Source organism: Humulus lupulus, chromosome X, assembly GCF_963169125.1.
Source record: "Humulus lupulus chromosome X, drHumLupu1.1, whole genome shotgun sequence".
Classification (NCBI taxonomy): domain Eukaryota; kingdom Viridiplantae; phylum Streptophyta; class Magnoliopsida; order Rosales; family Cannabaceae; genus Humulus; species Humulus lupulus.
Window position 1 is genome coordinate 241,161,001 of NC_084802.1, and position 60,948 is coordinate 241,221,948.

General features: G+C 42.4%; 1 protein-coding gene across 1 annotated transcript; it reads right to left on the reverse strand.

The window, feature by feature from the left end:
* Nucleotides 1–34,872: 34,872 nt before the first annotated feature.
* LOC133807407 (protein HEADING DATE 3A-like) lies at nucleotides 34,873–58,595 on the reverse strand. Its single transcript, XM_062245725.1, has 4 exons — nucleotides 58,384–58,595; nucleotides 58,142–58,203; nucleotides 57,059–57,099; nucleotides 34,873–35,339 (listed from the first exon to the last, which is right to left on the reverse strand). The coding sequence occupies exons 1-4, from the start codon at nucleotides 58,579–58,581 to the stop codon at nucleotides 35,263–35,265; spliced, it is 378 nt and encodes a 125-aa protein (XP_062101709.1). The 5' UTR covers nucleotides 58,582–58,595; the 3' UTR covers nucleotides 34,873–35,262.
* Nucleotides 58,596–60,948: the final 2,353 nt, after the last annotated feature.

Below are 60,948 nucleotides of genomic sequence, written 5' to 3' on the forward strand. Positions count from 1 at the left end.
ATGTAACGCCCTACTACCTTAGAGCCGTTACCAAGTGAGTTTTAAAAGAAAACTTTGTGCAATTCGCTCGCTAACCGAGGTTTTTAAAACAAAAGTGTGACTAAGCAAAAGTTGAGGCTGTAATCTTTTGAAAATGGTTTACTTTATTGAAAACTTCAAGTATTTAACATTTGGGATCCCAAAATAAGGTTTGAAAACTATTTACATCTTAAAATAAGTTTACAGTCGATAATTATTAAAATCACAGATTATTACAGCCATTTCTCATATAAACCCCCAACCAAAGCAGTCGGGCAGGCCAAACATGTACGCGTCGCTTCATGCTCTCCGTACTCATGGCTGGTCGACTCAAACTTTGCCCTTACCTGCAACACAGAGCACCCGTTAGCCGAAGCCCAGCAAGAAAACTCATGCAGTTCATAACGTATGCAAATTATACAGTTAATCATATCAGATAGTCCAGAGATGAACAAGTATTCTATTAGACTAAACAAACTCGGCCATGCCGTCCCAGAGGTCTTACCAAAGCCTGGGGGTCTCGGTCTTCACCGTAAGGATGACTCATGTATCCCTTGGGTCCCACCCTGGCTGTAAGCATCCCATGTGCTAAGTGTTACTTCCGGCCCCAAGGCCGTTCTCGGCCTTTCGCCGTTCTCGGCTCCATTGCCGTTCTCGGCTCCTCGCCGTTTCATTCAACTATAATCACAGATAGTCTAACTCAAATAACATTTGAACATATATCAAAACAATCAAGTCTGCACCCTAACATGTAACACAATATAGGGCCGTGCCCTGCAATCATCTCAGCATACAATATAGGGCCGAGCCCTGCAATCACATCATGGGCCCATGCCCTGTCTTACGGGTGCTATAGTTTTCTTACCTGTCAATTCGATAACCTTGATCACCTGACTCCTTGAGCACGATCCTACTCGAACCCTAGCGTTCACCTATGCAAAATCCATAAGTCAAAGTCATTACCAAATCTAAAGTCCAAAACCTAGCCTCGGGACCACTCCCGAGCCCCCGGGAAGTCCTAGATCCCCAAAACAAAGTGGTGAAATCGAGCCCCGAACCCTAGGTCAAAATCCCTTAGCAAAAGCCCAAAAATCCCCTTCTGTGAACAGTGTAGTGCTACAACGCTCTTAAGAGGGCGCTGTAGCGCTACAAGCAGAACCACACCCCCAGAAGCAGGGGCTAGCGCGACAGCACCCACTGACTAGCGCTGTAGCGCTAGTTGCAGCCAGACCAAACCCAAAAATCGCATCAGCGATTTTCCTTCAACCATTTCAACCCCAAACTTGTCCAAACCTTTTCCAAACCCAAAAACAAACTTATCAACACCTCACACTCATCCCAAGCATCCCAAGAACTCAAAACCCAAGCACATTCAACCCAAATCTCAAAATTCACCATGATCAACCCTAAACCCAGAAATTCAGTCAAACAACAAGGTTAAAGGCTTAGAATTCATACCGTTGATGCAATTTCGACCTTGATTCATTTCCTAGACCTCCATAGCTTGCTCTTCCTCAAAGCTTGCCCAGAAATTCCCTAAAATTCCCATCATCTCAGCTCAAAACACAGCTCAAACCAGCCAAACCCTTAAAACTGAAAACTCTAAAAACTTACCTCAAACATTGATGTGTTCTTGCTAATCCTTGCCAAATCTTAAAGCCTAGCTTTAAGATCCTTGATGCTCAGCCTATCCTAGCTCTCCACTGAGCTTTGCTCCAAGAAAAATGGAGAGAAATAGTGCAAGAATGCACAAACCAATCCTTTGGAAAAACCCCTCTGTTTTCTGTGTTTTCTTTCTTTCCTTTTTTTCTTTCTTTTCTTTCTTTCTCTCCACAGCCAACACACTTTCTCTATAAATCCCACTAAGTGTATAAAGCCTCATAAATCAATCTCTAAAAGCCAATTGAACAAAATGCCCTCCCTATTAACTCTAAACCCTTTTTGTCGAAGTAGGGCCATTTTAGTCATTTTACTTAATTCTCGCTAATCCTCAAGTGTCTCTAATATTTTCCCGCTTGCTTCCCAATACCTGAAAAGTCACCAAATAATATTCCCCATTATCAAAATTAATCTCAATATATTTTCCAAATTCTCATTTAAACTCCCCAGGCTCAACCCAAGCCGGGTATAAATTCCCGCTTTGACTTTTCCGCTAACCCGCTCATTCTAGGATCATCTCGAGTCACAGATCACAGATACACCCACATACCACTGTGGTCTCAACAATCATCACATATCAATACAGTTATGCCCAAAATGGCCAAAATTACAGTTATGCCCTTCTAACACAATCCGGGCCTACATGCATACTAATATACATAGCCATGCATCACAAATAATCAAATAGTCATATAATACGCTCTAAATCATAACCATGCATTTAACTCATAAAATCACACATAAATCCCAACATGCCCTCCTGGCACACTAATCAAGGCCCTTGAGCCTTATTAGCGATTTTGGGTCGTTACAGGTTATATCCAGGGACTTAATTTGAAAACTTAGTTCGTGTTAATTTTTATCAATATCTCGAGCTCTTTAAGAAGAACAACGATCAATAGATATGAATCAACTTCTAAGTTTTATGACCTGGTTATATCCAGGGACTTAATTTGAAAACTTAGTCCGTGTTAATTTTTATCAATATCTCGAGCTCTTTAAGAAGAACAACGATCAATCGATATGAATCAACTTCTAAGTTTTATGACCTGGTTATATCCGGGAACTTAATTTGAAAACTTAGTTTGTGTCAATTTTTATCAATATCTCAAGCTCTTTAAGAAGAACAACAATCAATCGATATGAATCAACTTCTAAGTCATTAAGGAGACCGGGTTATATCCAGGTACCATATGCCCCCCAAGTAACTGGGAAGAGGTCTTTCGCGATTACTTTAGATTACACTTGAAAACATGTACAAATATAAACAAAAAGTTGATTCTCATTGCTTAATACATAAAAAATGGCCTTTTAAGCCTTACAAGTGAATCATTGATAATATCTCTTCAAATGGATGGCGTTCTAGGTCCGTAGGACTGCCCCTCCATCAAGCCAGGCTAACTTATAAGTTCCCTCCTTAATGACCTCGATGACCTGATATGGTCCTTCCCAGTTCGGTCCCAAGACTCCATCTTTGGGGTCCTTACTGGTCAAGAAAACTCTCTTGAGGACCAGGTCGCCAACGCTAAAGGCACGATTTTTGACTTTTGAGTTGAAATAGCGAGTGATCTTCTGCTGATAATGTGCGAGCTGGAGCTGCAAATCTTCTCGTCTTTCATCAATCAAGTCTAAAGAAGTGCGAAGTAGCTCGTGGTTGCGATCCTGGTCGTATGACTGGACCCTATGCGAAAGTACCTTTATTTACACGGGGAGGACTTCTTCACTCCCAAAGGTAAGGGAGAAAGGAGTATGACCCGTAGGAGTTCGATGCGGGGTCCGATATGCCCAAAAAACCTGGGGGAGTTGTTCTGGCCAGACCCCCTTCGCTTCATCTAGTCTCTTCTTTAGGCTCGCCTTGAGAGTCTTGTTGACAGCCTCGACCTGGCCGTTCGCCTGAGGATAGGCCACGGAGGAGAAACTTTTCACAATTCCGTACCTTTCGCAAAATTTGGTAAACAGGTCGCTGTCGAACTGAGTCCCATTGTCGGAGACAATCTTCTTGGGCAGCCCAAATTGGCAGCTAATGTTCTTAACCACGAAATCAAGAACTTTTTTGGAAGTTATCGTTGCCAGAGGTTCCGCTTCAACCCACTTCGTAAAGTAGTCGATGGCCACCACGGCGTAATGGACCCCGCCTTTTCCAGTAGGGAGGGCGCACACCAAGTCGATCCCCCAAACTGCAAATGGCCATGGGGAAGAGATCATCTTCAGCTCGACTGGGGGAGCTCGGGCAACGGTGGCGAATCGTTGGCACTTGTCGCACTTCCTCACGTATGAGATTGAGTCTTTGGACAGATTTGGCCAGTAATAACCTTGCCTCAGGACCTTTAAGGCCAAGCTTTGCCCCCCAGTGTGATCTCCGCAGAAACCCTCATGCACTTCCTGCATGATGGCCTTTGCTTCGCCTGGAAGAACACATCGTAGGAGAGGTAGGGAGTGCCCACGTCGGTATAACACCCCATCTACTACAGTGTACCTAGGAGCTTGATACAAAATTCGCCATGCATCATTATGCCCTTCAGGTAGCTTTCCCTCGATGAGATACTCAAGGATGGGAGTCATCCAGGTTGGCCTGGCGTCGATCATCTCGACCTCCGCCCTGGCTTCCTCTATACTTGGTTTTTCCAAGAATTCTACCGGTACTAACCCCAAGGTCTCCGTTTCCCCAGAGGTGGCGAGCTTGGTGAGAGCGTTAGCGTTAGCATTCTGCTCCCGAGGTATCTGCTCAATCGAGCCCCGCCTAAACGCGGACAGCTCAACCTTTACCCTTGTTAGATAGGCAACCATCTTGGGTCCCCGTGCTTGATACTCACCCAGAACCTGGTTTACCATGAGTTGGGAGTCACTGAAGCACTGGATGAAGCTCGCCTTCAGCTCCTGAGCTATCCTTAGCCCGGCCAGCAAAGCTTCGTACTCGGCATCATTGTTGGAGGCCTTGAACCCGAACCTCAGCGCCGAGTGGAATCTATGTCCTTCAGGGGATATCAAAATGATTCCAGCTCCGGATCCTTTCTCGTTGGATGAACCATCCACGAATATCCTCCATGATGCCTGGGCCGAGGCGACCTGGGGTGAGTCTTTTGCAGGATCCTCCTGGAATCCTGTGCACTTGGCTACAAAATCGGCTAGGGCCTGACTCTTTATAGCAGTTCGCGGAGTGTACGGAATCTCGAACTGGCTGAGCTCGATTGCCCACTTTAACAAACGTCCCGATGCTTCAGGTTTCTGCAAAACCTGCCTTAGAGGCTGATCGGTCATGACGTGTATCGAGTGGGAATGGAAGTACGGCCTGAGCTTTCGCGAGGCCATGATAAGGCAGAACACCAATTTCTCCATCAACAGGTACCGGGATTCAGCTCCGAGAAGTATCTTGCTGATGTAGTAGACTGGCTTCTAAATCCAGTCTTCTTCCTGGACCAATACGGCACTGGCTGCATCCTCCGTGACAGCCAGGTAGAGAAAAAGAGGCTCTCCTGCTTTTGGTTTGGACAGTACGGGTGGCTCGGCCAGGTGTGTCTTCAGATCGAGGAAAGTGCTTTCGCACTCTTCTGTCCACTCGAACTTCTTATTTCCTCGGAGCAGGTTGTAGAACGGCAAACACTTATCGGTGGACTTGGAAATAAACCGATTGAGGGCTGCCACTCTCCCTGTCAGGCCTTGGACATCTTTTCGCAACCTGGGTGAGGGAAGCTCGAGCAACGATCTGATCTTGTCGAGGTTCGCCTCGATTCCTCGGGTATTGACGATGAAACCCAGGAATTTTCCCGATGCGACTCCAAAAGTGCACTTCTGTGGATTCAGCCTCATGCCATACTCCCGTAGTATCTTGAAGCATTCCTCCAGGTCAGAAACATGGTTATCGGCAGTCTTTGACTTGACTAGCATGTCATCAACGTACACTTCCATGTTTTTTCCGATCTGGCCTGCGAACATTCTATTCACCAACCTTTGATACATAGCTCTGGCATTCTTCAGCCCGAAGGGCATGGCCTTGTAACAATAAACGTTAGTCGGGGTCATGAAACTGGTGTGCTCCTGATCCACCAGATTCATGGCAATCTGATTGTAGCCCGAGTACGTGTCCATAAAGGACATGAGCTCGTGCCCCGCCGTGGCATCCACCAACTGGCCAATCCTTGGCAGTGGAAAACAATCCTTGGGGCAGGCTTTATTCAGGTCGGAGAAGTCTATGCAGGTCCGCCATTTACCGTTGGGCTTCGGGACCAGCACGGGGTTGGCGACCCATATTGGAAACTTGGCTTCACGGATAAAGCCACATTTTTTGAGCTGGGCTACCTCTTCCTCCAAGGCTTCAGCCCAGGTTGTTCCTAGGCGTCTCTGCTTCTGGGACTTCGTAGGAACACTTTTATCCAGATGAAGTGTGTGCATGATGACACTCGGGCTGATTCCCACCATGTCCTCGTGAGACCATGCAAACACATCTAGGCTATCCCGCAGAAATCTGATCAGCTCCGCCTTCCTCTCGCTGAAGAGGTTTTTTCCGAGCTTGACCATCTGTGATGGGTTCTGCGGATCAATGTTTACTTCCTCGAGCTCCTCAATAGCTTGGAGCTCGAATCTGTCCTCGCCTATTCGGGGGTCAATATCCTCACTTAAGACGATATTTTCCCCTTCAACGCTTTGAGGTTTTTCAATCTCAGGACCAACCAAGGGGTCCCAAGATTCCTCTTCACCACTTTGGATGGCCATTGCCAGCTGCCCGGGTTTAGATTTTCCCTTCATGGAAATGCTGTAGCATTCCCTGGCAGCGAGCTGATCGCCATGGACAGTGCAAATTCCTGTGGAAGTAGGGAATTTCATCGCGAGGTGGCGGATGGACGTGACGGCCTCAAAAGCTATGAGCGTAGGTCGTCCCAAAATTGCGTTGTATGCAGCGGAGCAGTCGATGACCACGAACTCGAGGAGTTTCGAGACTGTTCAAGGTCCTTCTCCCAGGGTGATCACCAGCTCGATCGTCCCTATGGCCGCCGATCCTTCTCCCGAAAAACCATATAGCATCATGGAGGTCGCCTTTAGCTCGGCGACAGTCAAACCCATCTTTTCTAACGTGGAACAGAATTGGAGGTTCACCGAGCTCCCATTGTCGACCAGCACCCACCTAACCCTCCGATTAGCAAGCTAAACTGCTACGACCAGAGGGTCATTATGCGGGAACTGGACATGGCCCGCATCATCTTCTGTAAAAATGATTGGTTGCTTCTCCAATCACTGTTGCTTTGGCAGGCGTTGCTCCGGGATGAACTCTTCTCCATTGTGCGCCTTAAGTTCGTTCACGTACCTCTTTTGGGCACCCCTGCTCGTGCCAGCCATATGCGGACCTCCAGAGATGGTGGATATCTCCCCTCCAACCACGGGAGGAGGGACGTCCTGATCTATCTGAGACCCGGGCTGGCTGGCCGGGACTTCTGGAGCAGGTCGACTTGCTGGGACCCTGTTTTGTGCATACTGAGCCAAAGGGCCGACTCGGATGAGAGTCTTGATCTCATCTTTTAAATGCCTACAATTGTCGGTGTTGTGGCCAACATCGTTGTGAAAGCGGCAAAACTTGGAGGTGTCTCTCTTCCCTTTTTGGTGCTTCAACGGGTCAGGCCTCTTCCAGGGGAGGCGAGTAGAATTAGCTAGGAAAATATTCTCCCTAGACTGGGTGAGCTTTGTATAAGTAGCGTAGACGGGCTTAAACTTTTCTACGGACTTACTCTTCTTTTGGTCGTGCTGGCTGCCTTCACCATTCCCCTTTCTTTTGCCTCCACCGAGCTGGTTATTCTGTGTGACGTCTTGGGTCACTGCCACAACCTCCGTCCCTACTCCAACGGGCTGACCAGGGACCTGGCTGGTTCCTGCGGCTGAGGCTTCGACTTCCTCCAAGTTGATCCATTCCTGGGCCCTGTTAAGGAATTCGTTAACCGAGCTGACTCCCTTTCTTTGTATGTCTTTCCAGAGATCCCCTCCGACGAGGATTCCAGTTCTCATGGCCATGAGCTTGGAGCTATCATCCGCGTCTCTGGCCTGAGCAGCGACATTCGCAAATCTGCTCAGGTAGGCCTTCAGAGTTTCGTCGGGCTGCTGCCTCACGTTAGCCAGAGAGTCGGCCTGAACACGGGCAGCCTGGGAGGCTCGGAATGCCCTTTTGAAATAAGCCGAGAAAGTTTTCCAGGAGCTGATTGACTATCTTTTACCTTGCTTGAACCACTGCCTGGCTGGTCCAGTCAGTGTGGAAGGGAATATCAAGCATCTCAGCTCGGGGCCAATGTTGTGGGCCATCATCAGGGTGTTAAACATCCCTAGGTGATCCGACGGGTCTCCGTCTCCATTGAACTTAGACAGGTGCGGCATACGGAAACCAGGTGGGTAAGCCGTTGCTGCTATGCTAGGGGCGAAGAGCTCCATCTCGTCCCCTGAATCATATTCATCTTTTTCTTTCTTCAACAGGAGCTTCCTCATCAGCTCTTCCATCTGGGCCAGGTGCTCGAGGGATTGGTCCTGGTGTCCTTGGTTATTCTAGGGCAGTTCAACAGCTCCGAATCCATTGTACATATTTGGTGGGTTATTGCCCCTCCTATCTTGAGATAGGTTATTTGGGGCATTCCCGCCGTTACGTACTTCGGACAAGGCTCCTCCCGAGAAGGCATGGCTGTCTCCTCTTGCTGGCTCCCCTCTATGAGAGTTAAGGCGATCTCGCAGGTCGCCCCCTAGGTGGCTTGTGGACTTTGTGCCGAGCTTAGACGTTGACGCAGGTCTCCGCCAGAGAGGTCGCTCCAGCGACTGCCGGTCCAGTAGCTCCTGTTAGATAGGCTCGGAGTTCGCCTTTGGTGGTGAGGATCTGGGCTTTCCCTCGGCACCCTGCTATGTCGGGGAGGTCGGGCTAATGGCGAGTTCCTCCTGCTACCTCCATAGGCGGGAATATCTCGGACAGGCCGAGGAGGAGATGGATATCTGATTGGAGACGGAGGATGCCTGACCGGAGAGGCGATCCTAGTTCCGTCAGGACAGATCAGATTAGGTGGGGGCTTTTTGGCCCTGCCAATTTGCGGGTCCCGCGCTTGGCGATCTGGATTAGGCGCAGGACGACTGTTGGGGATGGGCTGACGCTGCGAGCCCTCCCCGGACCTCCTTCTAGAATTTCCTCGAGCTCTCCTGGGCGTGCTCGAGGCTGGTTGGGAGCTAGGAGTTGAAGTCCTGACCGAACGACTGTACTACTATTGTTCGGCTCTAGGCATTCCTCTGAAGTCTGCCTCTCGTCGGTGCGACGAGGGAGTGGAGTTGGCTGCCGGAAGTCTGTCCGAGCGGCTATGCCTGGATTGATTACCCCGGAGAGACTTAGGAGCCTCTCCTTGCCTCTCTCCGATGTTGGCGTCGATTGTGAGAGGGGGTAGTCGGGCCAGCACATCCTTGATCTGCTGGCTAGCTATTGCTAGCTGGCTCCTCAGCTGGGCATTCTCTATCTCCACCGCATTGTAATAACATGGGTTCGGATTAGGTGGCCGGGGCGCCGAACTTCCAGTATCATCTTGGCCTGCCGACTGCTTGCCGAGCCACTGTTTGACTTCAGGAATTTGTTCACCAGGGATGGCAGTATAATGAGCCTCTTGCCCATCATGCTGTTCCGTCTCGTTACCGTGTCTGGATCGGGTAGTCACCATAGTTGGATTGCGACAGCACTAATCGAACTTGCTCTCAATGAAAGCACCAAACTGTTGACGCGGTTCTTCGCCAACAGGTAATTAAGAAAAAAGAGAAAGGGATTAGTGCCTAGGTTGAACCGAAATAGATAAATGATCTTAGAAAAGAAATGGTGACTCAGGATACATTTTTTGAGTGGTTCAAAGGTTAAAATCCTTCTACTCCACTAGTCAGTATTATTGCTATATACTGGATATTTGATTACAGGGTATTTCTTACAATTGAGAATCCAACCCCCATTAACTCCCAAGGTCTCCATATTTATAGGAGAAGGCACCTGGGAGTTGGTAAGAAGGTCATCCCGTGACCTTCTTACCTATCATGTCAACTTTGTGACATTCATGATTAATTCCTAAACTTGACACATAAGTGGGGTCAAATCAATAGGTAAGGAGATAATGGGCCACACGACCCAACCCAGTCGTGGGTGTCTGAATACGCACGTTCCTACTGCGTGTCCGAGAAGTCAGGGATATATCAAACACGTGATGTCTGATATATGCACGTTTACCTTGCGTGGTTGACTTTATAAGGGGTCGCAGCCTCCAACTCCAGCTCGTATCACGAGCTGGATCTTCACTCGACCTGCGGCCTTCCGAGTCCAGACTCAATCCTTAGGAAATCTTGGCGAACCCTTAGGTTACCCCGAGCTAAGGCAGTAGGACCTTACGATGGCAGCTCCGGTCCTGGGGATGTCTACCTGGTAATCATGATTAGGCCGTACCTCAGCTCGCTAATCAGCCCGTGGGAAAATCAGGGCGTACAAACCCCATCACGTCTAATTAGTTATCAAATACTTATTCATTACCCAATAAACCCCAAAATGCTCTCTATATTCCCAAAATACCCCAAGGCTCCCCCCGAGCAGGGTATTTAACCCCGTTGTGACTATTTCGCTAATCTTCTCACTAGGACCGTCTCGATCCATATACTGCGAATATATCCACATAATAATGGGGTCTCGACCATATATCACATAAATCACATTTATGCCCTCAACAGGCCAAAATTACAATAATGCCCTTGTAAGCTATAAATGGCCCACATGCATATCTAATACTCATAAACATGCATATAATATACTTATATAATCATATTAATCTTGCATGCCACATAGTCATGCATTTAACTAATTAAACACACAAATAAACCAATTATGCCCTCCCGGCCCTATTAGCAATTTTGGGTCGTTACAATAGGGATATATTATTGCCTATTGAATTTACATCTGTTGTCTCAAGTAATAAATATGTAATAAAATATGGGCATTAATGAGAATATAAGATATCTCCGAGGCTTTTGGGATCCTTCATTGTGCGTCTTGATCAAGCTTCTGCGAGCTAAACACTTCCTTCGAGTTAGATGTCAAAGAGCTAACGAAACTTGCCACAGGCCAAGTTCAGAGAATCTAGAAGGCGATCTAGCCATCACGCATCTTGAACTAGGTTATTGGTGCAATAGGCGACTTGGTGATTATCAGGTTTTCGTACTGCCAAGTTTGACTCGAATTGCTCACGCCGTAGTTTGCTAGTTGTTCTACATGCTCACTTTCTCCATACGTTTGTCTGCCAGTTGTACCCCAAACTGAGTTTGTGTTTATTTTGGGGTATAACATTTGCCCCCAAGCTCCTACTCGTGCATGACGTCACCTCTGACCCACACAGTAGAGGCTTTTAGGCTTCTGTTATGTGAAATTGTGCCCACCCACTACTCGAGTGTTAAACACATGTCCGTCTGTAATAGGTACCCATATGGGTTTCGAGTACTGTGGCATCTGTCTTGTCACCTTTTTGCCGCCGCAAATTTTCTTTTTAATCTTAGCCTTTGGATCCTGAACTAACCTAATCGAGTGGCCCAGATTGGTTCCCAAAGTGTATGTATAAATAGGAGAAACAGACCTGAACTTCACCACTTTTACATTCAAAAATTGCTCTTTTCTTCTCCGAGCACTTTCAGAAACCTTCGGCACTTTCCCATTCTTCAAAAGCTCTTAGGCTACTATCTTTGAAGCTATCACTACTTCCTTCGATCAACCATCTAATCTGTAAGTATTCCTATGCCTGGTTTAAATTTCTCCCTCTTATTTTTCGATAAGTTTTACGAAATTTTCCAATATTGTTTCTTACTTCGTCCATGTTTGAGTTTAATAGGGGTTTTCGATAGGCCAAAAAAACAATACTAGGTTTGATTAGAAATAATGTTCGTAAAAATATGGGTAATCTTCTGGGATTTGAAAGAGGGTAGCTTGTGTATGCATAGAAATTTGAGTGTTTTTAGGTTCAGTTCTGGGTAGATTAAGGGTTACAATTCCCTGAGTGGTTTTGCCTTAAACCACCTTCAAAAAGTATTGGGTCTGACATGCGAATCCAAAGTATTAGGGGATTTCTCGAGTTTATAGCGCATGGCCACTGAACGCACGTGGACATACTCATCATTGCTAGGAGATATCTCATCTCATGTATATATTTTAGGTTGAATAAATTGAATTCAAACCCTCGGGTCATCATACCTTTATCGTCGTAGCAAGGTTTTGTCTTAGGTCGCCTCTAACAGGTCGCTTTGTCATCAGGTGAGCTGGATCATGTCCTATCAGAATAAGTCATTCGTGAGCTCCTCTTCTCAAAGCAAGAGTAAGGGCAAGCAAATTGCGTCTAAGACCCCTATTCCCGACTTCAGCCCGGTAGTGGATAGGGAGATCGTAGTTGACCCCAACGCTTTTTTTGAGGTTTAGTGCAATCCTGAATAAAGACTCATGGCAAGGTGAATAAAATTTTGCTGAGCCACGGGATCGAATTGGGGTCCAAGGGCCTTGTTGCAAGACCTCCATTGGAAGGAGAGCGGAGCTGTACCCCACTTCAAGATGACTTCGGGGCCTGGAGTGATGAGTATCTAAAGGTAGGTGCCTTTCTCCCTTTGGACTAGTACTTCATGAACTTTTTGAACTACATCGAACTGGCACCATTTCAGCTTCCCCCAATTCACATCGACTTTTGGCGGGGCTGAAATATTTATTTTTGAAACATGAGTTGGAGATCCCCACTCCTGCCGACATCATGTACTTCTTCTGCCTCAAAGCAAACCCCGAACAGAAGGAACGAGGTGACAGTTTCTACTACCTCACCATATTCCCCAATATAGCCTCTGTCATCGACCTCCTCAGCCATCCGAATGAATAGAAGGATCAATTCTTCATTTCAAACGAGTTCAAGAGTTGCACCTATCGGTATTTCAACCATCCTCGTAAGTTTCTTATCTCTTCAAATTTTGTACTTGAATTCCTTCTTCATTGAGCTTAAACATATTATGACTAATTTGTTACTTTGTGAAACTATATATAAGAGAACAGGGTGATCAGAGACCCTTGACGATCAATATGAGACACTGTCTTGTATTCTTGCCAAGGAGAAGGAGTTCTGGATGGTAGTTAATGATGCTACCATGGTGGCCTACAAATTGATCCGAAAGGATTAGATAGTAGCCATTATAGCTTGAGGTCCTCCCCCCGGGCTCTTTCTTCCTCAAGAATTCCTCCTTACCATCGACGACACTGAAGAGGGAGAAGAAGTCGCATCGCTGGTGCACAAAAGAAAGGTCCCTGAAGATGTGAAACATTGTGACTCAGACCAAGCTAAATCAGGGGCTGCAGCCGGCACTTCCAGCCAAGGTAACCCATATAGAGAATTAAACCGAGTTGTTGCCAGTTTTAGGCTAGTTCGATTGAAACCACGACAGCTCAGGAGTCGACATCTGGTTGATCCAAACCTGAACGCGACCCTTCTCCAATGTGTGGATCACTTGGTTGTACACTATGACCATAGCTGTCTCTGGTGTACTATAGTGGTAGATAACACCCTTCACTTTAGGTTCCCCATCTTTGAGGAGTACGGTACAAATCTTTTGTCGTGGCCTTCCCTCTGTAAGGGTGCTTTTTCTCCGGGTATTAGGTAGATCGTGCATGAGTCTAGCTTGGATGAAGAGCCTGAACCCTGTAGGACCCAAAACGTAATAATATTATAGTCCCCCCTCCTCCAATAGTCCATGAGTTAGTGGTTTCACCCAGTCTGGTTCGTAACCCAGAGTCGATCATAGTAGTTTCCTCCTCTAGCTCCAAGGGTACAGTTCTTGCTCTATTCTTTTCCTTACATTACCTTGACTAACTATTTTTTGTATCTGAATTTTTTGCTCATCCCTTTGCATGTGAAGATATGAACCTGAAGGGCACCTTCAAATCTGGTGGGGCCGGAGCTGGACCCATAACCAAGAAGGCAAGAATACAATTACTGTTCTTAAGGATCCTCCTCCTCTTCCTTGCATTGAATGTGTTCCGATTCCCCAAGTTGTTCAGGGCGAGGCCCCATCTGTTCAGATCCCAGTCAAACCCCTCGAGGTGACAAGGATCCTACAAGCGCTCTGAGGAACCCTCTATGAAATGGCGAACCATATGGTGGGTCACACCTATTGAGTGAACATTAAGGACCTGAGGGCCATGGAGGAGTGTTCCCCTAGGGATGTTCTGGAGTCTTCCTTGAGAATGAACCTGATTGTGAGTCATCTTTCTTCCGCCTATAGTATTTCCTTTCTTTTTTTGTTTTTACTTTCACGAGCTAATCATGCATTGCGTCTTTCTTTTGTAGTCTACTTTAGCTCAAATCCATGGCATCACCCAGTTCCGAGCTAAAAGAGAGGAACTCAAGGCCACTCTAGTCGCATCTCAGAAGAATGAGCAGATAGCCAAGGACCAGGTCGTTGAAGTGAGCCAGTGACGAGATTAGCTACAGGTCAAGATCGACAACCTTAATAGGAAACTTGATGAGGTCGATTTACTAAATAATAAGTTGTCCGAGGTCGAGGCCAAAGACAAGGAAGATGCTGAGAAGGCGAAGCTGGATGTTTCAGAATCAACAAATATTCTGGAGGAGATGCTTTAACGGTGGTGGGATTACAACCGGGAAGAGGATTTCTCCTTTATGGAGGCAAAGCTTTGGGGGCGCATTATCTTGCCAAGTTCCAGAGCCGATTCTCACAAGAGCCCTCCGAGATTGCAGATGCTTCTAGAGCTGTTGAAGGGGATGGTGAAGAAGTGTCATCACATGGGAAAGTTGCCAAAGCTCAGTGATGTTTTATTGCTTCAATTTTTTTTTTCTATCTTTGTAATTATGCTTTAACAAACTATAACAATTTCCTTGGGGCTTAGATTGAGGTTATTTCTCCTCGTGATAATCATATACTTATTAATACATGTTCATTATTTTATGATCTATATTTGTTCACCTCAATCTCTTACCTTGCCATGCTTATGAACTTCAACTTCTTGCACACTCGCAATCATAGGGGAAATATTTTAAATCAAGATAGGTTTCTGATGGCTTGACTAAATAATTCTGGATGATATCCTGGTTATACGCAAGAATTTTCCCGCCTAATAGTGTCCTACCTGTTAGGAATTAGGCCTTGGACCTAGTTATGTCCAAGAGTTTGTCCGCCTAATAGTGCCATACCTATTAGGAATCAGACCAGGAGTTTGTCTGCTTAATAGTATTATACATGTTAGGAATCAGGCCTCAGACCTGGTTATATCCAAGATTCCCTAGCGGACTTCTAGGTTTGTTTTGTCTTTTAATTTTCATAACATAGTTCATATGTGGAATCACTTTGAAAATTCGAGCTTTAAAAAGACGTCGAATAATCAATTTTCCAACTTTTAAGTTTCGAATTGTATCCAAATATGCTAAATACTTTTAAAGGCTCTTCGAGGGTTATATGCCCCCCAAGCGATCAGAATTTATGGATATTCTAGATCACTTTTACAAAATGAGCATGTGATACATCACAAGAATAAGATGAAAATATTGGTTCTACGTTTTAATTACGTAGAAATCCAGTGTTGTTTAAATAGAATGGCTCTTATAAATAAGCCTTACACGAAAAAGTACTGAAAACATCAAAAAATTAACCAAGTCATCCTATTACTGATAGTATTTTTTAAGATGTAGGACATTCCAGGTCTGTGGGACCAACTCTCCACTTAACCGAGCTAGTTTGAAGGCTCCTTCACGTAGGATTTCCACGATATGGTATGGTCCTTCCCAGTTCGGTCCCAATACACCTTCTTTGGGATCTTTACTCGCCAAAAACACCCTTTGAAGCACTAAATCACTGATTTCAGGTCTGCAGCCTTTTTCCTTCGAGTTAAAGTAACGAGTGATTCTCTGCTTATAATGGGCGAGATGTAATTGTGAATGTGGTTCCGATCCAAAGATGCGCTGAGGAATTCGTGGTTCCGATCTTGAACGAAGGTTTTCTGTCTTTTTGTGGTTACTAGTGCTTCAATTGGGAGCATAGCCTCACTTCCAAAGGTCAAAGAGAAGGGAGTGTGCCCTGTGGAGGTGCGATGTGAGGTCCTACAGGCCCAAAGTACTTGTGGGAGCTGCTCAGGCCATAATCCCTTGGCTTCATCTAGTCGCTTCTATAAGCTTGCCTTTAGGGCTTTATTTACAGCCTCGACCTACCCATTAGCTTGCGGATACGCCACTAAAGAGTGGATTAATCCATTGTTGACGTGGTTTTTCGCCAACAGTGGATTAAGAAATCCGACAACATAGATATTAGTGCTCTCTTTCTAAACCATAATTAATCAAATGAACAATATCTCAAACATTCACACTTTAACATTGTTCAGTGGTTAAAATCCACCTAGTCCACGAGACAATATTATTAATCTCTTAAAGGCTCTTGATGAAATTGTTTCTTACAATTTCAGTAGAGTTTCTGTATATCAAGAAGCAACCCCACTACTACAAAAATGGATTTTTAGGACTAGCATTGTGAGTCCTAAAATAGATTTTAGGACTCGCGGGGCGAGAGTCCTCTATTTGAGAGCCTTAAAAACTGAGGTTTTTTAGGACTCGCGTTGTGAGTCCTAAAAATCTGGTTGAGTGCCTATAATTAAGTTTTTAGGACTCGCATTGCGACTCCTAAAAGAACGTTGTGAGTCCTAAAAAATCTGGTTGAGTGCCTTTAATTAAGTTTTCAGGACTTGCATTGCAAGTCCTAAAATATTTGGTTGAGTGCCTTTAAGTAATTTTTTAGGACTCGCTTTGCATGGCCTTAAAAGTAATTTTTTTTTTTTTAAATGTAGCTACAGTTTTCATTTTGATTTAGAAAAAAATATATCCCTTTGAGTGTCCAAAATGTATTATATATGTTAGATTTCTAAAATTTCAAAAGAAAATACAACAAAATAATTTTTTATTAATTACTCAAAAATATAATTTCAGTATTTAGTCTACTCGGCTTACAAAATCATATTACATGATAGTTTATACTACAATCAAATTTTATCATCACCAAATATTAAACAAGAAATGTATCCAATGTTAGTGAAATATATTTTTTATTCTAAAAACTTCAACTGTCAATGTTGTCTAGTATTGCACCAAGGAAATGCATCTCAATATAGACCTGTACATTATAAAAAAAATTCTTTAATTATAAATATATTATAATTCAAACTTATAAATAAGTAGACACACACAACAATTATAAATATATATATAATAAATGCGAGAATTAAACTATCATTATCATTATAGGTATTCATATAGTCAATGAGCAAACAATTTCTTGTTAGATAGTACTATTTCATAAAATGTTATTCATCCAGTACATAGAGGTATTTCAAAACAGTAGCAAACTACACCAAAATCAGCAACAAAATAGACCATAAATCTATCATATTAATCCATTCAACTTAGTTAACAAAATACACCAAAAATCTGTCACAAAATACACCAAAAATACTAGTTGCACAATACAGAAAATATACCATTAAAACAATAACAAAATATACCATTAAAACTCTGGATCATAAGATCGTGCTCCAATCTTTGACAGATCTCAGTTAGTCTCCATTGCACAATAGCAAACTAAATTTGTAACAAAATTTTAATAATTATACTATTTAATTTTGTTATAACTTTGTAATATAATTCGTCACTTACTAAGTTTGGAGGCTCAACTTCCCCTAATTTTCTCTTTGTATTTTAAATTTGTAAACAAAATAGATATTAACATAAAATTTTATGAAAATTTGTTAAAAAAAAGTCTCATTTTTTAAATGCAATTAGTCCCTTAAGAAAAACTTTTAGCTCCATAAATTATTATTAATTAGCATGTATATCTTCTGAAAAAAGAATCGAAAAATAATTTGTTAATTTGCCAAAACTTTGTGATAGCATTGATTTTATTATTATTATTAAGAAATGATAGAGTTGTATTATAATGTATTTCTCTTTTTTTTTTCTCATATATTTGACTCATGTCAAAGCCACAAATCCCATCTATCTTTCTCTATTTTGACAATATGATAATACAATTTTTACTTTCTATTGATCAAACTTTATGGATGCCAATAATACACCTAGCCAAAAATAAAAATCAAATAAAATAATAACTAAACAAAAAAAAAACAATGCACACATCATCATCATCATTTGGCTTTTAACAATCAAATCAAAGTGAAAATGCATAATTAAGCTACACAAATTGCATTCAAATCAAATAGTTTTGACTAAATTAAGCATCTTTTAAGAGACCCTTTTAATCATGATCCACCTCTTAATCTCTAATTTCGTTAAAACTTTAATGCCGACTTATTATTTATTATGATGTTATGGTTCAAGTGGGAATGAGCTTAAGTGATAAGACATTAGTACTACTTAATTACTTGATGAATTAAGAAAGAAACATCACTAATTTGAATCCTATCTTGAATGTATAGTGGGTTTCAACTAAACACAATTTTTTTAGCCTATTCTAGTAATTAAAAATTGATCTCAGATCTAAGTATGTGTTTAAAATTCTATAATCAACTTAATTATTAATTAGACCGTCAAATGTTAAATATCCGGATCACAAATTTATCATTATGGCAGTCATCTTTTTCATATTTCCACACAAAACTAAGTACAAAAAAATCTATAGAAAATCGGACAGCATATCCCCTAATTTACTAGCCTAGCCATCTGTCACAATCAACACCAACATGTCAAACAAATCAAACAACACACAGATTTTCATCCATATATAACCGCAGCACACAAAATTCTCAGAACCTACTTCACTAAGTCATGCAAGTTCTCAATCTTCCGTTATCACCGCAGCACACAAAATTCCCAGAATCTACTTCACTACGGATGAATATCTAAAATATTCAAACTCCACTAAAGTGCAATACTAAAGCAATTAGAGAATAAACACATACACATTCCTTCATTTGATCAAAGGGAAACATAATTACCAAATCAATTACTAGTTCTATTGTTAAGAGACAAACTCAGAATAAGACATTATCCACTCTAAGTTTAAAAATAGATATCAAGAGCTACGTTAGATTTGAATAAATATTTTAATATAATGTCATGTAACTCATAAATCATGGATGATGAACTAGACTATGGGTCAATTTTTATTGAAATGGTTTCAAAAATCCTTAATGGAAAAAATTGTCTAATAGAAAGCAACACCTCATTTATTTGAAAAACATTTCCCTGAACAACTTCTTAAAGATTAAAAAAAAAGAGAGATGAAAAGGTTAACATGAAAAGAGTCCTAAGATATACTCATACCTGCTTCCATAGATCAACTTCCTTTATACAGATGCACATTTTTGCTCTATTAGATATTGCTATGGCCCAAAAGCCTATCTAGAAATACAATAAATAAAATTCAACTTAGTTGAGTTATAGAAACCGCAAAAAGATTGGCTAACGATAGAAAAAAGGGGCAAAAAATGATTCTAATTCCAAACTTAAACCCATTTAATCACACACCCATTACCAAAAACAAAAACTACAGAAGTTGAGAGTTGAAAAAGAATACATGAACAAGCTTTCCTTGGTTCTGCTGTTTAGGTGCAGCAGGAAGTAATCTTCTTAAATTTACTTCCGTTTTGCTAGTTCCCATATTTCAAAAACCTACAAAAGCAAAACTCAATTTTAAGCCAAAAAAATATCAATCAATTCAGAATTGACCAAATTAATCATATTAATCCATTAAAACCAGTTGCAAAATGCACCAAAATCCAGTCAAGAAATATACCAAAAACTAGTAGCAAAATACAAGTAGTAGCCATTAAAGAAGCAGCAAAAAATATCAGTAATTACACACAGCTACACATAGATACCCCATTTCACATAATATGGTACACATACTGGAGTGGTTTCCATTCTTTAGTTTGTCAATGATCTTGAATATGAAATCAAATATTCAAATATGTATAATTACACACAGCTACACATAGATACCCTATTTCACATTATATGGTTCCTTTCCCTTTCATTTTAAAATTCGATTAAGACATCAAACATGAGATTGATTCTATTGTAAAAAATATGCATACTATTTCAAAGAATACAAAAAGGTCAGAACATGTAAGTTATCTTTCCAGTTTTGCAAACCTTTAGTGTGATGACCGCCGTTCTCTTTGCTTGGTCCGAGCTGCAATTTTCCATGGTCCAAGTCATCAACTTGAGGTGCAGAAAAATTCCCTGAATATTAGTTGAAAGCCATTTATTTAAATGTGAGTCTCTAGTAGTTTAAACAAAGAGAAACTCATAATGAAGTTGCAACCAACTAAACCAAGAATTCATAAACCTCTAGCTCTAACATTTGATATCATAACAAAAGGTTTGATAAATCCACATTTATCGATGGTGTTGTTATCCAAAAAATTGGAGTTGATGACGTGGAAAGTACTCCCTGGACACGTGGCTGACACCTGGAAGAGCTCTACTAGTGCATCGACCAGGAGATGTATTAGAGGCAGTAAGCGGCCCAGTCTTACCTGCGACCAGTCTGGTCGATGGTTCCGCATGCAATGTAATATTACTGCAAAGATCTTCGTAGATCCCGAATTTAACTCACACAATCTCCTGAATATCCGATTATTTAAGAGAGATTATCGGCAACTAAATCATGTAATCCCCCTTGAGCCTATAAATAGAAAAAGATAGCTCAAGGGAGGGGACTTTTTTGGTTTTTGAATTATTTGAGACTAGAGTAATTCTTCTTGGAATATTGTATTGATCTTCAGAGGTTAGTGAAACTCATTGAACTCTTGTTCTTTGATCACTCCTTTGATTCTCATACCAATAACAATCTGAGTGGATGTAGGTCATTACCAGATCCTGGGGCCGAACCACTATAAAATATCGTGTTCTTATTACTTTTTGTCATTCGATTCTTTTCAACGCATTAATTCACATCAACCATATTCCGACTCCGTGTCAGTTGGCCAAAATCTGGGTCAACATTCTGGTGCTTTCATTGAGAGCTTGATTTATCATTGTTGAGAAAATCAATGGCGAAAACTGCAAGGAAAGCTGGACAGGCGGCCGCCGCTGCGCCATCAAACCAACCTCCTCCTCCCCCTGCAAGAGTGGCAGAGGATGAGCCACATTTGGACTTTGAGGAGGAAGAGATGGATGATGCAACACTGAAGAGTACCCTGGGGGCGTTGCAGGAAGAGCTGGCTAATCTGAAAGCCAGTCAAGAGACTGCTACCGAAGTTGTGGCGCGGCAGCAGCAGGAGATTGAACGGCAGCACGCGGAATTAAGCGAAAGGCAGGTGGAGATGGACTGCCGCCAGAGTGAAGCCATGGTAGCCCTCGAGGCAGCCTTGCAACTGGCAAGGAATCAGGCCGCACCTGTCTCGCAGCCTGACCAACCTGTCAATGGGCCACCCTAGAGGGGTCCAAATCCTAGCCCACCAATCCAACCCTCGAGTCCACAAAGGCCCGAGCAGCCTCAGGCGCCCCATGATGATGTCCCGATGGACCCTGAGGCACAACCTCCATCCCAGGCTGGTCGCGGCAATCCCCCGCAACAGTGGCAGAATAGGGCCGAGCATCAGCCTCGTAGTCCTAGACGCCGTAGGGGCGATGAGCCAAACCTACCGAACAGGGGGTCAGTATCCTCCTGGAAATAGGAGGAACTCAGAGTCAGGCTCTGCGGTCTGTGGTCCCCCACGGCATAATAATGCACGGGGACACAACGACCAGTGTAGGCCGCCCTCTAACGCTCGGGACGTTTCAGCCATGGATGGAAATTGAGGGAACAGTCGATCCCACCATAGCCAATCGAGGTTCAGGGATGGCCATGGGTATAATGAGGCCGACTCAGGCAAGGGAAATGCTGATAGGAGGAATGAAGAAAGAGGTAGAGGCGGGAGCCAGGCACCTCAAGATGACCAACCCAATAGACGGGATGCTGGGGGGCAGCCCAGGCAAAATAATGTCTTCAACTGGCTCGGAGGTAGCGAGCAGCGGAGAAGAGACGAGGACTTACGAGACGTACTCAACGATCGCCGCGAGCGGCATGGCGAGAATGTCCCCCCAGCAACAGAGGCCGCAGCGATTCCTGCCGCTGTACATGACCAGATAGATGCCCTCAACCAGGCAGTGCAACAGCTGGTCGGGGGAAGGACATCTTATATCGACCACGATAGGAGGAAAGGCACTCCTTTCGTACAGAGGATAGCTAATGCAGAAACTCCAAGAAAGTTCAAAATTCCAACGCTTCCAAACTTTGACGGGTACGGAGACTCGGTATCTCATGTCAATAAATTTGAGATACAGATGGATATTCAGAAAGTGTCCGAAGACGCTCGGTGCAGGATCTTCCCTGCAACACTTTTTGAAGCCGCGCAGGAATGGTTTTTTAAGTTCCCGCCCGCAAGCATAGTTTCCTGGGAAATGTTTGTAAGGGAGTTTTACGGACAGTTCTATGCAGGTCGTGTGCATCCGACCGAAGCAAACCAGCTGGTTGAAATTCGCCAGCAGGATGGAGAATCAGTGAAGGACTACATCCAGCGCTTTATGCGAGCAGCAGCTGGAGCAAAAACGGTAGGAGACGAGGGAAAAATGATGGCCATAACCGCAGGGGTTAGGCGTCGCTCCCCTCTCTGGAAAAGCCTTCGAAAGGAAGGAGTAAGGACTACCCAGGAATTCCTAGACCGAGCTGATCGTTACATCAAGCTCGAAGATGCCATTGCCGACGATGGGAAGCCTTCTGGCAAGGATAAGAAAGCAGCCGAGCCCGCCAAAGCCGCCAATGGTTCCAAACCTAACGGCAACGGGAACGGCAACGTCAATGGCAAGAATGGTGGAAAACGGCCGTATAACGAGCCTTCCACCTCCGACAATAAACGAGCGAAGGGTAACCGTTATGAACCTCGGTTCACTAACTACACTGCCCTTGTTGAGTCTCGGGGAGAGGTTTATCAGGCCACAAGCTCTAGTGTGCCTTATAAAAAACCTGGCCCCATTCGAAAGGATATTTCAAAGAGGGACACTACCAAGTTCTTTCGTTACCATAATGACTACGGACATGACACCAACGAATGCAACCAGCTGAAAGACGAAATCGAGTTCCTTATTACACAAGGACACTTGAGGAGATACGTGCGGGCCTCGGGAAATTCCCAACGAGAAGCTCCGGGTAGCAACGAGCAGGCCCCCACGCGCCAACGCTCGCCACCCTTACAGCCTGCCCCCGTGACTGGCACACTCTTAACCATCTGTGGAGGCCCGCACCCCGCAGGAAATAGCGGAAAGGCCAGGGAACGATATGCTCAGACCTTGCGCCACGACCAGGACATCGAGATGATGACTGTTGAGGACCGTGCACCAAAAAAGGCTCGGTCAGACGAAGGCGAAATAACCTTCACTGATGGTGATGCCCAGCACATCCGGTTCCCACATTCCGATCTGCTGGTCGTGGACATCCAAATGGCCAACATGATGGTAAAAAGAGTGCTGGTCGATACAGGAATTTCGGTAAATATCCTGTGTAAGTCTACACTGGAACGCATGAAACTGTCCGTCAAGGCCTTGGAGCCTTGCAACCATACGATATACGGCTTCTCTGGAGAAGGACTCGCCCCCGCCGGATTGATCAAACTGCCACTAACGACAGGTACAGCGCCTGCAACAAGGAAATTACTCGCCACTTTTGTAGTGGTCGATTGTCCTTCGGCGTACAACACCGTCATTGGGAGGCCTGTGCTAGTTGATCTACAGGCCGTCATCTCTATGTGGCACTTGGCCATGAAGTTCCCAACAGACGCAGGGGTAGGACGCGTGTTGGGGAACCAGAGGGAAGCTAGGGAGTGCTACAACGCCTCAATCACAAAGGCGAAGAACGAAACGCCGAAAAGCACTGCCTCAGATAGGTTGCAGATGGCAGTTGATACACAAGCCCAATCCGGTGATGGAGTCACCAAATAGGGTGTTACCCAAAGTGAGGATAGAGATCTAGATCCTCGCTTTGGGGATTTTGAAGAAAACATTGGACCCGTCGAGGACCTGGAAGAGGTCCAACTCGACGAAAAAGACCCGACCAGAGTCCTAAAGGTCGGGAAGAACCTAGAGCCCACCACGAAGCACGCACTGGTGGAATTTTTGCGGAAGAACCAGGAGGTTTTTGCCTGGTCGCACAAAGACATGGCTGGGATAGATCCTACAGTTATCTGCCATGTTTTGAATATAGACAAGACCTTTCCACCTGTGCAACAAAAGAGAAGGCTGCTCGATAAGGATAGATCGCGAGCCTTAAAAGAAGAAGTTGAAAGACTAAAGGAGAATGGGTTCATCAGGGTGGCATTTTATCCATCGTGGGTCTCCAATCCAGTGCTGGTTCCCAAGCCTAACGGCAAATGGCGAACCTGCGTGGATTTTACAGACCTCAATAAAGCCTTCCCAAAGGACTGCTTCCCACTCCCAAGAATCGACCAGCTGGTCGATGCAACTGCAGGGCACGAGATCCTCTCGTTCATGGATGCATATTCGGGCTACAACCAGATTAGCATGCATCCCCCTGATGAGGATCACACCAGCTTTCGGACCGATACGAGCTTGTACTGCTACAAAGTAATGTTGTTCGGACTGAAAAACGCAGGTGCGACTTACTAACAGCTAGTCAACCACATGTTTAAGGAGCTGATCGGAGTAAACATGGAAGTATATGTGGACGACATGCTGGTAAAGTCTAAAAAGGAAGAAGGACATGTAAGGGATTTACAAGAGTGCTTTGATGTATTGAACAAATACCAAATGAAGTTAAATCCCCTGAAATGTTCCTTCGGAGTTGGATCAGGGAAGTTTTTGGGGTTCATTGTAAATTCAAGAGGAATCGAGGCCAACCCCGACAAGATAAAGGCCCTGATCGACATGAAATCGCCAGAAAGGGTCAAAGATGTACAAAGTTTAACCGGGAGAATCGCAACCCTAAGTAGATTCATTTCGAAGTCAACAGACAAGTGCGTCCCTTTCTTCAATCTACTTAGGGGAAATAAGAAGTTTGAATGGACAGGAGACTGCGAACAGGCATTCCAGGCCTTTAAAACTCATATGGCACAGCCTCCCATCTTATCAAAACCAATCAAAGGAGAAACTTTGTTTATTTACCTGGGAATTACTGAAGTTGCGGCTAGCGCGGTGTTGGTGCGAAAGGACGAAGGCGTGCAAAAAATAGTCTACTATGTTAGTAAGAGACTGATCGGGGCAGAATTGAGATATCCACCAATTGAAAGGTTAGCATATTGCTTAATCCTAGCCTCCAGAAAGCTACGCCCCTACTTTCAAGCCCATCCTATCACAGTTTTAACTGACTAGCCCCTTCGGCAAGTCCTCCAAAAACCAGAAGCGGCTGGACGATTATTAAAATGGGCAGTCGAACTAGGGTAGTTCGATATCACCTATTCACCGCGAGCAGTGATAAAGGGACAAGTCTTGGTCGACCTTATAGCAGAATTCATCGAACTCCCAGACAGCGAACAGTGCGAACAGCCTAAAGTGCCTGAGCCTCAAGACAAAGCTCCTTTGTGGAAGTTATTCACAGATGGGTCGTCCAACGAATCCCACGCTGGAGCGGGAGTGATATTGATAACGCCGGAAGGGCATCGATTTCACTGCGCCATCAGGTTCGACTTCACCGCGTCAAATAATGAAGCCGAGTACGAAGCGCTCCTCGCTGGGTTGAGAATGGCAAAAGATCTGAGCATAAAGACGCTTGGTATTTACAGTGACTCACAGCTGGTCGTCAACAAAGTTCTAGGAGAATACCAAGCGCGAGTTTTAAAAATGGTAGCCTACTTAAATAAAATGAAGGACCTGCTAGCCCAGTTCACAGAGTACACCCTCCAGCAAATACCACGGGATCAGAATTCAAACGCAGACGCCTTAGCAAAACTTGCGAGCGCAAAAGATGCTGACACTTTGAACATTGTGCCAGTAGAAAGGCTAAGTGAGCCAAGCATACAAGCGGTCGAGACCAATATGGAGATTCGAATGGAGGATACATGGATGTCACCTTACTTGGTGTATCTGACGAACGGTGTGCTACCAGCAGATAGAAACAAAGCCAGAACTCTACAAAGGCGAGCCGCTAGATACATATTGGTCGATGGTGTTAGGTACCGAAGAGGATATTCAATGCCATTACTCAGATGCGTTACACCAGAAAAAGCTAAGGAACTCATGAAAGAGGTGCATGAAGGCTTATGCGGGGATCATGCTGGGGGGCAGAGTTTGGCAAAGAAGATTCTAAGGCAAGGCTACTTCTGGCCAACTATGAACGAGGATTCGATGGAGTTTGTACGAAGATGCGATAAATGTCAAAGGTTCTCCAAGATCCCACGAGCAACTCCAAACGAATTAAAACAGATGCAAAGCCCGTGACCTTTTGCAGTATGGGGGATAGATTTGATTGGAACCCTTCCTACAGGGAAAGGCGGAGTAAAGTACGCAGTCGTGGCAGTTGATTACATCACCAAATGGGCCGAGGCTGAACCACTCGCCACCATAACGACCAAGAAAGTTCTTGACTTTGTCATCAAGAACATTGTTTGCCGCTATGGCTTGCCCCGAAAGATAGTTTCGGACAACGGAACCCAATTTGACAGTGACTTATTCACCGACTTCTACGAAAGACATGGAATTATTAAAAACTTTTCTTCAGTTGCGCATCCCCAAGCAAACGGGCAGGTCGAAGCCGTGAACAAAACTCTTAAAGATACTTTAAAGAAAAGACTTGAAGATGCTAAAGGAGCATGGCTGGAGTAGCTACCTGAAGTCCTCTGGTCGTATAGAACATCTCACCGAACAGCGACAGGTCATACCCCATTTTCCCTAGCTTACGGATATGAGGCTATGTTACCTATCGAGTTAGATCCCCCCTCACATCGACGCATAACATACGACCAGGACCAGAACAACCAACTGAAAATGGAATCCCTAGACTCCATTGACGAGATACGGGAGAAGGCCCAACTCCGAGTTGCTGCATACCAGCAAAAAGTCACCCGGTACTTTAACTCCAAAGTTAAAGAAAGAAAATTCAACGTCGGAGACTTGGTGCTACGACGAGTTTTCTTAAACACCCGCGACCCCATTGCAGGAGTACTCGGACCTAATTGGGAAGGACCTTACCAGATTGAAGAAGTCCTTCATCCGGGCACCTACAAACTTGCACGCCTAAACGGAGATCTCGTTCCACGTTATTGGAATGGAGAACACCTGCGCAAGTATTATCAGTGAACAGTCCTTTTTAAAGGACTAGCTTGTATTAAAATTTTACTTTTTATAAGTTTTGTAAAGAGGGTTAGCCATGTCGTATGGCTAATCGCTCGTATATGTAAGATTCTATTTTAGAATCACTCGTAAAGACATGTTTAGTCCATTTTTAATACGAGATTATAAGGGACTGTGCGCAGCCAGTCATTCTTGCCAACCTTTGTGAATTTATATTTACAAGTATTTATTCATTACGTGTGTTGCTTTGCTGTATTACAAGTATTACTTTTTCATGCGGGCAGAAATGTTCGAACAGGTCATGGTCAAGGCACGTGACCAAGGACCTAAAGCTCCTCGATCACTTGGGGGGCATATAAGGCACATCGATAGCAAAGCGTACCATGAGGTACGTAAACACATGAACAAAATGAGTGAAAGCATGCTAAGGTACTTAGAGTATTTTTCAAAATTTATATTTTGTCAAATCAAGCCAAAGTACTATGCTAAGTTCGGTCATACGAACAAAATGTTATAATAAATGAAAATGTTATAGCATCATGATGCAATCTTTTACACCGCAAGCATCACTACTTGGATGTAACTGTTCAAATAAAAGGAAAAGTTTGCTGCCCATGCAGCAAATTCAAAAAAAAGGATATTGTCTTTACATCACGACCCGTAGGTCGTGTAATCAAAAGAAAGAAAAAATAATAATAAAAAAGCTCAAGAAGCATTGGGAGCGGGAGGGTCTTTATCAGCATTCTGGTTGGCAGCATCCTCAGGAACTCCTTCTTCCTCTACGCCAACAATGCTTGGGGAAGCAGGGACCCTGGCTCTTGCCTCCTCTTCAGCCAGTTGAGCAGTGCAGCGAGCCAGCTCGACAGTCCTAACATCTTCTCAAAGATAGCTGAAGTCAGCACCCTGATTGTGTTTCCAGAAGTTGTAGAAACACCGGAGCGTCGTCCTCTTATATCTTTCCAAATTTTTAGAGTTGTCAAGCCTCAGGTGCTCCCCTTGGCCCTCAAGAGTAGCGATGGCCTCGTCCTTGGACTTAAGCACCTCACCTAGTCTCTTGACTTCGTGATACTGGACTCGGCTGGCCTCCTGATACTCCTCCCTCTGCTTTATTATAGTAGCCTTCGAAGCTTCAGCCTCCGATAGCTTGGTCACCGCGACATCCCTCTGCTGAACCATCGCCTCCAACTCCTTTGCATGCCTGGCCTCTGCGGCCGAAAGTTCCTCGGCCGCATTCACCTGGTGCCTCTCGATAGCCTTCGCCCGAGCCTGTTCGATGGTGGCTTGAGTGCGGGTACGAGCAGCAGTTGCAGACAGCAAAGCCTGAAGACAGAGGACAAAGTTAGAACCTGTTGCAAAGAATAATAGACTAAGGCCTAAGAGATAAAGAGGCACTTACGCTGGCTATTTCGTTCAGAGTCCTGTTCAGAATTTGGTCGACTGCCATACTCTCTGCCTTAACCAGTGCATTTTTGACGCGATCGTTCTTCGCGATGTGCGCGAGGCGATCTTTGGCTGCTCGTAAGGCATGGCTCGAGAATTTGGCCCCAAGAGTTTCTTCCCGCTTGCTTTGTTCCCTGGTGGGCGCAGCCGGAAGGTTAAACGGGGCAGGAGGAGTCTGCTTCTCAGCAGGAGCCAGAGGATGAGTAGAAGTTTGCCCAGTTGGCACGTCCTTAGGAGGGTCTTCTATTCGACTCTTTTTGGCGGGTCTCTGGCTGGTTTCGCCGTGTTGTCTCCTTGACGACTTTTGCCGGAGCTGAGGAACTTCCTCTTCCTCCTCAGCCTGGTATAGGTCGAAGACGTTGGGAGTGGCCATATCTGCACACAAGTAAAAACATGCAAAGGGTAAAGATAAAGGCAGATGAAGACTCTTCACCAAAACAGAAAAGAAGGTCACAAAGTAATACCCGAGCTACAACTACTGGTCGCTATACTATTGAATTTATTAGTCACACATTCACTATCTAGCACGAAGAAGTCTGGCCCTAGATTTGGAGCATATGTAAAGTTGCCCTCCCCGTCAAACAAATGATAGGGAATTGGCAAGCTATTTAAAAGAAAAATGACTTTACCATTCTCATCAGAGGATTCCCCCAAGTCCACAATCGGCTATTTGCCCTTTTGTTTCCCTTTGCCTTGGGGAGCAGAGGGCCTTTCTGCGGAAAGATTGCCCGTGTGCTCCCTGATTGTAACCCCCGTCAGCCTTCTTCGGGGAGGGGACGCAGGGGGTTACTGCTCGGGAACCCCCTCGGCAGTGGCATCGGCTACCACGGGTCCTCTTGTTTCATGGCGAGGAGCCAGGAGGCCAGACAGCCTCAGGTTTTCATCAGTGACCAGGGACTTGACGCTTTTTTCCGCGTCCGACATCCTGGCCAGTGCATTGGACCTCAACACCATGTTTGGTGTTGGGGTCGGACGTAACCATGGGCCTGAAAGACAAAGTATAGTTTGAGAAGAATAAAGGGAGACTCTTTGATTAAAAGTATCGACCAGTAGAAGACAGCACTTACCTCCTCGAGCGAAGGCCAAGTTGTTGCTGGTTATGTCCGGAGTAAGGAAGTACTCCTTACTGTATTGCCCCACGTTGGATATATGCGTAGTGTTACTCAGGAACGTCCGGTTTGTCTCCTGGTGGCAAAGGTGGAAGAAACCTGTCCCATATTGTTGCGGGTTGGATTTAAGGTCGAAAAGATAATTGACCTTGTGAGGGGTAGGTTCAGGCCATTTTTTAAGTTTATACAAGATATAGAGTGCGGCAAGCATTCTATATCCGTTTGGAGTGATTTGGAAGGGGGCGACATCGAAATAATTAGCCACCTCCTGATAAAAAGGATGTAGAGGAAGGAAAGCCCCTGCCTCTATATGATACCGAGACCAAGCGATGTATATACCTCCGGGGAGGTTAGCCCTTTGGTCTGCGGCAGGAATTCTAATGGTAACCCCTGTGAGAGGATACTTCCTGAAATAGTTAGTAACCATCCGAGGGGTCACTATGCTGGTCGGGGAGATATACCACTCGACATCAGGCAGACTCTGATGGCGAGGGCGAGCTCTAATTTGGATGTTAGGGTCAGGAACAGGATTGTCTCGACCGCTGGTTGAGGGAACCCTAGCCTGCGAATCAGGCTGGGCAGGAGGGTTTGGACTATCATCAGATTCAGGTCTTTTCTTGCCTACAGATTTGGAACAGGCCATTTGAGATGGAGAAGGACGAGGTCTGGAAGAGGATCATGAGAAGGGAATTTCGTGGATTCGTTCAGCCGGTTGTTCTTCGCCTTCGAGCAGCTGGGCGAGAAGGTCGTCGCCGATGGGCCGTTCACCTCCCCACAAATCTGGCATCAAAGTCTACAAACAGAAGAATGGGGAGGTGAGGATAGAGAATTTTTAAAGGCTTTTTAGAATGGCGCTGGTCGAGTATAAAAGTCAAGCTTTTATACAACAACATTTTAACAAAAAGCTAAATTTTTCCACACGAACAGTTTGAGAAACGGATCAAAGGGTGAAAGTAAAAAGTTTTTCAAAAAAGCTTTTTCAACTCCCCTTAGGGCGGGAAAAACCTATTTTCCAACTAGCCTAAAGATCGAATTTTTACTTCGATTTTATGTCCTAAAAGCATGATCCCGACTATTAAACTAACTCGTAACCTTTTTTCCCTACAAGACATTCTACTCACAAGCATCTCAAACCAGAAGCAGATGAACTCAAACAGTCAACATACAGAAGCATGCAATATGAAAATTTGAAACATAAATATTCGAAGACTTACCGGAAAGAAGATCGTTGAGAATGGTAAAAAGTCTTCGGGAGTCAGGGACCTCTCAGACTGAGTCTTGAAAATGCCGAAAAATGGTCTCCGGAGAAGATTAAAGCTCTGGTTTTTAGGGTTTCTTGAGAAGGCAATAGCGTGCGTAAAAAGAAAAAGGGAAGCTTGGAGATATTATATAAGTTTGTCTGTGGCATAAAAAAGGTGTAATCATCAGTTTCCCTTTTTTGAAGTATGGGGAAGCGGAATATCCGTCGAATTATTACTGGGGAACCGAAAAGTCATGATTAGACAGGAGTAGGTTACTTTTTCCAAGAACACACGAAGGGTTCTGACACGTAAGGCGGGGTTACCGAAGGGTCGTTCGCTCAAAAAGTTTATTTATTGCTCGTAATAAATAAACTTGGGGGGAAAATGTTATCCAAAAAATTGGAGTTGATGACGTGGCAAGTACTCCCCGGACACGTGGCTGACACCTGGTAGAGCTCTGCTAGTGCATCGACCAGGAAACGTATTAGAAGCAGTAAGCGGCCCAGTCTTACCTGCGACCAGTCTGGTCGATGGTTCCGCATGCAATGTAATATTATTGCAAAGATCTTCGTAGATCCCGAATTTAACTCACACAATCTCTTGAATATCCGATTATTTAGGAGAGATTATCGGCAACTAAATCATGTAATCCCCCTTGAGCCTATAAATAGAAAAAGATAGCTCAAGGGAGGGGACTTTTTTGGCTTTTGAATTATTTGAGACTAGAGTAATTCTTCTTGGAATATTGTATTGTTCTTTAGAGGTTAGTGAAACTCCTTAAACTCTTGTTCTTTGATCACTCCTTTGATTCTCATACCAATAACAATCGGAGTGGACGTAGGTCATTACCAGATCCTGGGGCCGAACCACTATAAAATATCGTGTTCTTATTACTTTTTGTCATTCGATTCTTTTCAACGCATTAATTCACATCAAGCATATTCTGACTCCGTGTCAGTTGACCAAAATCTGGGTCAACAGGTGTATACCAGGAATGTATGTGCTAAGAAATAGGTTGTCCAAAGCACAAAATACAATAAATCAAACCCCAACAAAAGAAATAAAGAAACAAACAAGTGAGAGCTTCCTCCTACCATGTTTTCAGGAATAATCGGTGCGGTAACAGTAGCCCCAAACCCATCCACCGTCCCTGCCGAGCCCAGCCACTGTCCCAGCACAAGCCCCTCCCTGCACAGTCGACCCAGACCCAGCCCAGCCCAACCTGAACCCCTCCTTGCGCCATCCTTGCACAATCGATCCCACCCGCCGAGACCCCCGCGCCGTCAAGCCCAGCCAGCCCGAAGAACCCCACTCGCCGTCGAGCCCACCCCCTGAGCCCCTAGCCGCTGTCGAGCCCTTGAACCCCTAGCCGTCATCGAACCCAGGCAGAGCAAGAGATGGGAGGATGAAGGAGTGAGAGAGCCGAGCCCCCTGCCTCTGCATCGAGCCCGCCGTCGTGATCCGACCACCAGCCACCCACCTTGCCGTGACCCATGCACGTCGTCAAAGAGGAGGGTTGGTTTTTGAGTTGAGGAAAAGAACGAGAGAGAGAGAGTGAGATTGAGATTGAGGTTGAGGGATAGGGTTTAGTTATTATTATTATTATTATTTGTTAAAAAAATATATAGTTATTATTATAAAAATATATAAATACAAAGTATAATGATATTAAGAAAAAATAATACAATAAAATATTAATGATATATTATTAGTTTTTATTTTTTAAGTATATTTAAAAACTAACAACTTATAATTTTTTTTAAGAAATTATTAAAACATTTAACTATATATAAATAACTTACTTTCAACTATTACTTTCATCCCAGTTGTTTTTAGGACTCGCAAAGTGAGTCCTTAAAGAGTATTAAGGACTCCCAAAACAAGTCCTTAAAATTGTTAAGTAAAACACTCATTTTAAATGACAGTAAACAAGTGATATTATAGTAGTCTCTTTAGCAGCTAAAAAGAAAAATAAAATTTCAGAAAAATATAAGAATGACCACATTCGAAATATCTTCTTTAACTTGAGTTGCATCAAAACTGAGTTTGACCTCTAAAGTATTGAAAAATAAAAAGACAAAAAAAGAAGAAACCATCAATTTTACCCACTAATTATAAAAGAAAAACTAAACAAAAATATAGTCTAAACAAAAAGATCCTCTACTCCATGAGGTAGAGTAGTCTCAAATCTTCCTTTACCTGCACACCAACAAAACAAGCATATATATATATATATAAAAACATACATATATACAGATAGAGAAAGAGAGACAACAGAGAGGTGTACTAAGAGAGCAGAGAGGAGCAAAGAGCATGCCCCGCAGAACAAATCCATCGTCGTCCTGTCTTGAGGCCCCATCGTCTCGCCTCGCCTTGTGCCCCTCTATTCTGCTCCATCGCCTCGTGCTCAACATCGTTTTCTTCACACCCTCGTCACTAAAAATGAAAAAACGTACAACACCTCAGTGGAGAGAATGTGTGGGAGAGAGAAAGAAAATATGCATGCAAATTCTGACGTTGTTTTGTCTCCACCTAAAGCCCCTTGGATGGAGACGTTGTTTCGCCTTCGCCCAACACCCACCCTGTCGCAATTCACCGTCCAACCACTCTTGAGAGAGAATGACGGAGAGAGAGAGAATTACTGAGAGGGAGAGAGAACAACTGGTATTGGGAAGAGGGAGAGAGAGAGGGAAAAGTGGATGAGTATTGGGAAATGTTAGGGTATATGGGGTTTGGGAAAAGAAACTTTATTATTACTACTATTGTTATTATTATTATTTAAATGTTTGCGTCAATGTCCAATTGACTTAAACTTTTCATTAGCGTCAGTTAGGTATTGACGCTAATGCTCCGTTAGTTAGAGTCAGCTAGCTACTGACACAAATAGTCCCCCTTAACAACATCAGTGTTGTAAGTGACATAAACACCCCTTAATCAGTGTCACTTTCCAACTTCCACAAATCTCAAATCTCAGTCATCTGCGTCAGTCAACATTAATGTATGAAATTCATTTCAAAATTTCACATACAGGGTTAACACATTAATTCTACACAAAATATATATTTCAAATATATCCCATATTATCACAAAACTATATCATCATGCACACCCAAGATTCACATATTAACAAAGAGAACATGCCAACATGTAAACTAAAATATCTCTTCACTATTATGTAAAAATAGTGTACTGTTGAAATAAATAACCATTCTTATCAATAAGTGATGTGAGGCACCAACCTTTACACTTACTTTGCGGATGGATTATACAATATAAAATAAAAGGAATAAGAATGACACACTTTCTCGAAACCATAAGTGAAGAGTAGGTAAGGATCACTAGACTTGAACAAAATGTTTATTTCCTCCCTCTCAAGAATACTACAGGAATCACAATAGAAAAACTTTTGGGATTTATCAGCCTTCATATACTCAGTCTAGTGCTACAAGGATGAGTATGCAATGTACTACATATGAAAAATAATTGGTTACTATTTAGAGATTCCAACACTCATTTGAAATTCATCTCATTCAAAATCAAAACAAATGTGTAACTTCCTATACACAATAAGAAAGTAAGATACAAATCTTGTAGCCTTGGTTGATTTGTAGCTCCTCAAGATAGGTTATAAAACCATTTGTAACTCTAAATAAGTTACAAAAAAATTTGTATCTCCTAAACTCATTAATTTTGTAACTCCTAACATCTTTGATTTAATTTATTTAATCAAAATATTATATTATGTTAAGTAATATAACATTTTCTATGGTGTTTTATTGGAATCCATTTGGTTTTTGCTGCAGCCAAGAAAGAGAATTCCCTTTATTCAAAGGAAATGAGAATCATTATTGTTTGAATATCATCCGTTTAGCACTCAAATACTGCATTATATAGTTCTCTCACACACTTAAAAAAAAAATTGACAACATTAAAATTAATAATGAGTAATGCTATCGATTATTAGAATGTAAGATATAGGAGGGCGTATCAATAGTAAATATATTGACTATATAAGAGTTCACTACTATTCCAAGTGCAAACATTACATATACATATATATATATATATATAAAGTTTCCTTACGTATATAATTAGCTAGGTAGGTACACCATCCAGCTGAAATACCTACAATAGAGATACAAACACATACACATATTGTAGTGGTTGTTTAAGTCTTGTTCGATCTTAACATATATATATATATATATATATAGAGAGAGAGAGAGAGAGAGAGAGAGAGATAAAGCTTAAATGACATTTTAATAAAGAGCGCTGATGATATTCAGAGTCATCATATATGTTTGATATATATATATATATATAAATGTATGTAATGATATTGATGGCAAGGATCGATGATCTCCTGGTCCTGCCACCGGAGCCACTCTCCCTCTGGCAGTTGAAATAAACGGCAGCAACAGGCAAACTAAGGTTATAAAGCTCAGCAAACTCTTTGGTGTTGAAGTTCTGACGCCACCCCGGCACGAACACCGTTTGTCTTCCCATTTACCGGAACAACACAAACACACATCGATGAATGCCCGCCGTCGGTCGAGGACTCTCGTAGCACACCGCTTCTTGTCCTACATAACACACTCACATATATACATATATGTGTGTGTACGTATATTAATAAAACTATTTATGAATAATAACATGTATACTAATAATAATGGAGTTGTTATTCACTCCTCCGTAGTTCAAGTTCATTATTATGTTTCATTAAAGATTTTTATAAAAGCTAAAATTAATCTTCTGTTATGTAAATCAATAAAAACAGTTTCTTCTATTAATTTTTTATCAAACTTTTTTTTCTAAAGACGGAAATTCTATTTTTTCTTGATCAATATTGGGGTATTTCATATGGTCTCTATTAGAAGTTGCTAGACATTTCTTGAATACTCTAGAATATGCTAGATATTTGTATAATACTTTACTCTAGAATTTTCTAGATATTTGTAGAACTAGATTACTCTAAAATTTCTTATAAGCATTTATAGAAAACTTAACTCTAGAACATTCTAGTTATGCTTGAGTAACAAGAAAATTTGTGTAGTTAATATTCCTTCTTGTAAAAGAAGGATCTAGAACAAGTAATTCTAGCCACAAATGTAAAGTAAGCTAGCCACTATAAATATCTCATCATGGTTAGCAAATGTTGTACCAGAAACAACAAACCATCAATAAAACACTACTACTTTTTACTATCTTATACTCTCTAAAATATAAACATTACTCCTTCAAACCCAAATTTCTTCACTTGTCCATTCAACAACATCAACGATAATATCATAACCCATCATTACTCTGGCCAAAATACTGCTACTACTCATCAAACATTCTAAACTATAACGAATCATCACTATTTTCTATATCCCAAATTCACAAACCATCAGTGGTACCAAAGCCAGGTCGATTCAAACACTGGGCGTAATACTTTCCGCACATCATGACAACAGATTCCAACCGCTCTTCTCTAACTCTTCCAATTTTCCATGGAGACAACTATGATTTTTGGTCCATCAAAATGAGGACCTATTTTCGATCACAAAATCTATGGAAAATTGTTGAGGTTGGATTTACTATTCCGAAAGACACTTCATCTCTCTCGGAAAATCAAAAGAAGGCCCTGGAGGAGAATCAACAAAAGGATTCTCAAGCGTTATTCTGCTTGCAGCAAGCTATGGCAGATGATATATTTCCACGGATTATGGGCTCATCAACTGCGAAAGAAGCATGGGACACGTTGGAGGAGGAGTTCCAAGGAACAGTCAAGGTACGCACTGTTAAACTACAAAAGCTCAGAAGAGATTTTGAAAATCTTAAAATGAAGGATAATAAGACCGCAAAAGATTACTATTCTAGAATTAGAGAAATAGTAAATTGTTGATCCTGATTTTGGTCAACTGACACAGAGTCAGAATATGCTTGATGTGAATGAATGCGTTGAAAAGAACGTAATAGCGAAAAGGATAAGAACACAATATTTTATAGTGGTTCGGCCCCAAGATCTGGTAATAACCTATGTCCACTTAAATTGTTATTGATACGAGAATCAAAGGAGTGATCAAAGAACTAGGGTTCAATGAGTTTCACTAACCTCCAAAGAACAATACAATATTTCTAGTAGAATTACTCTAGTCTCAAATGATTCAAAAGCCAAAAGTATCTTCCTTGAGCTAGCTTTCTCTATTTATAGGCTCAAGGGAGATTACATGAATTTGTTACATATATTATCTCCTAAATAATCGGATACTAGGAGATTGTGGGAGTTAATTTCAGGATATACAGAGATCTTTATTGGAACATCATGCTACATGCGGAACCATCGACCAGACTGGTCGCAGGAAAGACTGGACCGCCTACTGCCTATAATGTGCCTTCTGGTCGATACACTAGCAGAGTTCCTCCAGATGTCAGCCACGTGTCCAGGGATCACTTGCCACATCATCAATGCCAGTTTTTTGGATAACATTTTCCCCCCAAGTTTATTTATTACGAGCAATAAATAAACTTTTGAGTAAACGACCCTTCGGTGACCTCGCCATACGTGTCAGAACCCTTCGTGTGTTCTTGGAAAAAGCAACCTACTCTTGTCTAATCATGACTTTTCGGTTCCCCAGTAATAATTCGACGGCTATCTCGTTTCCCCATACTTCGAAAAAGGGGAAACTGATGATTACACCTTTTTTAATGCCACAGACAAACTTATATAACATCTCCGAAGTTTTTCTTTTTCTTTTTACGCACGCCATTACTCATTCTTGAAACCCTAAAACCAGAGCTTCCATCTTCTCCTAGAGACCGTTCTTCTGCATTTTCAAGACTCAGCCCGAGAGTTCCTTGATCTTCAAAAACTCTTACCAATCTCCACGACCTTCTTTCTGGTAAGTCTTCGAATCTTTATGTTTCGTATTTTTGTAATGCATGCTCCTGTATGTTGACTGTTGAGTTTATTTGCTTCTGGGTTGAGATGTTTGTCAATAGAATGTCTTGTGGGTGAAAAAAGTTACGAGTTAGTTTGATAGTTGAGATCATACTTTTAGGATGTAAAACCGAAGTAAAAATTCGATTTTTAGACCAGCCGAAAAATAAGTTTTTCCTGCCCTAAGGGGAGTTGAAAAAGCTTTTACGAAAAACTTTTTGCTTTCACCCTTTGATCCATTTTTTCAAACTGTTCGTGTGAAATTTTTTTTCTTTTTGCTAAAATGCTGCTGTATAAAAGCTTAACTTTTATACTCAATCAGTGTTATTCTAGAAGGTCTTAAAAAATTCTCTATCCTCACCTCCCCATTCTTTTGTTTGCAGACTTTAATGCCAGATTTGTGGGGAGGTGAACGGCCCATCGACGACGATCTTCTTGCCCAACTGCTCGAAGGCGAAGAACAACCGACCGACCGAATTCACGAGATCCCATTTTCACGATCTTCTCCTAGACTTCGCCCATCTCCTCCTCAAATGGCCCGTTCTAAATCCTTAGGCAAGAAAAGACCCGAGTCCGAAGATAGCCCAAACTCTCCTGCCCAGCCTGATTCCCAGGCTAGGGTTCCCTCGACCAGTGGTCGAGAAAATCCTGCTCCTGACCCTAATATCCAAACTAGAGCCCGCCCTCGCCATCAGAATCTGCCTGATGTCGAGTGGCATCTCTCGCCGCCCAGCCAAGTGACTCCTCGGATGCTTGCCAACTACCTTAAGAAGTATCCTCTCACAGGGGTCAATCTTAAAATTCCGGCTGCAGACCAAAGAGCCAACCTCCCCGGAGGTGTATACAGTGCCTGGTCTCGGTATCACATAGAGGCGGGGGCTACCCTCCCTCTACATCCTTTTTATCAGGGGGTGGCCGACTATTTTGGTGTCGCCCCCTTCCAAATCACTCCAAATAGATATAGAATGTTGGCTGCACTATATATCCTATACAAACTTAAAAAGTGGCCAGAACCTACCCCACATGAGGTCAATTATCTCTTCGACCTCAAGTCCAACCCTCAACAACATGGGACGGGTTTCTTTTATCTTTGTCACCAGGAGACAAACCGGATGTTCTTGAGTGACACCACGCATATATCTAACGTGGGGCAGTACAGCAAGGAGTACTTCCTCACGCCGGACCTGACTAGCAACAACCTGGCCTTCGCAAGAGGAGGTAGGCGCTGCTTTTACTGGTCGATACTTTTTAACAGCAAAATTTCCTTCATCTTTCTTAAAGTACTCTTTGTCTTTCAGGCCCATGGTTACGTCCGACCCCAACACCAGACATGGTGTTGAGGTCCAATGCACTGGCCAGGATGACAGACGCAGAAAAAAGTGTCAAGTCCCTGGTTACTGATGAAAATTTGAGGCTATCTGGCCTCCTGGCTCCTCGCCATGAAACAAGAGGACCTGTGGTTGCCGATGCCACTGCCGAGGGGGTTCCCGAGCAGCAACCCCCTATGTCCCCTCCACGAAGGAGGCCGACGGGGGTTACAATCAGGGAGCCCACGGGTAATCCTTCTGCAGAAAGGCCTTCTGCTCCCCAAGGCAAGGGGAAACAAAAGGCAAAAGAGCCGGTTGTGGACTTGGGGGAATCCTCTTATGAGAACGGTAAAGTTATTTTGCTTTTAAATAGCTTGCCAATTCCCTATCACTTGTTTGACGGGGAGGGAAACTTTACGTATACTCCAAACCTAGGGCCAGACTTCTTCATGCCAGATAGTGAGTGTGTGACTAATAGAGTCAATAGTGTAGCGACCAGTAGTTGTAGCTCGGGTATTAAACTTTGTGACCACTTTTCTGTTTTACCGAGAGTTTTTATTTGCCTTTATCTTATCATTTGCATGTGTTCACTTGTATGCAGATATGGCCACTCCCAATGTCTTCGACTTATACCAAGCTGAGGAGGAAGTTGAAGTTCCTCTGGTTCGGCGAAAGTCGTCCAGGAGGCACAACGGCGAATCGAGCCAAGGACCTCCTGCCAAAAAGAGTCGAACAGAAGATCTTCCCAAGGACGCGCCAACTGGGAAAACTTCTGCCCAGCCTTCGGGTCCTGTTGAGAAGGAAACTCCGCCTGCCCCGACGAATCCTCCGCCCGCAGCTGCCAAAGAACAAACCCAGCGGGACGAAGCTCTTGGGGCTAAACTCTCAAACCGCATCTTACGAGCAGCCAAGGACCGCCTTGCACACATCATAAGGTACGACCGTTGCAAGGATGCCATGGCGGAGGCAAAGAAGATGGGGGTCGACCAAATCCTGAACAGGGCCCTCAATGAAATGGCTAGCCTAAGTGCTTCTTACTTCTTTGGCCTTAGTCTTTTATTCTTCGCAACAGGCGCTAACTTTATCTTTTACCCACAGGCTCTGCTGACTGCAACTGCTGCTCGTACCCGCGCCCAAGCCACCATCGGCCAGGCTCGGGCAAAGGCTATCAAGAGGCACCAGGCGAAAGCTGCTGAGGAGCTTCAGGCTGCAGAGGCCAGGCATGCGAAGGAGTTGGAGGCGATCACCCAGCAGAAGGATGCTGCGGTGACCAAGCTGGCGAAGGTCAAAGCCTTGAAGGCGGCATTGAGGAAGCAGAGGGAGGAGTATCAGGAGGCCAGCCGAGTCCAATATCGAGAATGCAAGAGACTTGGCGAGGAGCTCTAGTCCAAGGACAAGGCCATCGCTACTCTTGAGAGCCAAGTAGAGCAGCTGAAGCTTTCCAATGCCAAAGATTTGGAAAGGTACAAGAACGCGACGCTCCGGTGTTTTTACAACTTTTGGAAAAACAATCAGGGCGCCAACTTCGGTTATCTTTCAGAAGATGTTAGAAATGCGGAGCTGGCCCGCTGCACTGCTCAATTGGCTGAAGAGGAGGCAAGAGCAAGGATCCCTGCTTCCCCAAGCATCGCTGGCAAAGAGGAAGAAGGAGTTGTTGAGGATGCGACCAATCAGAATACTGATAAAGACCCTCCTACTCCTAATGCCTCTTGAGCTTTTACTATTATTTTTTCTTTCTCTAATTACACGACCCACAGGCCGTGATGTAAAGACAATATCTTTTTTTGAATTTAATGCATGGGCAGCAAACTTTCCTTTTATTCGAACAATTACATCCAAGCAGTGATGCTTGCGCTGTAAAAGATTTCCTTATAATGTTATAATATTTTCATTTTCTATAACATTTGTCCGTATGACCGAACTTAGCATAGTACTTTGGCTTGATTTAACAAAATATAAAATTTGAAAAATACTCTAAGTACCTTAGCATGCTTTCACTCATTTTATTCATGTGTTTACATACCTCATGGTACGCTTTGCTATCGAAGTGCCTTATATGCCCCCCAAGTGATCGAGGAGCTTTAGGTCCTTGGTCACTTGCCTTGACCACGACCTGTTCGAACATTTCTGCTCGGTAGGAAACGTAATACTTGTAATACAGCAAAACAACACACGTAATGAACAAATACTTGTAAAAATAAATTTACAAAGGTTGGAAAGAACGACTGGCTGCGCACAGTCCCTTATAATCTCGTATTAAAAATGGACTAAACATGTCTTTACGAGTGATCCTAAAATAGGATCTTACATATATGAGCGATTGGCCATACAACGTGGCTAACCCTCTTTGCAAAACTTGTAAAAAAGTAAAATTTAATACAAGCCAGTTCTTTAAAAAGGATTGTTCACTGATAATACTTCCGCAGGTGTTCTCCATTCCAATATCGTGGAACGAGATATCCGTTTAGGCGTGCAAGTTTGTAGGTGCCCGGATGAAGGAATTCTTCAATCTGGTAAGGTCCTTCCCAATTAGGTCCGAGTACTCCAGCAGTGGGGTCGCGGGTATTTAAGAAAACTCGTCGCAGCACTAAGTCACCGGCGTTGAATTTTCTTTCTTTAACTTTGGTGTTAAAGTATCGAGCGACTTTTTGCTGGTACGCAGCAACTCGGAGTTGGAACTTCTCCCGTATCTCGTCAACTGAGTCTAGGGACTCCATCATTAGTTGGTTGTTCTGGTCCTGGTCGTATGTTACGCATCGATGTGAGGGGGGATCTAACTCGACAGGTAACATAGCCTCATATCCGTAAGCTAAGGAAAATGGGGTATGACCTGTCGCTGTTCGGTGAGACGTTCTATACGACCAGAGGACTTCAGGCAGCTGTTCCAGTCATGCTTCTTTAGCATCTTCAAGCCTCTTCTTTGGGGTATCCTTAAGAGTTTTATTTACGGCCTCGACCTGCCCGTTTGCTTGGGGATGCGCAACTGACGAAAAGCTTTTAATAACTCCGTGCCTTTCGCAGAACTCGGTGAATAAGTCACTATCAAATTGGGTTCTGTTATCTGACACGATCTTTCAGGGCAAACCATACCGGTAAACAATGTTCTTGATGACAAAGTCAAGAACTTTCTTGGTCGTTATGGTAGCGAGCGGTTCAGCTTCGGCCCATTTGGTGAAGTAGTCGACTGCCACAACTGCGTATTTTACTCCACCCTTTCCTATGGATAGGGACCCAATTAAATCTATTCCCCACACCGCAAAAGGCCACGGACTTTGCATCTGTTTCAATTAGTTTGGAGCCGCTCGTGGAATTTTGGAGAACCTTTGACACTTATCGCATTTTCGGACAAACTCCATTGAGTCTTCGTTCATAGTTGGCCAGAAGTAGCCTTGCCTTAGAATTTTCTTTGCCAAACTCTGCCCCCCAGCATGATCTCCGCAGAAGCCTTCATGCACCTCTTTCATGAGTTCCTTAGCTTTTTCTGGCGTAACGCATCTGAGTAGTGGCATTGAATACCCTCTTCGGTACATAACACCATCGACCAATATATACCTAGCGGCCTGCCTTTGTAGAGTTCTGGCTTTGTTTCTATCTGTTGGTAGCACACCGTTCGTCAAATACTCCAAGTAAGGTGCCATCCATGTATCCTCCATTTGAATCTCCATACTGGTCTCGACCGCTTGTATGCTTGGCTCATTCAATCTTTCTACTGGCACAATATTCAAAGTGTCAGCATCCTTCGCGCTCGCGAGTTCGGCTAAGGCGTCTGCGTTTGAATTCTGATCCCGCGATATTTGCTGGAGGGTGTACTTCGTGAACTGGGCTAGCAGGTCTTTTGTTTTATTCAAGTAGGCCACCATCTTTAAGCCTCACGCTTGATATTCCCCTAAAACCTGGTTCACTACCAGCTGTGAATCGCTGTAAATATCAAGCGTCTTTATGCTCATGTCTTTGGCCATTCTCAGTCCAGCGAGGAGGGCTTCATATTCAGCTTCATTATTTGACGCGGTGAAGTCGAATCTAATAGCGCAGTGAAATCGATGCCCTTCCGGCGTTATCAATATCACTCCCGCTCCTGCGTGGGATTCGTTGGACGACCCATCCGTGAATAACTTCCATGAAGGAGCTCTCTCTTCAGGCTCAGGCGCACTAGGCTGTTCGCACTGTTCGCTCTCTGGGAGTTCAGTGAACTCTGCAATAAGGTCAGCCAAGACTTGTCCTTTTACTGCCGTTAGCGGTGAATATGTGATCTCGAACTGCCCTAGTTCGACTGCCCATTTTAATAATCGCCCAGCCGCCTCTGGTTTTTGGAGGACTTGCCGAAGGGGCTAGTCAGTAAAAATTGTGATAGGATGGGCTTGGAAGTAAGGGCGCAGCTTCCTAGAGGCCAGGATTAAGCAATATGCTAACCTTTCAATGGGTGGATATCTCAGTTCTGCCCCGATCAGCCTCTTGCTAACATAGTAGACTGCTTTTTGTACGTCTTCTTCCTTTCGTACTAGGACCGCGCTAGCAGCAACTTCAGTAATCGCCAGGTAAATAAACAAAGTCTCTCCTTCGATTGGCTTTGATAAAATGGGAGGCTGTGCCATATGGGCTTTCAAGGCCTGGAAAGCATGCTCGCAGTCTTCTGTCCACTCAAACTTCTTATTGCCCCTAAGTAGATTGAAAAAAGGGGCGCATTTGTCTGTTGACTTTGAAATAAATCTACTTAGGGCTGCGATTCTCCCGGTTAAACTCTGTACATCTTTGATTCTTTCTGGCGACTTCATGTCGATCAGGGCTTTTATCTTGTCGGGGTTGGCCTCGATTCCTCTTGAATTTACAATGAACCCCAAAAACTTCCCTGATCCAACTCCGAAGGAACATTTGAGAGGATTTAATTTCATCTGGTACTTGTTTAGTACATCAAAACATTCTTGCAAATCCTTCACATGTCCTTCTGCCTTCTTAGACTTTACCCGCATGTCGTCCACATATACCTCCATGTTTACTCCGATCAGCTCTTTAAACATGTGATTGACTAGCCGCTGGTAAGTTGCACCTGCGTTTTTCAGTCCGAAGGGCATTACTTTGTAACAGTATAAGCCCGTATCGTCCAAAAGCTGGTGTGATCCTCGTCAGGGGGATGCATGCTAATCTGATTGTAGCCTGAATATGCATCGATGAATGAGAGGATCTCGTGTCCTGCAGTAGCATCGACCAGCTGGTCGATTCTTGGGAGTGGGAAGCAATCCTTTGGGAAAGCTTTATTGAGGTCTGTAAAATCCACTCAGGTTCGCCATTTGCCGTTAGGCTTGGGAACCAGCACTGGATTGGAGACCCACGACAGATAAAATGCCACCCTGATGAACCCATTTTCCTTTAATCTTTCAACTTCTTCTTTTAAGGCTCTCGACCAATCCTTATCGAGCAGGACATGGCTGATAACTGCAGGGTCTATCCCAGCCATGTCTTTGTGCGACCAGGAAAAAACCTCCTGGTTCTTCCGCAAAAATTCCACCAGTGCGTGCTTCGTGGTTGGCTCTAGTTCTTTTCCGACCTTCACAACTCTGGTCGGGTCTTTTTCATCGAGTTGGACCTCTTCCAGGTCCTCGACGGGTCCAACGTTCTCTTAAAAATCCCCAAAGCAAGGATCTAAGTCTCTATCCTCACTTTGGGTAACACCCTATTTGGTGACTTCATCACCGGATTGGGCTTGTGTATCAACCGCCATCTGCAACCTATCTGACGTAGTGCTCTTTGGTGTTCCCTTTTTCGCCTTCGTGACTGAGGCGTTATAGAACTCCCTGGCTTCCCTCTAGTTCCCCAACACGCGTCCTACCCCTGCGTCCGTTGGGAACTTCATGGCTAAGTGCCACATAGAGGTGACGGCCCGTAGATCAACCAGTATAGGCCTCTCTATGACAGCATTGTACGCCGAAGGACAATCGACTACTACAAAAGTAGCGAGTAATGTCCTGGTAGCCGGCGCTGTACCTGTCGTCACTGGTAGTTTGATTGATCCGGCAGGGGTGAGTCCTTCACCAAAGAAGCCGTATATTGTTTGGTTGCAGGGCTCCAGGTCCTTAACGGACAATTTCATGCGTTCCAGCGAAGATTTATACAGGATATTCACTGAACTTCCTGTATCGACCAGCACTCTCTTTACCATCATGTTGGCCATTTGGATGTCCACGACCAGCAGATCGGAATGTGGGAACCGGACGTGTTGGGCATCGCTATCAGAGAAGGTTATTTCGCCCTCCTCTGATCGAGCCTTTTTTGGCGCGCGGTCTTCCACAGTCATCATCTCGATGTCCTGGTCATGGCGCAGAGTCCGAGCGTATCGTTCCCTGGCCTTTCCGTTATTTCCCGCGAGGTGCGGGCCTCCACAAATGGTTAAGAGTGTGCCAGTCACAGGGGCAGGCTGCAAAGGTGGCGAGCGTTGGCGCGTGGGCGCTTGCTCGTTGCTACCCGGAGCTTCTCGTTGGGAATTTCCCGAGGCCCGTACGTATCTTCTCAAGTGTCCTTGTCTAATAAGGAACTCGATTTCGTCTTTCAACTGGTTGCATTCGTTGGTGTCATGTCCGTAGTCGTTATGATAACGACAGAACTTGGAAGTGTCTCTTTTCGAAATATCCTTTCAAATGGGGCCAGGCTTCTTATAAGGCACACTGGAACTCGTGACCTGATAAACCTCTCCCCGAGACTCAACTAGGGCAGTGTAGTTAGTGAACCGAGGTTCATAACGATTACCCTTGGCTCATTTGTTGTCGGAGGTGGAAGGCTCATTGTGTGGCCGTTTTCCACCATTCTTGCCATTGTTGTTATCGTTCCCGTTGCCTTTGCCTTTAGGTTTGTGCCCATTGGTGGCTTTGGCGGGCTCGGCTGCTTTCTTATCCTTGCCTGAGGGCTTTCCATCGTCGGTAATGGCATCTTCGAGCTTGATGTAACGATCAGCCCGGTCCAAGAATTCCTGGGTAGTTCTAACCCCATCTTTGTGAAGGCTCTTCCAAAGGGGGGAACGACGCCTAACCCCTGCGGTTATGGCCATCATTTTTCCTTCGTCCCCCACCGTTTTTGCTCCAGCTACTGCTCGCATAAAGCGCTGGATGTAGTCTTTCAGAGATTCTCCATCCTGCTGGCGAATTTCAACAAGCTGGTTTGCCTCGGTCAGATGCACACGACCTGCATAGAACTATCCATAAAACTCCCTTACGAACATCTCCCAGGAAACTATGCTCGCAGGAGGGAACTTAAAAAACCACTCCTACGCGGCCTTAGAAAGTGTCGCAGGGAAGATCCTGCACCGAGCGTCTTTGAACACTTTCTGAATGTCCATCTGTATCTCAAACTTATTGACGTGAGATACCGGGTCACCGTACCCATCAAAATTTGGTAGTGTAGGCATTTTAAACTTGCTAGGAGTCTATGCCATAGCTATCCTCTGAACTAAAGGAGTGCCTTTCCTCCTATCGTGGTCGATGTAAGATGTCCTTCCCCTGACCAGTTGTTGCACCGCCTGGTTGAGGGCATCTTTCTGGGCCTGTACAGCGACAGGAATCGCTGTGGCCTCTGTCGCTGGGGGGACGTTCTCGCCATGCCGCTCATGGCGATCGTTGAGTACATCTCTCAAATCCTCGTCTTTTCTCCGCTGCTCGCTACCCCCGAGCCGATTGAAGACATTATTCTGTCCGAATTGCCCCCCAGCGTCCCGTCTGCCGGGTTAGTCATCCTGAGGTGGTTGATTCCTGTTTCCACCTCTTTCGGCATTCCTCCGACCGGCACTTCCTCTGCCGGAGTCGGCTTCATTATACCCATGGCCATCTCTGAATCTTGATTGGCTATGGTGGGATCGACTGTTCCCTCGATTTCCATCCCGGGCTGAAACGTCCCGAACGTTAGAGGGTGGCCTGCGCTGGTCGTTGTGTCCCCGTGCATTATCATGCCGTGGGAGACCCCGGGCCGCAGAGCCTAACTCTGATTTCCTCCTGTTACTAGGAGGACTTTGACCTCTGTTCGGTAGGTTCGGCTCGTCGCCCCTATGGCGTCTAGGACTACGAGGTTGATGCCCGGCCCTATTCTGCCTCTGATGCGGGGGATTGCCGCAACCAGCTTGGGATGGAGGCTGTGCTTCAGGGTCTAGTGGGACATCGTCATGGTGCACCTGAGGCTACTTGGGCCTTTGTGGGCTCGAGGGTTGGATAGGCAGACTTGGATTGGGACCCCTTTGGGGAGGCTCATTTGCTGGTTGATCAGGCTGCGAGGCAGGTGCAGCCTGATTCCTAGTCAATTGCAAGGCTGCCTTGAGGGCTGCCATGGCTTCGTTCCAGCAGCGGTCCATCTCCGCCTGCCTTTCGCTTAACTCCGCGCGCTGCCATTCAATCTCCTACCACTGCCGCGCCATGATTTCGGCAGCACTTTCTTGGTTGGCTTTCAGATTGGCCAGCTCTTCATGCAACGCCCCCAGAGTACTCTTCAGCGTCGCGTCATCCATTTCTTCCTCCTCAAAGTCCAAATGTGGCTCATCCTCAGCTACGCTTGCAGGAGGAGACGGGTTTGACGGTGCAGCAGCGGCCGCCTGTCCAGTTTTCCTTGCAGTTTTCGCCATTGGTTTTCTCAACTGTGACAAATCAAGCTCTCAATGAAAGCACCAGAATGTTGACCCTGATTTTGGTCAACTGACACGGAGTCAGAATATGCTTGATGTGAATGAATGTGTTGAAAAGAACGTAATAGCGAAAAGGATAAGAACACGATATTTTATAGTGGTTCGGCCCCAAGATCTGGTAATAACCTACGTCCACTTAGATTATTATTGATACGAGAATCAAAGGAGTGATCAAAGAACTAGGGTTCAATGAGTTTCACTAACCTCTGAAGAACAATACAATATTTCTAGTAGAATTACTCTAGTCTCAAATGATTCAAAAGCCAAAAGTCCCTTCCTTGAGCTATCTTTCTCTATTTATAGGCTCAAGGGAGATTACATGAATTTGTTACAGATATTATCTCCTAAATAATCGGATACTAGGAGATTGTGGGAGTTAATTTTGGGATATACAGAGATCTTTATTGGAACATCATGTTGCATGCGGAACCATCGACTAGATTGGTCGTAGGAAAGACTGGACCGCCTACTGCCTATAATGTGCCTTCTGGTCGATACACTAGCAGAGTTCCTCCAGATGTCAGCCACGTGTCCAGGGATCACTTGCCACGTCATCAATGCCATTTTTTTGGATAACATAAATAAAATGGGAGCCTATGGGAAAATAATTTATGACAAGAAAATAGTAGAAAAAATACTAATTTCTTGTACAGAAAAATATGATGCAATAATCTCTGTGATAGAAGAAACAAAAGATTTAGAAACTCTATCACCAACTGAATTAATGGGCTCTCTTGAAGCATACGAAAGTAGGAGAGAAAGGCATAATGAAATTCGACTAAAAATGCCTTTTAGTCTAAAATTAATTTGCGGTCCAAAAATCTAAAGCTGATGGGAGAAAATCACTAGAAAATTTTTAAAGTAGGAGTTATCAAGAAAAACAAAAAGAAAATAACGACAAGTATTCTCCATGTGACATTTGTAAAAGAAAAAGTCACTTGGAGAAAGACTGTTGGTTTAAAGGAAAACCTCAGTGCCAAAATTGTAAAAAATTTGGCCACACTAAAAAAACTTGTCATTTTAAGAAATCCCATCAAGCTAATTTTTTAGAAGAGAAAAATGATGAAAATAATCTCTTCTATGTGTGCCAAGCTGCATCAGAAGAAAAACATACTTGGTATCTTGATAGTGGTTGCAGTAATCACATGACAAAAAATGAAAGCATCTTTTGTAGCCTTGATAAATCCAAGACTAGAGTCAAGATTGGTAATGGTGACTTTATGGAAGTAGTTGGAAAAGGCACCATTGCCATTGACACCAAAAAAGGCAAGAGATACATCAATGATGTACTCTTGGTACCCAGCATCGATCAGAACCTACTCAAAGTAGGACAAATGATTAAAAAAGGGTACTCTTTGCATTTTGAAGGAGATTCTTGCATAATCTATGACAAGCAAGATAAATCCTTTCAGATTGCAAAGATAAAAATGAAAGAAAATAGATGCTTTCCTTTACAATGGAGATACACAAGCAATGTCGCAATGCAAGCACAAGCAGATGAATTGTGGCTATGGCATAGAAGGTTCGGACATTTCAATTTCCACGGGCTAAAGATCCTCCAGCAGAAGAATATGATGCGAGATCTCCCACCAATCAAGGAGCTCAACACAGTCTGTGAAGGGTGCATGCTCGGGAAGCAACATCGACAACCTTTTCCATCTGGCAAAGCTTGGAGAGCCAAAGAGCCACTTGAGTTAATCCACACAGACGTTTGCGGGCCTATGCATACTCCATCAAATGATCAAAATAGGTACTTCATTCTCTTTATCAACGACTTTACTAGAATGACATGGGTTTATTTTTTGCGACAAAAATCGCAAGTTTTCGATATTTTCAAGAAATTCAAAACCCGTGTCGAAAAGCACAGTGGTCGCAACATCAAGACAATAAGAAGTGACAGAGGCAAAGAATACACTTCTAACGAGTTCAACAAGTTCTGTGAAGAAGAAGGCATGGAGCATCAACTCACAGTTGGATACGCACCAGAACAAAACGGCGTGTCTGAAAGAAAAAACATAACTGTTATGGAGACAGCAAGAGCTATGCTCATGGAGAAAGGTCTTCCAAAAAGATTTTGGGCAGAGGCAGTAAGCACTGCAGTATACTTGCTCAACAGATGTCCAACCAAAGCTATGCAAGATAAGACACCGATTGGAGCTTGGAGTGGATGAAAACCATAAGCAAAGCATCTCAAAGTATTCGGCTGCATATGCTACTCACATATTCCAAAAGAGAAAAGAGGCAAGCTAGATGAGAAGACTGAGAAAGGAAATTTCTTAGGCTATAGTACTCAATCAAAAGGTTATCGAGTCTATAGCTTAGGAACGAAGAAGCTCATAATTAGCTGAGACGTACAACTCAATGAAGATGCGACATACAATTGGGAGACAAAAGAAGTTGAAAGAAGGGCTGTCAACATTCCTCTATTGTCGAGACAAGAACTTGATCAAAATGATGTTCCAACTTAACCAACCATGGAGGAAATGACACAAGTCATAGAATCCCCGCCAGACTCACCACCACTGCGAACAAGATCATGAGCAGAGATCTACGAGACATGCAACTTAGCGCTTATGGAGCCAGAAAGCTTCGAAGCAGCTCAACAACAAGAAGTATGGAGAAAAGCCATGAATGAAGAAATAAAGATGATTGAGAAGAATGAAACATGGGAGCTTGTAGATCTTCCGCAAGACAAAGACACTATAGGAGTCAAGTGGGTTTACAAGACAAAGCTCAACCCAGACGTCTCGATTCAAAAGCATAAAGCAAGGTTAGTCGCTAAAGGATACTCACAACAACATGGAGTAGACTACAATGAGACATTTCCTCCAGTTGTATGACTGGACACAATAAGGGCCTTAATTTCTCTAGCTGCACAAAAGAAATGGCAGATTTTTCATCTAGATGTAAAGTCGGCATTCCTCAACGACTACCTTGATGAAGAAATATATGTAGAGCAACCTCAAGGGTTTGTGATGCAAGGACAAGAAGACAAAGTTCTCAGATTAGAAAAGGCTTTATACGGCCTGAAGCAAGCTCCCCAAGCCTAGTACAACAGGAATGATAGCTACTTCACTGAACAAGGATTCAGAAGGAGCAAAAGTGAGCCAACACTCCACATCATAACTCAAAAAGAAGTATACAGAGACACTATTGAAGAAGTTCAAAATGGAGGGATGTAAGACAGTATCAACTCCACTAGACAACAAAAAAGCTTTTAAGAAAGAGGATGGCTCACCAAAAGCAGATGAATCGAAGTTTCAAAGTTTAATTGGCAGCTTACTCTATCTGACAGCTACAAGACCAGACATTATGTATGCAGTCAGTCTCCTATCAAGATTCATGCACGGTCCAAGTCAAGTTCACTACGGAGCAGCCAAGAGAGTCCTTAGATACTTGCAAGGGACAAAGAACTACGGAATATGGTATGGAGTCACGCAAGAGTCAAAACTCATTGGCAACATAGACAGTGACTGGGTAGGATCAGTTGACGACATGAAAAGTACATCAGGATATGCTTTCACAATTGGATCATGGATATTTTCCTGGGCATCAAAGAAACAAGCGAAAATTGCACAATCATCAGCTGAAGCAGAGTATATTGCTGCAGCAATGACTACAAGCCAAGCTATATGGCTAAAAAAAATACTTGAAGACATGTTAGAATCACCAGACGAAGCTACAAAGATCTACTGCGATGGCAAATCAGCTATTGCAATGGCCAAAAATCCCATATTTCACAGCAGAACGAAGCATATAAGCATCAAGTATCATTTCATCAGAGAAGCTGAAACAAACAAAGAAATAGAACTCAAGCAGTGCAAGACTAAAGAACAGTTAGCAGATATATTCACAAAGGCACTACCAAGAGGAAAGTTCGAGCTACTACGAGACATGATTGGAGTTACTGAAATGTGTACCAAGGAGGAGTATTAGAAGTTGCTACACATTTCTTGAATACTCTAGAATATGCTAGACATTTGTAGAATACTTACTTTAGAATTTTCTAGATATTTGTATAACTAGATTACTCTAGAATTTCTTATAAGCATTTCTAGAAAACTTAAGTCTAGAACATTCTAGTTATGCTGGAGAAACAAGAAAATTTGTGTGGTTAATATTCTTTCTAATAAAAGAAGGATCTAGAACAAGTAATTCTAGCCACAAATGTAAAGTAAGCGAGCCACTATAAATACCCCATCATGGTTAGCAAAATGGTGTACTAGAAACAACAAACCATCAGTAAAATTCTACTACTTTCTACTATCTTATACTCTCTAAAACATAAACCTTACTCCGCTAAACCCAAATTTCTTCACTTGTCCACTCAAAAACATCAACGATAATATCATAACCCATCATTACTCTGGCCAATACTACTACTACTCATCAAACATTCTAAACTAAAACAAATCATCACTATTTTCTCTATCCCAAATTCACAAACCATCAGTCTCCAACCCAACTGCAGTATAGCATTATATTAGATTTTCTTGTATAGTATATTTTTATATGGTGTTATGTTAGATATGGAATTGTCTTTACATATACATATATAAAATTTTAAAAAAGTTAATGTTAAATATAATAACTATATATAATAGTATGATAAAATACAGTACAATACGCACCCTAAAGGCCCAGTCATAACGACCTAAATGAGATAACAGAGTTTTGAAAACAGTACTGAGAAATATGGAGCCGAATTTGTAACGACCCAAAATCGCTATTAAGGCTTAAGGGCCTTGATTAGTGTGTCAGGAGGGCATGTTGGAATTTATGTGTGATTTTATGAGTTAAATGCATGGTTATGATTTAAAGCATGTTATTTGACTAATTGTTTATCTGAGATGCATGACTATGTGTATTAGTATGCATGTAGGCCCTGATTGTGTTTGAAGGGCATAATTGTAATTTTAGCCCGCTGAGGGCATATATGTGATAATTGTATTCCGTGATTTATACCACGTGAGTGTGGTGGTATTATTGTGATGCACGTGCCGAGACGGTCCTAGAGAGCAGATTAACTTAAGAGTCACAACGGGAATTCTATAGCCGGCTCGGGAGGAGCCTAGGGGTACCTCGGGAATTCTATGGTTAAGTAGAGAATTAACGGTTAATGGTTATTGGTGATTTAGTAACTTGGGTAACCATTAGTTACTGCTGTGGGTAACAAGTTTAGTTGGAAAATGGTAGAATTGAAATATTAGTGAAAGGACTAGAGTACCCTTGAGGAATTAGTTGAGAAAGGATCATTTGGAGGGGTAGCATGGTCATTTGGCAAGGGTAATAGGCAATTCTCACCTGGGTTTTAGTGGGTCACGGTTTGGGTATTTAGGGTCATTTGATGCCTTGATAAAATTGGAAGAGAAGGAGAAGAAAGGAGAAGAGGTGTAGATGGGGCTGAAGTTTTGAGACCTAGGAGGAGATTCAAAGGGATTTGAAGCAACCAAAAACCAGATTTGAGCTAGGACTACTCAAGGTAAGATTTATATTCTGTTATTTCTTGGGTTCAAGGTTGATTTCTCAAAGTTTTAGTGTGGAATTTAAAGATAGGATGGTTGGTTTAAAGTTTGAGGAATTTGAAACTCTAGATGAGATTTTTAAGTGTGATTGTGTTATGATCTTGATGCTAATGTTTATAGGTTGTTAAAGGGTTTATTTGGGGTCTTGAAATGATTTTGGGGGTTTAGGTTTTGTTTGGGATGATTTGGAGAGGTTGAAGTTTGGAAAAAAACGAAAGTGGAAACCCAGAATTCTGGGTTCGCGATGGGGCGTCGCGGCCCTGTTCTTGGGCGCCGCGGTGCGAGGCTGTGTCCAGGCGAGGGTGGCTTTCTGTCTTGCTGGGCGCCGTGGCGCTATGGGGCAGCGCCACGACGCTAGGCCATTTTCAGGGCACCAAAAGTTGCATTTTTGAGCTTTCGCTCCGGGGGTTCGGGGGATATTTCCGATGAATTGTTGTTGGGATTTGGGAGTCCCGAGAGTGTGGGATTGGTCCCGGGAAGCGGTTTTTGATTTGATTAGTGTTGAGGAATATTTCTTGTGTGTTGTGACTAGGTTATTGGAGAGGCTCGTGCTTGAGGACCGTGCTCGCGGCTTTAGTGCATCAGGAGGCTCGGAATACAGGTAAGAAAATTATAACACCCGTAGGATAGGGCATGGGCCCATAGTGTGATTGCGGGGCACGGCCCTATATTGCATGTTGCATGATGAGGTGATTTCCGGGCGCGGCCCTATATTGCATTACATGTTAGGGTGCAGATTTAAATGAATTGTTATTTGTTTGAATGTTGTTTGATTTATGCTATATATGATTATAGTGGAATGAACGGCTATGGCCGAGGGCGGCAAGGCCGAGAACGGCAGCGGGGCCGGAAGTAACACTTAGCACATGGGATGCTTATGGTCAGGGCAGGGCCCGGGACCCAGAGGATATGTGTGAGATCCTTGCGGTGAGGACCGAGACCCCAGGCTGCGGTAGGGGTTTTGGGGCGGCAGGGCCGTGTTTGCTTAGTCTAATGGTTGACTTGTTTATCTGTGAATTATCTGATATGATAAACTGTATAGATTGCATATGTTATGTGCTGCTTGAGTTTTCTTGCTGGGCTTCGGCTCACGGGTGCTCTGTGTTGCAGGTAAGGGCAATGTCTGAGTCAACCAACCATGAGTACGAAGAGCGTGAAGCGACGCGTACATGTTTGGCCTGCCCGACTGCTTTGGTTGGGGGTTTATTCGAAAATGGCTGTAATAATCTATGTTTTTTATAACTGATCAATTGTAAACTTATTTTAAGAAGTAAATAGTTTTCAAGCCTTATTTTGGGATCCCAAATGTTTAATACTAGAAGTTTTATTGAAACAACGCATTTCTCTAAGATTACAGCCTTAACTTTTAATTAGTCACACTTTTGTCTCAAAACCTCGGTTAGCGAGTTCATTGCACACTATTTTGTCTTAAAACTCACTTAGTAACGGCTCTAAGGAAGTAGGGCGTTACAGAATTGGATTATCCTAGCTAGTGTTCTAAAGTAGCTGTAGTAATTAATTGGGGCAAGTCCACGGCGATGTTTTCACGACATGTACAGTTCTTATGGCTATTTCTCATAATGGCCGGACTTAGGTTCTTAAGGGATTAGCGGTACTTAAAAACCAATCTGGTTGCTTAGCTCTAAATGTGGCTCAAGGAATGGACAACGACACTGCTACAAAAAATGTTTTATATAAGTTTTAGGATTTGCAAGGCGTGAGTTCTCTATTTGACAGCCTTAAAAACTAAGGTTTTTTTAAACTCGCGTTGCGAATCCTGAAAAGTTTTATTTTTTACTTTTGAAAAATTAATTGGTGGATTTTGAAACCCAAAGCACAGTGGTGGTCGGCAACGACGGGCCTCAGGCGACGACGGTAGCGCCACCTTTCAAAGGTGGTGGTTTGGAAAACAAACTACTGGGTTTTAAAGCCTAAGCCAAGGGAAATGTCGTGGTGGTCATGGTTTAGTTTGAAATGGCTCAAAAAAGCTCGGATCTACGGTTGAAGGTTCGGAAATCACCATGGATTCTGACGAGTATTGACTTCAAATTTTAGTGACCATTGAGTTTGATTTTTTAGTGGGTTTTGAAGCCCAAGAAGCAAGGAGTATGGTGGTGGTGGTGGTTCAGCTCATGGTGGCTCGAGGTGGCGGGAAAGTGCTCGAAAAGTTTGGGAGATACCCATTAACGACATAACTTTGAGTGCCCGTTGAGGGCCTTAGGTCGCGCGTGAGGTGTCAATCTTTGGGGGTTGGGGGTTTCGAGGGACGGCGCGTCGACTGGTGTGGTGCGTGGCGGTGACCGGTGATGGGAGGGCGGTCGTTCGGTCTTGGCAGAGACAACACAAGGAGAGAGAGAGAGAGAGAGAAATGAGCTGAGTGGTTTTTTTTAATAAATAATAATAAAATTTTTGTTAAAAAAATTATTCAAACTTTTAGGACACACATAAGCTTTTAGGGCTCGCACTGCATGTCCTAAAAGAAATTCTATAAGGACTCTCAATGCGTCCACTAAAAAGTCCATGAACTTTTGTTAAAAAAAAAATCAAATTTTTAGGACACATTAGTTTTTTGGGCTCGCATTGCGTGTCCTAAAAAAATATTCTTTAAGGACTCTTAATGAATATCCTAAAAAGTCTAGAAGCTGTTATTAGAGTTCGCATCAAGGTGAGTGCCGTAAAAACATGTTTTTATAGTAGTGCGAAGAGCTAAAGTTTCATGAGGATCGAGGAATACTATTTTGCTAGACAACAATGGACGAGTGAGAGAGAGCCAGGAGAGAAGATTGATAATTGATGTGTTGTGATATTTGAATGATGGGAAAGAATAAAATAATAGTGATCACGAGCAGGGTTTATAGGATTCGGGTTCGGGATGTTTTCTTTGTTTTCATTATTTTTAAAAGTTAGTTTTATTTTAAGTAATTGTAATCACTTTAAAAAAAAAGTTAATTATAAAATAAAATACAAAAAGTTTCAATAAAAAAAATAGTTCTACAAATTTTGTAGTCAAGATTTTTTTAATTAAAATACTAATTTGTTTTCTAAAAATGATCGAAATTAAATCAATTAATAAGTTTATTTAAATTGATAGAACAAAATGATAATTTCTCTCTAATAATAACCTTGACTTAGTTGGTTAATTTTTGGTGGAGTCTTACTATTATATAAGTAATTACTTATGGACCAAACCTGAATGAACATTAGCTATATATAAATATATATATTTATACGGAGTTTAGACTGCACTCCTTTCCTTCTTTTTTTTTTTTTTTTTTTTTGCATATTTTACAATTTTTGAGAAAATTTTAATTATTTATGATATCAAAAATAAGATTCAAATAATTTATTGTACAAGTAACTATTTTATTTATACATGTGTAAAAAATAACCACAAATATATAATCTCACATAAAAAAAAATTAGAACGATAACTATTTACATGATGAAAATATCCTAAACCACAAAATTTTCCAATATATATATATATATATATATATATATATAGTGGTAGAGAGCAAGGTGTTCCTTAATTTGGAGTTGGTAGGTAGGGACAAAATAAGACTACAGACAGGACTATATCATTTATCATCTTTTCTTTATTTGTTCGATTTCCTTTTTATTAATTATCATTATTCAACAACAAAATTGTTGTTTTATAATTGTTACAAGGTTAGATTAATTAATAAAGATTTTCTTATACTTATATATTTGCATGCGTACATGAAACATGGCGTCTTGCACACGCGCGTACTCAAAATGACTTAGTGTGCGAGTCTTATTAAAAAAACTCATCTTAATATAATATATTTGAATAACAATTTCCAGTCTACTATTAATGTTAAAACATATAATTAAAACAGAAAAAGGGTACGGTCACAAACAAACGACTTACCGAAGGTTGCCCCGGTAGTTCCAGGAATATCAGTCAGCAACCTGAAATTAAAATTACAAAAAGAAAAAGAAGTTATTTTTTCTACTTTTAAATAATAATCAATAGAGTAAAATCACTGTTACAAATTTATATAACTACAACTTTGATCAATCATAAGCATAAAAAAAAAAATTCTTATTTAAAAAATAATATAGTCTGCAACAGAATAAAATAAGTTAAAATTTTAATTGAATCTCAAATTTAAGATACGTTATACTTGGGAAAAACTTAGACATACAAAGCGACAGAGGGACAGAGAGAGACTACTAATATATTCATTGTTGCCAGCCGTCGATCGTCGACGATGACACATTAATTTCTCAAAACCTTTATAACCTGACGTGGCAATTTTAATGGTGGGACAAGGCTGGCACAGGATAACTGATTCCATATATATATGATACCCACAGCCCCATCTCATCATCATTAAAATTCTCAACTTCGAATGCACATTCTTCAATTCAATGTTTTGACATTATTCCTACCTATCCATCCTCCCAAAATTTCATTAACTTTTGTAATTCATGCTACTGCTAACGTTGCTGACAGTGATAATTCTCAAAAAATTGAAAACGATTCATGATAAGAGAGTCACTTGTTATTCTTACTAAAATAAGGTAACATATACATATATAATACCTTTTTCTGTATGTTTCGAAAATGAATTTCGTGGCTTAAACAGAAGAAGAATTTTTTTGAGGATAGTTAGGAATCTGTAAATATTATATTGAAACTAATTATAGCAAAAAAGTGTTGAGCAGTAAAGTGTAAGATAAAATCTATATAGTACAAGACATGGTGTATGCACAGACAGAATATTATATATATATGTGTGTGTATTATGTGAGATTTGGATAAAAATTTAATATAAGAAGAAAAATGTGTGCTTCGAGTTTTCTCACCATCTAATATCTACTTTTCTAACCGAAGTGCATGTACTTAAATAAACTGATTATGATGAAACATCATCCACCTTACTTTCTTTGATATATATATATATATATATATGTGTGTACGTATATACGATAGAGTGTAATTAATTACCAATGCAAATATTCCGTTAGATTGGGGTCACTTGAGCTAGGAGCATCCGGATCAATCATAACCTGAAATAAGTTTTGAAGAGTGAGTCATATATGATTACATGATGAAGAAACTTGCGCGGTACGTACGTGTCATACATCTATAATACGTACGTAACCAAGATCACAGGTTATACATATTACACATATATATAATATATATATATATAAATTAGAAATGATGACGGCGATGATCGAGCATACCAAAGTGTAAAAGGTCCTTAGGTCTTGCCCACCAATGTCGACCCGAGGTTGGTTGGCAATTTGGGAAGGTTTAAGCTCACAACCATTGTTGACCTCCTTAGTACCATAAAATACTCTAAGAGAGACAGAGCTTGTAAAAGGGTCCAAAACATCTCCTATAACCCTACCAACCACAAGAGAGTCCCTATCTCTGGGCATGGTCAGGTTTCCAACAGACAACAAAATATAAAAGTAAAGAAAAATGTTGAGCACAAAACAAAACTACAACTACTAATGCTACTCCAAGTTGAGAGAATCCCAGTTTTCGTGGTTCTCATTCAACCGGGACGATGTCTATTTATATTATTGTTATTATACTTTTTTATCCTTTATCTTTTATTTTCTCCCGTTCACATCACTAGATTCTGCCTTCTTTTCGAGTATCGATGATTCTTAGCAAATTCCTTGTATTTTTTTTTTATAACAAATGTTAAAAAAATATTTGTGATGATGCCTTCTTCCTCTTTCAGACAAACTGTAAAGTAGTGGACCATATTTTTATTCGAATTCATCAGTTTAATGCAAATGTCGGTCCAAAGATACACCTTTTTCTTTTTTTACAAAAGTCCCACGGAAATTAATTTTGAAAAATGGTACTCATCAAAATTTACTAAACACACGCACGACTGTTATATTCATTACACTAATTTAGTTTTAGTGCGTAGCACACACACGTGCGTATATTCTATATAATCTACATTCCATTAGTTGTCAAAAACCTGAGGTTTCCAACGCTTGATTCTTCTTTAATTAAGTGCAGATTTATTTGTATTCATTTATGTCGAATTATTCACTTTTTTTTTTTTTAGAAATATCATTTATTTTTTTTATCCAATCATCACTACTCCAAAATTGGGCTTTCCCAATACCCAACAACGACAATCAACTCTGTTAACTGTCGTAATTGCTTAGTGAGACTCTACACCGACTATTAAAAACTGTAGGCATAGAGACCAATGTCGACAACTAATAACTGTCACCGTTGTTTTTTACTGTCGCTATTGACCTCAACGCCAACAGTTAATTCAAAACCAATGCCGACAGTTAAAATGTGTCGTTATTGATCCAACACCGACAGTTAATTTGAGACCAATGCCGATAGTTAAAATGTGTCGCTATTGATCCCAACACCGACAGTTAATTCAAGACCAATGCCGACAGTTAAAAATTATCGTTATTAACCTCAACGCCGACAGTTAATAAAAACCCAATACCAACAGTTATAAAATGTCATCGAAATTCAAATAAAAAAATCTAAAAATATAATTAATAAATAATTTAATTTTAAAAATAAACTAAATTTTTTTAAATATATATTTATGAAAATTATATATATATTTATTAAAAACTTTTAAAAATAATATTTTTTGTTTCTAAATTTTTCATATTATTAACTTTTGTATTTATAATAATTTTTATATTAAAATTTAAATTTAATTATATAATGAGATAATAGATAGATTTATGTCTCAAATTATGTATTATTTCTTGGAATGATTAATAAGTGACATTAAAATTTAGAAATGGATAATAGATTGAATTTAAAAAGTTTTACTTTTGTTAAATTGTATTATAAGACACTACTACAAAATTGACAGGAGATGATAGTTTTAAACCGTCGTATGGACTCTCATACATCGGTTATAATATCGTCGTCACATGCCATGTCATGTCATGTCATGTAAAACATGAAACGATAGTTTACATAAAAGCGTCATCTCCTGTCATACATGAGACGATGGTTCATATACAAACATTGTCTCTTGTGGTACATGAGACGACAATTTCTATGCAAGCGTCATCCACTGCAGTAAATGAGACGAGAGTTTCTACTCAAGCGTCGTCCTCCTGTAGTACATGAGATGACAATTTATGTACAAGCATCGTCCCCTGCAATGCATAAGACGATGGTTTTTTGGAGACCGACGTCCCATGTAGAATATAAAAAAAAAAATTAATTTCTCTATTTTCAACAACTATATTCATTCATAATTTCCTGTGTAATTCCAACATAGTTCAGACAAAATCAACAGGCAGACAAAATCAATAGAACTTAGTATGTTCCAAATCTAAAAATTACAAGATCAAAATATACACTTGCAATAACTATGTAAGTGCTAACTAAAAACTAAAATTAGTATATTTTTTAATTCTGATTTAAAAAATTACTCTAGCTATGACTCACCGCTCAAGAAGCTTGGCCGCCCATTCATTTCGAGTTTCATTAATTTCGCCAAGTGTATATGTATTCTTCCCACCACACTACAAAACACAAAATAAAAAACTAAGTCAGAAATTAAATTCAATAGAATTGTAGTTCAATAATTATAAATACACTTAAATTACTAGTTATCCATTGCATGAGTATCTCATTCAAGCAATAGCCCTTCATCATCCTTATGATATAAAAGTCGTACTCTAATGACGATGTTTGACGAGGGAAATTGGCTATTTTACTAAACATATTTTACTAAATATCCCTCTCCATTGCTCTCTCTCTCTCTATATATATATAAATATTTTACT

Bases quoted from the DNA above. Each gene is read 5' to 3' on its own strand.
- LOC133807407 (XM_062245725.1), bottom strand. From the start codon at position 58,581: ATGCCCAGAGATAGGGACTCTCTTGTGGTTGGTAGGGTTATAGGAGAT. The intron at 57,100-58,141 runs GTAATTAATTAC...TTTTAATTTCAG, and splicing joins CTAACGGAATATTTGCATTG to GTTGCTGACTGATATTCCTG. The intron at 35,340-57,058 runs GTAAGTCGTTTG...TGTGTTATGTAG, and splicing joins AACTACCGGGGCAACCTTCG to GACAAGAAGCGGTGTGCTAC.